Genomic DNA, 72089 nt, shown 5'->3' with positions numbered 1-72089 from the left:
CAGCTTACATCTGCAAGTGACAAGTTTGTGTGCAGTTTGCATGTCGCCGAGTCCAAAACACGCCATTTAAAGTTATCAACTTCTCAACTCAATAACACACATATGCACTGAAAAATACTGAATTGGATGTATTATTTGTTTTTGTGGAGCAACATTATCCTTAACATCCATGCAAACATTTGTCAACAAATTTTGATTAAAAACCAGTAAAAATTATGAGATTTTGCATTTCACAGCTTTAAAACTAAAATCGCTTTCCTCAATATTCATTTTTACATGTTTGCACGTGTGAACTGAAGTCAATTTGGAAATGAAAGACAAAATACATTCCAGACAAATCTGCTCCAGGTAAGAAGTTTTTTCCTTCCACAGGATTTTATTGCAAAGCTTTACAAAAACAGCAGATACAGGAAGTGAAAGCGGCGATCCCGTAACATGAGGATTCCACGTGTTCGTCACCCGCGGGCCGATGTGTATGTAGCATGTTCTCACAAGGAAAAAGTAACTTTTCACCATCAAATATAGGAATCTTCAGTAACGACTTCAAAACTCAAGGGTCTCAGTAATAAGGTTCGTAACACTGATTTCTCTGGAGGGAATCAAATCTTCAGGTAAATAGAAAACTGCAGATGTGAAGCGGCGCCGTGAACTAACAGTCTAATCAGCCGTGGACCTGTGGTGGATCCTGCTCGCTTCAGAATTCAGCGTTGAAGGGATAGTCCTTGTGCTTTATGCCCCTGTGGAGAGACGGAGCGTGAAATCAAACAGAGGGATCGGCTGGATTTAAGGAACTGATCCAGTTCTACTGAGGCAGGGTAAATCGCACCGTCTGTGGTTAAAATACGTTGTATTCTTACATCTGACCAAACAATGTGCTGCTGAGGCTGCAGCATTCAGTAACGATTTGGCCCTCGGACAGAAGCAGTGGACTGACCCCGGCTGTGGAGCTCGGCGGTCACACTAACTTTAGCTTGGCGGTCACAGAAAAGTGAATCTGATCTGGAGCTGGCCGGAAAGCTCTGGGTCCCGATTTGGATGAGGCTGTACAGTGGATGAGTCAGCACAGACCTCCTCCACATGTTCCGATACTAAAACCGCATCAGAAATGTTTTAATTCTATTCTTTTGTTGCAACCTCCCAATTTAATCACGTTTTTATTTTACCTTTAACAGGATTCTGATAAATCCTGCTGAAACCGTTTGAATAATAAAAGACATCCTCTGCACCGTGATGCGTTCTTACCACTGCATCGGACAGAATCTATAGCCGCGGTCAAACGCCTTGATGGAGTTCATCTCCTCCTCGGTCAGCTGAAAGTCAAACACCTGCACAGATTCAGGACAAACCAGTGAGCGAGGCGGGCGCTCGGTGGGAGAAAGATAAAACAAAGGTGTGTTGGTTACCTGGAAGTTCTCCTGGATGCGCTGAGGCGTGATCGACTTGGGGATGGCGATCACGTTCCTCTGGACGTGGAAACGGATCAGGACCTGCCGCAGAAGGAGGGAAAACAAACATTTAATCATCACCGACACCTCCTGACAGTCTCGGTTCTATCGACTGTAGCTGTACCTGTGCAGGAGTTTTCTTGTGCTTGCTCGCGATGTCGCTGATGACTTTTTCCTCCAGCAGAGTGGGATCGCCAGGCTTCGCCCTGCAGTGACATAATATGTATATATACGCTTTCTTATCTGTATCCAACAACACACAGATTTCAACAGGATGCATAACAAAGTACACACAAAGAGGAACAACAGTCACAAGATGAACCTACAAGAAGTCACATGTCTGGCAGTGTGGGATCCACAATGAACAAAACAAAAGAAAAAAAAAAGAAGCTGGAGTTTCATTTCAAAGCTGCACGGCAGAGACTGAGCCGTTCAGACTGACCAGGGTCTGTCCGGGGAGCCCAGCGGGCTGTAGGCCGTCACCGTGATGCCCTGAGAGTTACAGTACTCGATCAGCTTCTCCTGGACCAGGTACGGGTGGCACTCAACCTGAGAACAGCAAACACAGTGAGCCAGTCCCTGAAGTCAGACACTTCCTGTCAGGAGACACTTCGATGCAATCAGGATCTTCAGAAGTCAAAAACAGAAACTTTTAGGCTCCAGTCTTACAGAGCTTGTGCTTATTTTGCATCACTGATTCCAATCCAATTCTAAGTGTCTCCGATGACAAAAGACAGAAAGACAATTGTCCTTGAATCTAATTTAAAACATGACAAAGAGAAGCTGGACAATAAGGTCACCGCAGCTAACTGGCCTCGCCTGAAGGGAAAACAGCTGCGGCTCACGATGCATTAACAACATTACTTCCTGGGCCTGATCGCAGACGGATAACACCATTACAGCCTCTTGCCCTTTCCGACTCTCCAGTCTGCAAAGTATTCGCCTTGTTGCTGCTCAGCAGTCTTGAATATCAGCAGCAGGTTGAAGGTTATCTACACAAGTATGTATGAAGCCGGCCGGATGGACCGGTCTGCTGTGTACCTGGTTGTTGACGGGTTTGTGTTTGAGGCCCGGCTTGTTGAGGATGGCCTCAATTTGAGACTTGTTGAAGTTGGAGACGCCGATAGCTTTGACCAACCCGGCGTCCACCAGCTCCTCCATCCCCTGAGAGGAGAGGACAGACAGGAAACAGGTCGACCGTGACGGGACAGTTTTAAGTAGTGCTGGTTGCAGGCGTTACGTAACTCTTTCCAAACCGGTGCTGCAGGCGAAGCAGACACCGGCGAGACCAGACAAGTTCAATGAAAAGCTCTGGGTTGGTTTAGCTCAATGCATGACTGGAAAACAAGTAAAACATTGATTATCGACCAACAAAAAGCTTATTTTTACTACATATTTCTGTGTAGAGCTTGCATGTTGTCCCTGTGTGGGAGAGCACTCTTTCTTCCTATCATCTGGATAATGTGTGTTTCAAGGCGACTCCAGGAGCAAATAATAAAAATTATTTAAAACACAAAGTTAATATCTGAAATAAATGTGACGTCAGCTGATGGAAAAAGAGCTGTAACTCTTCATTTATCTCGTGAGATGAAGAAGTGCTGCACCTCGTGCAAAAACGTACCTCCCACGTCTCCAGGAAGTGAGAATCATCACAGATGGTCTCTCCAGCAGCGTCCAGAGGAAACAGGTCGTCTCCATTCTGGAACATAAAACCAGCAGTAAAAGTCCTGAGTACTTTATCCTCGTTATTTTGGTGTACGATTTCAAAATAAGAGCGTCCTGACCTTGAAACCCATGGGCCAGTGCACCAAGTAGAGGTCCAGGTAGTCCAGTTCCAGGTCTTTCAGAGTCTTCTCACAGGCTCCCCTCACTTTGGACTTCTCGTGGAAAGTACACCACAGCTGGGAGAAGAGGGGAAAAAAAAAAAAAAAACACTTAAAAAGGGCGACTCTGTTGTTTATATCAAGGTGAAAATATACTTAGTCATTGAAAACCTACCTTGCTCACAATGAAGAGCTCCTCTCTCTTCACCACGCCGGCGCTGATCATTGCCTTCACGCCTTCGCCCACCTCGTGCTCATTCTCGTAGACCAAGGCTCCGTCGATGTGTCTGTAACCGGCTGTGATGGCGACTTTCACAGCCTCGGCGACCTTACCGGGCGGAGACTGAAAGATAGGGACTCACTTCAGAAACATAATCTAATCTGTGTTTATGGGGACATTATCAATGCACACTCAAATCTATGTGCAAAGCCACAGTTTCATGGTGGCGATCGTCTATTTGGCTGCTCCGGATGAAACCAAATCACTGTAACTTCGTCCTTTGCAAGGTCTTGACACTGATCAATCTAAAATTCCACTCTCCTCTTCATTGACCTTTATACAGCTTGTGTTTGAATTACTTTTCTGAATAGGTTCACATAAATAAAGAGAGACTGATTACGAGACACAATCATGAGCTGGCATTTGTCATCAGGGCATTTGAACGGTATGACAGCCAATGAAAAGCAAAGCAAACATGTCTTATATGAAGTTGTGTAACTGCCACTGAGAGGGATCATTGTTAAATGAGGGATCGGTCCATTATCAGGTCAACAAGTGCCGTAAATTTAGAGCTGAGACCTTTTAGACGTCACACAAAACTGACCAAACAAGAACACCATTCGCTGATGCTGAGTCAATTCAGCTGCAAGTCACTGCAGCCCGGCTGCGTTTAACAGCCGATGCTCTTCCTCCTCAAACACACTCCAAGTCAATGATTAACTTGTATCACCAGAGAGAATGATAGGAAAACCGATCAATTGTTTTTTCAATTGCATGCAATAAATACATCACTTTCACATATCGTTTATCATATATGAAAATATAATAGATTTGCAATCATATAATTTTTTTCAATTGAAAATTCAATCAAAGCTCTTTAGCACAGGAAAGAATAACAAGGAGAATATGCACTATTTCAAAAATGAATCATCACTTCTTTTAGATGCTGTAAAAAAAACATTATTTTATATCTTATGTCATCTATGTTCTTGTCTGAATCAAATGCGAATTTGAGAGGTTTCCAAAAACAACATCTTGTTTGAATTCACATCTTAACCATTGCCCAGACCTTTCTGGGATTGAGGTTTAAATTAGTCTATTCGGTTATGAAATGATTTTAATAAGAAAACCAAAAACGACATTTAATTTGCAGTGAAAAATATAAACATTTTAATCTAAATCCAAAAAAGAGTCAAAGAAAAAGGTCTTGAATCTCAATGAAACATTACTTTTGTCGACGATGGGGTATTTTAATACACCCGATGGGATAATCTAAAAAGAGGAACACAAATACAGTAAATTACTTGAATTGTTTTGACATTAGTTTGGGCTTTCATGTGCATTTATATATGCCCATTATAAGCGGCATGAAGTCAACATTTCTTTGGTGGAAATATGATAAAATAATACAGCTTTAGTAGTGAGGAATAAGCCAGTATTTCCTCTGTGTGAAGTGAATGAAGAGCGGCTGTTGCGGGGAGGTGACTCCGGGACAGCTCGGCTTCGCTCCGATACACTGATGCGTAACTTGATCCTGTCGCTTTGCGCATTTATGCTTCTATAAAAAACATGCATCTCGCTGGCGTCATGGAGGATAAACATCCAAATGGCTGTCTATAACGAACAATACACATCCGATCTGCTCATTTATGCTGACATGTCGGAAGGTGTTTACAGAAAGCAGGAGTTTTCGAGTCTCGTGCTCCGCTGGCAGCTACGTCCTGCTAGCTTACGTAACGCGCCTGTTAAATGACCGCGCCTGCAAAAAGGAGCGAATAAATTAAGAATGACTGCACCTTCCAGGTCCCCAGGCCGACCAGGGGCATCTGTGCCCCAGTGCTGAGCTTCACGGAGGTCGACATAGTTGCAGCGGAGGCAGACTGGTTGGAGGGACCGCGGACAGGCAGGAGAGCGGAGCGCGGAGCTCAGCGCAGCTTTAAGAGGATGGGATCCGCGATCGATTAGTGATGCCTTTGATGGGCCCACGTGGTCAGAAAGTTGGTTTATCTCATCATATTGAATAAAAACCACCCAGCATGGATGTTAGGCTGCATCGGGGTGAATTATACACATATTTAAACTGCGGTTTGATTCAGTCAAACCAATAGTTAAACACATTAAAATAAGAATAACATGCATATACGATTTCCCCAGGCTTCACTAAGCAATTAAAATTGCAAACACATCATTCTCTGTTTTTCAGTGTTATCAATGCCCTGCACATTAGTGTAGTGGTTAGCAGGCATCTCTTACAATGAGAGTATTGTCAGTTTGAGCCTGAGCTTGATTTTTATAAGCTGTCTGTGTTCAGCTCAGACACTGCCAAAAATGAATGTCTTTTTATTTACACAATTTCACAATCTTTGCATTTGAATAGTTTAATATTTAACATTGGCTGGGCTTCCTCACATTCTTCTGGACTTTATCAAATATTCCTCATACGAAAAAGATTTGAAAGATCTCATATTCCAGGCGGCAAGGGCCCACTGCACCTCTGTTTACAAAGTTCAAACCATAACCAGTTTCTTTTGTTAACACAAGTGTGGATATAAAGTCATTAATAATAAACAAACCCTTCAAGATACATTTCACAACTTTCTTCCTCTCATAAACGAACATTCACCATGACCCAGCGAGGAACAGAAAAGACTTTCAGTTACCACTTTGCTGAAACTTCAAGCATCAACTCAGAACAATTAACTTCATCTGTTTTCCTCTTTGGCCCTGTTCATGGCTAATTCATTTAAGTTCTCCTGTCCAAATAGCATACGACAGATTCTGATGTGTTTATCAACTCCTGTGTTAGTTTTGTAAAAATACCATAAAATGCTGGCAGCTGTTGTTGCCTACATTCTCTCTCTCTCTCTCTCTCTCTCTCTCTCTCTCTCTCTCTTCTTTTACAGTATCACTACTACAAGTTATTTTAACAGTTCATCACTGAATTATTATTTTTTTGGTGGCATAACGTTAAATTTGAAGTTTACAGTAAAATGCTGCCGGTGTTCACACCTGTTGTGGTCTCCAGAATTTTACCTTTTTTACACCATTGTATCTATTTTAACAAAGTACTACATTTTTCTTTCATTTGAGAGAGATTTGTTAAAAATGTGTACAAATGAAAAATAAATCTATATCTAAATGTTAAATCAGGGGGATGATACCTTCATCTCCAAAGAGGACATTGAAGATTTACTGAATCTGACGCTGGGAATAACATATACTGAAGTGGCTTCGGTCCTTAGGATCTCCAGACCCACACTGTACAAGCTGATGCGGGCATACAAAAATGAGCTAAATGTGAGAAAAGTGACCTAAATGTTCACAAAATGTCACCTATTACACAGTAAGTGAAAGTTTAAATTCGGCGCCCCATACATCAGTGCACCACACCTCCCCACGTGACTAAACCCCTCCCATTATAAGGTGAGGAAAAACACACTATGTTCCCTACATCCCTCCAATCCAAGTTATTCTGACAATTAATTGGCCAAAATCACAATTCAGATAGTTTCATCCATGCTGGTGAACTCCAGCAGGTGAGTCGAATAACCTGCAGTTCCCCCTGTGTCCTGTAGGTGTCAGTATGAAGCTGAGCGCTGTTTGCGATCCTACCAATAAATGAGAGAAGAAGCAGCTTTGGACGTTAGTTGGAGCTGTGTGTTTTTGTATCTCTCAGATGAAATATTTCATCTTCTGCAGCAACAATGACTTCAATTGAGGCTTTTAGAAAGTTTATGAGTGAAAGACTCTCTGCTGCCGCTGGAGAAATATTCACCGTGTTTGAGCAAACCATCGTCCGGTACGAGGAGGAGATTTGTCGTCAGAACAAACTGCTGGAAATCATCTTGAAACCTGAACTCAAGTTACACAGAACAGGTATGGAGATATAAATTTACTGTCTCTAGAGAACTCTGTTGAAATGTGGGGAAAAAATGACTTATGAATGAGACTTATGTATCAAGCTTTATATTCCAAGATGCCACAAAGACCTCACCATTTCTAATATAAGCACATTCTGATTTTGTTAATATAAGAATCAAAAGATAATTGAAAATCCAAGTTGTCACACAGTAAAACTATATGATAGTGACAGTGAACCATGTTATGATGCCACTCAGTATCAGAGCATTCTGATGTGGATTGCATTAATCTCATCAGCCCTGATATAGATTAACCACATTAAGCTTTTTGTGCATGTTATGAGTGTATAAACAACTGAACTGTTACTACTTTTCCTGAACATGGACTGACAAAGTTGTGCGCATTGGTGTTTTTTGAAGATTTCCTGAAAGGATTTAAAAGCAGGATGTCTTATTATCGCTCCATCTCAGGTAGCATGGTCAGCAGTTACAGAATGTTGTGCAAATATTAGAGATCAATCACCAAGTGGATATCAAGCAATAATAATCAAGATTTACATTATTTTTGAAATTTGAATGAAAGTTTCTATTTCACCACTAGAGTCCTAGTTTTTTTTTTTTTTTTTTTTTCAAGCTGGAACTGTAGAAGTAAAGTAACAAACCTTTTGCCTTGTTTTGTTTTGTCTCTCCAGAGCTCCCACAGCACCTTGGCTGCACACAGGAAACAAACTACTGTCGAGATCTCGGAGGACGAGAGCCCTCCCAGAACAAAGAGGAACAAGAAGGACCAGCTCTTCTAAAATTTAAAGAAAAGCAGGAGGAACCAGAACCTCCACAGATCGAGGAGCAGGAGAAATTTAGTAGCAGTCAGGATGGAGAGCAGCTGATCAAGATGTTTAAAAGTGATTCCTTCAGGGAACCTTCTGAGGAGGATCAAAGTTACCTGAGGGAATCAGAAGAACTTCTGGACTCTGAGCAGCTCTTCTCTCGTGGCTCTGAAGTCCACGATGTGAATGAACATGTTGAATCAGAATCAGCTGCAAATGCAGAGCTGAAAACAGTCGGTATGTTTCATAGTGACCGTGTGGAAAACGTTCCCGTTTCAGAGAAGCAGGCTGGACAAGAAGAGATGCTTTGTGAGGAAACGTGTGGCAAAACTGTCCGTAAAAGACGTAGATTGAGTCAGAAGTTAGGACCTGTCTCTGGTAATAAGACGGCTATTTGTGTAATCTGTGGCAAAGGTTACACTGCACAGAGTAGTCTGACGGTCCACATGAGAACTCACAAAGGTGAGAAGCCGTATTCTTGTGAAACATGTGGGAAACGTTTCAGTCAGCAGGGCCATTTGCATCTCCACATGAGAACTCACACAGGTGAGAAGCCACATTCTTGTGAAACTTGTGGGAAACGTTTCAGTCAGCACGGCAATTTGTATCACCACATGAGAACTCACACAGGTGAGAAGCCACATTCTTGTGAAACATGTGGAAAAAGGTTCTCTTTACGCATTACTTTGACACGCCACATGAGAACTCACACAGGTGAAAAGCCACATTCTTGTGAAACATGTGGAAAAAGGTTCTCTTTTCGCACTGCTTTGACACGCCACATGAGAACTCACACAGGTGAGAAGCCCTATTCTTGCACAACATGTTCCAAAAGTTTCAGTCAACAGGATAATTTGTTGGACCACATGAAAACTCACAAATGAGAAGCCGTATTCTCGTGAATCCTAGGGAAAGATTTAGTGCTCATATTTCATTGCTGCACCACATGAAAGCTCCCAGAGATGAAGTAGCGCTAAGTTTCTGGGAGTTGCACACGTTTTCTCTGCTTACCGTTATGGAACATGGACATTTTAATATTAGTGCAGGACTATATACATTTTGTTCTAAAACATATACACATTTTGGAATGTTTAAATGCAGGTGGGAGAAACGAAAAGTGTTGCTGTTAAGTTGATTTAAGAGTGTATTGGTAGTTCTGAGACTTAATTCATGCCTTTGGATTTTCACTCCTGAACGTGACTGTATATGATGCTCTGAAAATAGAAATAAAAATAAAACTTATAAAATAAAATAAAAATACCCCGCAGTTTCCCCTGTGTCCTGTAGGTGTCATTAGGAAGCTGAGCGCTGTTTGCGATCCTCCAATAAATGAGAAAAGAAGCACTTGTAAAATTGATGCGCTTTAATATTGCCTACCCACCCAAAGCTAAAAGAGGCAGTTTCTTGATGCTCCCGGCAATCTTCCAATACCCCCTTATTGGGTGGGAAACATCATGTTGGAGGTTGATCCAATAGGCCAATATAAGCTTTATCCTCCTCAATCGTAGAGGCAGTTCCCCCACCTTCACCTGCAGAGCATCTACGGGCGACGATCTAACCGCTCCACAGCAGGTCCTAAGTCTCTGAGCTTGCTCCCGGTCCAGCTTTTTCAAGTGTGTCTCTGCGGCTGCCATGAATGCAACACACCCATAGTCTAAAGAAGACCTCATGGGAGCCTGATACACCCTTACTAGGGCCCCCCGTGCTGCTCCGCACTCTTGACCAGCCAGACATCTTAGCAGATTATTTACTTTCTTACACTTATTTTGAACTGATTCTATATACGTTTTCCAAGTCAACTTTTCATCAAAAAGACATCCCAAAAATCTCACTGTTTTCACTTGTTCCAATTTGTGCCCATCCAGGCTTAATGTTACTTCTCTGGGCCTACTTGAAAAACAAATAACTTGGGTTTTTGATACCAACATTTTAACAGCCCATGTATTTGCCCATTCCTCCACCACTTGGATTGCTTGCTGTATTTTCCTTTGGAAATACTTAAGGTTGCGACCCCGCATCCAAAGAGCCCCATCATCTGCATATAATGATTTCCCAATGCTTTCCTCAACATTATCAAAATGTCATGTATTATGACATTAAATAGAATACACACACTGCCCTGTGGCGTTCCATTTTCAACTACATGCATGCTGGAGACCACTGACCCAACTCTCACCTGGAAAAAAAAATCCTTCACCTAATTATTACCACGACTAATCCACTACTATTTCCCTATTTGTTTGTGCTTTTCTTATCTCTGATTCTAAACATAAAATCGCATCCATTGTACTTCTTCCTTTGCGAAATCCACTTTGAAAAGGAATAAACAAATCCTCTGCTCTCAAGCGAGTAGGCCAATCTCTCTGTGATGATTCTCTCCATTGTTTTCCCCAACTGTGAAGAAAGCGCTATTGGCCTGTAACTCTGTGGATTAGCAGCATCTTGTGTGTATATCTATGTAAGTTATAAAACACACTATACTGCAAAACTAAGCTAAAGACACCATCAGTGTTATAAAAGGTTCAAGTGTTTGGACTGACATGGAGGCAATCTTGGACCTTCAGTACCTCTTCTGGCCTTGGATGGTCTTCAGCTCACTGTCGCCCCCTTGTGGAGGAAGCAGGTAAGAAAAATGGATGTCCTGAGGAAGATGGTAACTGGACGGAATCGTCTCTAAAACCAATGAAAGGATGAAGAAAGCATTATGAGTTGTGTGTAATCTAAAATGTCAATACTAAAATGCTTTTAGGGACTTTATTTAACTTGGGAGAGTTGTTTAACTTGCCCAACCTACGCTGTGCTGATAAGACACACCCAAAAACCGATTGGAAAAGATAAAGTCTGTCTTCTGCATTTTGTCTTGAACTGAGTCCAGTTGTGTGTTTTTCTTCGTTGGGCTTTTTAGTGAAGAAAGAGATTCTCTTTTCACAATTTATTAAGTTTCAAAAATACCTTTTATAAAAGTAGAAATAGTCTGCTGTTTTATTCATTTGTTCATTATTTATGTTTGTGTTTTAGTTTATCAGATGTTTTAGCCATTTTGGGTTAATCCTGAAAGATAATCTGATGTGTAAATAAATCAAAATGAAATGAAAAGATATATTTACAGATAAGGTGAAAGTTTCAGAGTGTTTGACAGATTGATGGATGATGTTGTTCTGCCATCGAACCACTAGAGGGCACCATTACACTTTCCAAACATGTCAGTTTGTTGCCTGACGCCCCACTGAGCCTCTAATACATGAGTGTCAAACTAATTTTAACTCAAAGGCCACATACAACCAGAAGTGATCTTCATTTGGACGGACGCTTGGTCACGACACAATGATATCAAATAACCTCTGAATAATGACAAATGTTTCATTTTGTTTGAGTTCAGAGGAGTGAGGAACATTATGAAGGGATCGAGATTAAATTTTTGTTCTCAGATAGAGAATTGCAGCTTTAACAATACAATGTTTTAACTTAAATGTAGGTTTAGTTAAATACTTTATAATGTTGAAGTTAAGGATGCATCAATTAGCATAATAGGACAATTCAGTGTCCTTGTCTTTCTTCAAGAAGAGCTTTCTAAGTGTCTTTAATGCTTGTACGGTGAATCAAATGTGCCTTGTTAATAATGTGTGCACACACACACACACACACCTGTCCAAACCCCAAAAGAGAGCGCTCAGAGAGGGAACAAGGTGACTTATTTTGGCAAAATCAGATAAAACCTCACAGACCTTTAACGGAGCCATTCAACATTCTTAGCAGAAGATAAGAAAGGGAGAAGATAGCCAAAGAGGAGGGAGAAGAAAAAAAAAACCCACACACACACAAAAGGAAAAGTTATGGCAGCCAGCAGCCACTGTGTACCTCACAATGGCTCTCGCTAAAGTTTGTGTCTCTTCTGATCTTCTCCCAGCTGGACGCCTGCTTTTCAGGGCCCCTCTCTTCTTCTCTGATCTAACTTCAGACACTGGAGGGCCTTTTGCCAGCCCGCAAACTGTCAAAGTACCCCAGGAATCAAACACTGTCGCACACTGTCGGGATCAAAGGCCCGCCGGTAAACCAGACGAAGACGCCGCCACATACAATCGCCACCTAAAAGGGGAGGTTTACTTCAGAGGCTCTGATTTTGCGTCTGCGGGCAGATACTGTTTCGCGGCGCCAAGTGCATCGATTAGACGAAGGGGAAAAGAGAAACGGCGAGTCATTTGAAGATACAACAGAGCCACACCGAGTGGCTCTCAAGGAAACTTTTTGGACAAAGAGTGTAGACTTAGGAGAGGTTTGTGTTTCAGGACGACGTTAAATCTTCATCGGCTGAAGGACGAGCTTCGGTCTCCTTCTCCATCGTGCGAGAATGCTCGGTGTGGCTGGCGTGGTTCAAGCCTTCACTGCCTCCACATCAGATCAGACACTCCGCCGGTCAGACCTGGCCCGTCCCGGAGAGATCAAACATCCGTATCCTCCACCTCTTGTCTCTCTCTCTCTCTCTCTCCTGTTGCTGCCTCTTTCTCTCTCTGCTTCTGCCAGAGCGCCCTGGGTTATAATCTCCACCCATAAATCTAATGTCGAGTGTCAGCTCTCGCTGGGTTCACTCACACACTCACATTCCGCACATTCTGGCGATTGAACAACAAGTAGATCAGGGAGCGAAATCTCTACGTCATGACTCTATCCTGGTCATTTGTCACGTGTCTCACATGTTCTTCTCAGAGCCATTCAAGATTAGCTGGGATGATTTAAACCCTCATCGTATTCAGATCTCAATTAAAAAAGCCCAAATTTAAAGCTATGCACACTTTGATCTGTAAGTCAGATTATCTAATTAAAGATTTGAGGGATTTTATCTGTACCATACAGGCCTTTTTAAGATAACAGGGTTTTTTTTTTATTAGTATTGAGGTTACAATGTAAAATCTTTAAAAAACCCATTGATCGTCAGGTAAAAGGAATCTCTCTTTTATAAAACACAGTTTAATAATTCTCACATTTAAGATAAAAAGGAAAATCTTACACAAAGTGGTCCCCCAACCTTCTTGGCGCTTTGTGTATTTTTGATCTCGGTGAAAAAGAAAGTTTGGACACATTACATTAAAAGACAATGCCTCGTGACATGTTCAAAAATTACACTAACAAAGTCAGTTTAAGCTTCTCAAAAGGCCGTGTGAATGATGACGCTCTCGCCACCGCTAATTCTACCTGATTTTACAGTTCCATGTAAAAAAATGAAGCTAATGGCGTTACGGCTCTAAACCTGTTAAAGCCATTTTAGCGGCACATGAGCGCTCCGAGTTCCATCCCGGGTTATTACGTTAACACGTCTAATCGCAAACAACAGAGAACTTGTGCCGCCGGCGCTGGTGTGTGAACGGTCGCACAGCATTGAAAATTGCATTAGGGACCTGCTCAAGTGAGAAAGAGAAGCATCGGCCGGAATAGTTGGGACAATTTGCGCAGCTAATGCTGGGGAATGTATGTGTGAAAGAGCCTCTGTGGCTGTGATGTAGATCTGCTCTGGATGCGCTCGCTTCTTTGGCCTCGTCTGCGAGCCGAGGTTCCTCCTCTCTGGCCCCTCAGACACAGTTTTATTTTTTGGCTTGATTAACCACTTAGTTCAGTCTCTTAGACACAAGATTGCAGGGAGACAGCAAGTAATGAAGTGCTTTTGAATTTGCATTCCTGAGAGCTTTCGCAGACGCCTTGATTTCGGTCTGACTCCGCTGTTTGTTCGTCGTCAAGAGACGTCTGCTATTTTAACGGTAACGCGCAACAAGTGTCCATCCAGCCTCCTCCATATTGCCCCCTCATCAACCTAACTGCCATGAATAAACACAATCAACATGCATCTGAAGGGGGATTCGGAGGCTTTTTTTTTTCTCTCGAATCGTCCCCTGATGGCTCGTTCATCACCGTCATTATGCAGATTGCGGAGTGACCCGCGAACGCCGCACGGGAGCCCTTTTCCCCCTGGAACGGCGCGAAGCTGACCAAAAACACTTGTGTGTTTTGTTATTCGGATTTAAGCAGCGATGACCAGTTATGGAAAAACACTTTCTCAAGAATATGAGTTGATACTTGAAAGCCAAGTTTGAATTTTTTTTAATATTGACCTTGAAGGATTTGTTGTAATTTATCAGATACTATGTTTTTCTGAGGAATTTCTAGGGGAAAAAAAATCAACTGGCATAGCTTTCATGTTATCTCATTTTTTTTTTTTTTTACCTATTTGACCCATTTAAAGCCTGCCATGGTTATGTCACATGATGACTTGCCAGAATCTTATTTCTGTTTAGGGTACAGCTTCCCTTTGTGCCCCGCTGCTGAGTAGCAGAAAAGAGGAAATACAGTTTGGTTAAAATCCGAGGCCCTTTCACTAACACATGCTCCGATGCCATGATTCAAACACCAGTCGGACCTGGAACAGCCGGCGTACTCAGCTTGTTTGTTTGAAGCTGGGAAAAGAAAAACAAATACAGAATTCCAAGGAACTTTTGAAGAGAGACTGCAAAAAACAGGTAAATGACAACGACTAATTAATGCTAAGATGATTGGTATTTTGTAACAATTTCACCCAAGCTGTAATGACTATGGTGTGTTTACAATATGTGCTGCAACCTGGATAAGTGGTACAGAAGATGATCCAAATGGATGCAGAATGCAATATTCATGAATTATTGTTAACCTCTGATGGTGAGGAAGGAAGGTCGATACTTGACCTCTCTGTCTGCGACATCAGTCCTTCATAACAGGAAGTGTTCTTACTGACAGGTGGAAATGATCCGATACGCTACGATATTAAATGGAAAGGTTACCTTCCACGTGGTGGAATGACTCCTAAAATTAGCACCATCTGTGTGAATGAAGGGATTTTCCTTCAACTGATATAAAATGTTCAACCAATAACTTTCATACTACGTGGATTAATTTCAACAAGACAAGAAATACCCAAAGCTTACTTTGGAGGACATAATGTTGCTGAAAATAATGATATTTTACATAACAAACAATACTCATGTCTGCCTGTCTGTGATTGAAATGTTAGAACAAAACAGTTTAGCGAACATGACATCAGATGCAAAGTGAAAGTTAAACCGAAATAGTGTTTTTACAACAATTGCATTAAAAGAAAAGATGCAGCAAGTCAGAGAGCAGTGCGCTGTCTTCATGTCTGAGTGCAGCTTTGATTGATCAGAATGACACAGCAGAAAAAGTTCCTCTTCGGGCGCTTCTTCATTTTGGAGGCAGCTGATTTTATTTACAATAGAAAAAAAAAAAAAACTTTTGGGGACTTCTCTAATCTTGCATCACGGGAGTGTTGTTGGCAGTGCCGTGCATGTGCATGTGCACGATCGGGTCTGGTGAGGGGTGGAAACCATGCTAGTTCACTGAGTACATGCGTGTGTGTGTGTTTGTGTGTGTGTGTGTGCGTGAGCACTTGAAGGCCTCATAGGACAATGAGTCACATCTAGAATGAGTAAGCAGAATAAAAAGGAACAAAACAGAAATGAAACATCAGACAAAATACCACATTTCAGATGTTTTGAAAGCTTTATATAAATATGAAACAACATTTCAGTGTTTTTTAGGCCCAGTTGGAGGGGTTTGAGTCCAGGCGGTAGATGTGTCCATTGTGCAGAAGCAGCTATGGGATGATAGATGCACACAGCACCATCTGCTGGACAGTTTTAAAATTACAGTTTGGGTTAAAACTCCTCAGTCATAAAGTAACCGTGAGGATTTTCAACAACAGCACCTCAATAAATCACTCTAATATAACTGGAGGATTAAAAACATGATCTGTATTTATACTCTGTGCCTTGTTTGGATGAGCGTTGGGTCTGCAGTCGAGGCGGAGATGCCTGGAAGTGGTGGAGGGCCGGAGGGACTAATGGGCCGGAAGAATGTAAACATTGTCTGCTCGGAGGAGCGACTTCAAAGTGAGCCTGGCCTAACCCCTGCTCGGTGTTGGCGTACACTCTAGACCGATAAAAAGTGAAAGTGAATGCTCATCCACGGTCTGGAGACTTTTCCTCTGACCACTCTTTGATGTCGCAAAATGGATCTGATTGATTCGTGGAGTAGAGACGCACAGCAGCTCTGTTTCTCTATCAACATGCGCTTCTTGGAAAAAAAAAGTCTTTGTTTATGGCTTCAGAAAATGAATTAATAGTTCACAAAAATGTAGCAGAAGGTTTAAAATGTAATGTATTACTAGCAGTAGCACCTAATGGTCATTGGATTTTAATTTTTCCCACAAAATCAGGAAATGTTGTGAACATTTGGAAATCCTGCAAGCAAGACTAAACAATAATAGTAAAAATCAAGATGAAAGTTTTCCCAATGAGCTGCTGCATGTGACATTCATAACTAAGTTTAGGAATCCAATTTAAACTACTGTGGGAAAGATATTTGTTCATATTGAGAAATGAGTATCGGCTGACCCGTTTCTCATTCTGAAATGTCAAATTTATTCATCGGTCAGACTCTTTTCTTCACGCTTTCAAAAGGCAGCGAGTAGAAAATCATTCCCAACCTATCATTACAACAAAATAAAGAAAATTAATTAACAAAAAAGCGTTACAGTTAGGATTTTGGTTACAGTTGAGATACAATTCGGATATACCTCTGTGAGTCTGAATCCGATTCAAAGTGACACAAAGGTTAAGATCAGGTAATCCTCTGATACGTCTCCAGTTCATCGGAAAGACGAGACGTAAAGACAGACAGACTGCAATTTAGGCTCATTAACTGTCCAAACATGACCATTTTTGGACGGCAGGAGGAAGCTGAATCACTCGAGAGGGAACTCACATGGAAAACACGTCATGCGTTCTCGTTACGGGTCTTGCCAAATCATTCACTGATCACAAATCAGTTTCAGTTGTGAAAATAGTTTGATTATTCATTTTGATGACCATTGTGTACATCATAAGTAGAAAAAAATGTCTTTTTTTTTTTCTTGATCTGTACTTAAAGCTGCACTTATCACCTAATCAAGAATAAACTACGCTGTGTCAACGCCTCGAATTCAATCAAAAAGCCGAAGCCCGGCGGTCTGAATCACCTGCGCCTCTGGACACACTCTGCAGTAATGAGCGTGTGTGGGAAGTGTTTGCTAGGGAGCCTTTGCTGGCGTTATCGGTGATGGAGGCTCGATCTGCCGTGTGTGTCTGAGCCCCTCATCATTATCTCAGCTCAATGATTCATGTCTTGAACACGGGGAACAAAAGTCTCGCGGAGACCTTGTTCCCGACGCAACGGGACGCCGGGAGGGACAATACGGGGGAATTAGCGGTGAAAAAAGCAAATAAATAGGTTCCTAAATACATGACAGCCCAGCGACAAAGACAGAAGAGGATAAGAGGGAGAGCTGTAGAGATAGAGAGGAGGAAGGGGGGGAGAGAGGCCTTGATAAAAATAAGTAGCCGAGCTCAAAAGGAGGCAGGGGTTGAGCGGATTGGAAGTGATGATGAGTGAAGAGCTGTACAAAGTCGTACATCTATGGGAAAGGTTTTAATGAGGCAGACGCCGGTGTGCGTGCGTGTGTGTGTGTGTGTGTGTGTGTGTGTGTGTTTTCTCATCTGTGACGCAGACACTCAGAAAGCCCTCGGCGGTGATACTGCAAACTTCCTGCCTCCACGTGGGTGGGTGAGGATTTGTGTGAGTGTGTAACAGACAGGCCGACGGACAGAGAGATAAAGAGATGGATGGACAGGAGGGAGAAGATGAAAGGAACAAAAAAAAAAAAAAAAAAACTGTCTGAACTGGCTAAATTAACTAGAACCTATATCAAAAGTGATATAATTTTCAAATCTATAACCCTTTTTATTTGGACACTAATGTGTAAAAGCCGATAAAATAAAAATGGGATCTCACAGAGACAGGAGGAAAGCCTGCAGCCTAATGTAAAGAAATGGTGTCCCTCGGTGGCCCCCGGGGCTTTGTGTATCTGCAGACAATCTGCAGAGCAGCAGGGGGGCCTGTAATTCCACTGTCAGCCCCCAGTCGGGATGAAGGCAGGTCAAACGGACTCAAATAAGGAAAACACTTGTTCTACAACCAGGTGATCATAAGGTGGTGGTCTCATGAGATCAGGACATCACAGTCACACTGCTTATGGCATTACATGGCCATTCAACAGATAATCAACAATGGGCCATGTTAATAGGTTAAGCTAGTTAAAGAGACAAGGAGAACACCTGATCCTCTCAGGACCAGCTCCACAGGACATGGAAGGATGGCATCCGCGGTCCATATTTACAGGAAACCGTCCTGAAATGTTTATTTATTCACGATGAAGAAGCGACGTCTCCATTCAGGAGGCAGAGACTAAAAGACAAATGAGATTAACGAGACAAACCTTGACTGTATGTTAGCCTTTAGTAGTGTGTAGATAAGAACACAGACTGATCTCCAGTTTGATAAAAATGGAGAAGAAAGAACAATAGAAGAGGGGAAAAAACATCTACAAACTACAGAAACATTATTAAGTATAAGTATTATTAGGTAACAAGAAAAATTAGGGTAATAAGTAAGTATTGATAAGTCTTTCAGGAGATCACATGTGTGTTTTCTGCTGTTGGTTTTCAGAGTTAGTTGCTATTATATGTGGAAAGTCTGTTTTTTTTTTTTTTTTTGAAGTCCAAGAACAGTGAATGTGCTCTAAAGTCACAGCGAATATCACATTTTCTTCTGTCTAATGAGGAAAGAGTCGGGCACTCGGAGTAAGGTCAGCTCAGGGCACCATACTGCTTCAATCCGGGTCCGTCTTCATCGACGGAGCGGCTGGCTGTTACCACAGAAAGTTGGCGCTTTCAGCTTCCATAACTCATGTCTTCATGTTGTCATGAACAGACGACAACAACAAAAAAAAAAGAATCCAATCCCTGTTTTCGTAATGCATTTAATTTGCTGTTGGAGATTATTGCCGAGAACTCCAGCAAACACAATGAGCAACGTATTTGATCATCCGAACTGCTTGAGGGTTAATATGTGGCTGTAGGGGTTGAGCTGAGCACACACTGATCACAGTGGAGATGAAGAAGAGTCCGTGGATGCACATTTAATTATCATAAAAATCGCTGATCACTCTGAGCAACATCTATCCTCTGTACCACTGAACCAGAAGTCTTTTTGACTGGCATAAACCACTGGTGCTTCTTCACTTCCATATTCTACAAGCCATATGTTTGAGCTTACTGTTCTCCACAGACACACACGTTCCGATTGTTGGAGACACGAACGCTGCACATACAAAACCACTGTGCAATATTCAGTCTTCCTTCCAGGAATCTACATGCACACTTTACCCAGCACGGGTGACAAAAGCTCGGCTGAGTGGCATTCCCATACGCTTAAAAGGTTGTTAGGCCAATGAATGGCGATTCAGGAAAAATGCCTTGCCCGTGGGCAAACAGAGAAGCCCACAAACCACAAACAAAGGCTCAGACTAAAACCCGTACAAACACACCAGTTGTTCCAGATGACCATTTTTACAGGAATGCAGCGAGGTGGACAAAACGCCGTTTTCTCATGCCGGGCCCAGCGTCATCGATACGCACTTCATCACAGTGCCTGGAACCACCTGGCAAATTCTGCGGCCGAGATATTCCTGCGATGTTGGCGACAGAATAAAGACAATTAAGCAGTGTTTGCACCATGCTTGGACGGCCATACGCTTTGCCAATTAACCTCCAGCATGAGGAGGGAGAGAAAAGAGACACCCTGAGATTAGAAACACACACATTCCTCCACTTTCTCACCCCACCGCCTCCTTGTGTTCCACCACTTCTGCTTTGTAACAAACGCACCAAGTCTCCAATTTCTTACATGCATTTTCCATTACTAAAGCCACAGCAGTGACAGCTAATTTGCACTCAGATATTAGAAGTAAGACATGAAGTGGTTATACTTAACTTGCATACTTGTGCCCTAACTTGGCTTCTCCTGGGACCGCTGCACAGAGTCTGAGCGAGGATCCACAGAGTAAGCTAGCAGACACCCAACAAATCACCTGCAGTGGAACCTGATGGGTTTGCGTGTTTTGACTTCCACTGCTAATAATAGCTGCGTTTACTACCAATATTAACCAATTACTTATTGCCACATGAAGCTAATTGCTCATGATGTTGTTGAAATTTTCTATTTAAAGGTTTTTATGAGTTATGTTTTTCTCATCAAATTGGGTTTCCTCTTTGTATAAACTGACTGTTGTCCTGCCACACGTTCTGATGCGTTTTAATTTGGGGCATGCTGCTTGTCATTTCACTCAGAGCAGCAGTCACGTTCATCCTCTAATGGAAACAATGAAATCTAATGGAATCAATGCCCATGGAAGTCAAATGAGGAGGCAGCTATTAATTACACAAACAAAAATATTACTCACGTTTTAGCCTGGAGACAATTTTTTGATAGTAGACAGCAAGCATCCAAAGCAGAAAATGTTTAAAAAGTTGCTAAATTCATGGCAGTATCAGTAACAGTGTGGCCACTGAACTTCTCAGAGGATCTGTTTATGTAACTGACATCCATTTGAGTCAAAGGAAGACCACAACTTAACCTGAAGAGGATGAGTCCTCAATAGTATTTTTCCAAAATCACATTAACTGTCGAGCCACTACAACCACTAATCAGGTGAAGTCCAAGCATCTCCAAACACACTGGTTGGAAGCGAGGTTTACTAAATGATATATCACATCCAAACTGGCAGCACAACAAACACACATTTCACCCGTGCATCTCCCCTCTGCCCTCTGGTTTCCCTCTCTGTAACAAGATACTCACTGCGAGAGCTGAATATAAATCATGATCCAATAAGGATAATACAACAATTTCATTACAGAATTGCCTAATGCACTAATTGCTTCCTTTTTTGCTTAGATCCCGTTGTGGGCCGCAAGAAATGTTCCAGCCGTGCTCCGGTCCAGACGACCAGCGGGAGGTTAGTCAGAGAGATGACAGATGGGGTCTGTATGGTTCTGGACCGCATCCATATAGCTGGCCTCGGTGGTGCTCTCCGCATCCAAACGGCGCCGTGCGTCATTCTCTCCCCCGGTGTCCGTATGGCGGCGCTTACACCCGAGCGCGAGCGCCTGTGTGGTGGCAGCCCAGAAGCACATGGAAGGTATGTAATCTCAATAAAACAGCATAACCATGCTGTGTTTTCGTGTCAAAGTTACAAGTTGTTGGTGAATGTTGGCCAAAGCTGCTGTTTGCACTGAAGAGTGACTCTGTTACCATTTCACCAAACTCCTGTTTACTGAAGGAGGGGCAATCTCACACTCCCTTAATGGTTTCCTTAAAGAACCACTGACGTCTGGATTTAAGTCAGTCCTTGAGCTGAGTCCTCATCAGTTGCATTTGTGTGAAACCGGATGCAGCAGATTCTTCAGATCCTTAATATTCAGCTTTGAACTCGGAAAACATAAAGAAGTGTTTGTATATGGCTCAAAATGGCCACTGACCAAACCGCATTACATGGAACTAACTAAAACCAGCAAACCTGATGTAGGTTTCATAAGTCTCAAACACTTGGTTTCACACTTATTCAGCAAAATATCATCTCGGCAAACAGTACATCAGAAGATATTGATAAATCAGTAGGTTTCTTTAGGCTTTGTTTCTCACAATCACTTTACATTACATTGAAGGCCTGTGGGCTCAAGAAAAACATTCCCACCTCCGGTTGAAAAGACCCACTATCCATGTGGCTTTTTGTTGCCTACACACTTCTCGTAGCAGTCAGCGTGTCACCGCAGGTGTATAATGATCATAGTGTGGCGTAAAGAAAATGTTGTCACATGTGTAATTACCGAGCTCCAGCAAACGCTTTCAGCCGTCATAAATACGAAACCCGGCCGCGTCGTAAACTCAGAGGGACTCCTCGGCTGGACCTCCTCCTGCCTGCCTCATGCAAATATCAATGGCGCATTGTTGTCTATTCATCGCAGCTATTTAGAGGCCTGTGATTTTAAAAAACTGGGTTGTTTCAGTTGAAGCAAATGCTCTTTTTATTGCTAGATAATTAATTGATATTAATCTTGTAAAAAACAGCTTTCACGGGACAAATATGCGAGTGTGTAGATATCTAATACCAATATATAGTCGTCTTTCTGTGACTGTGTTGCTGTTGTTCACAGATAGCAGGAACTATCTGAATGACCTCTGTGTTTTAGGGGTCATTTCTTAGGAATTCTGTCTCTAGAGATTGTAGCACCATTGTGCAGACAACTAAAAAAAAAAAAGAAACTCACACACAATGTGCTGACAGATCACTGAGCCATAACTGCCGTCCGCAATTACTGTATGCCCCTGCATATATGCATCCTGTGTGGATTCATGTGCAGCTGCATATGTGCATATTTTCTTATTTTTAAGAAGGCGGGAGGTGGGGGTTGTGATTGCACAAAGATTGCAACCACCATCTGGGATTTTTAAAAAAAGTAAAAAAAAAAAAAATTACATCTATTTTCCTGCTTTGCTTTGATGCAAAAGTAAGCTTGAATTTTGGATGTTTGGGATACATTGCGGGGTATTGTGAACAGAGCCAAATGACTCCCAGATCGATTGCAGCAGCCTCTCGGCTTCAGGGAGGGGATTTCCGGAAGGAATATATGAATCAGACTTTTAGAGGAGGAGGAACAGAAAACATCCCTACATTAGATGGATGGCTGGTAGACTTCAAAGCATTGTTGCACTATGTTTTTCACTTCGGTAGGAGGCCTTTCATGTGCTAAAGTTACTCTGGTGTGTGAAGTGTGTGTTTGCGTGCATGTGCAAATGCTTGTGGGTATTTGCGGATTGGTCTCTGCCTCTAGGTGCAAGCTGGCCCCTTTACTACCTGAGGAAGGGAATCTGAGTGGAGACAGGTGGAGGAAAAGGCTCAGACCTACATTAACTTGATAGAAAAAAAAAAAGCCTTACCATCTATTAACTAAAGTAAATTATGTTTATGGAAAAAATTAGATCGAGAAAATGAAATAGAAGTTCGCACAGCAGCAGCAGGAACCATCTAGTGATCACAAACAGGCCTCTCTTTTAATGAGAAAATCTCATGATAAATAAAAATCAAATAGATTTAACTGGTTATATTATCAAAGCACGTTTTCAGCTAAAAGCACCTAACTAGTACGGGAAATGTTGCAGCCTTTGAGTGGAGTTGGGATTGACTCCGGCGCCCTTTGACCCTGCGTTGGATGAAGCGGTATAGAAGGTGAATATATGGACGGATTCCAGCAGCTGCTAACAATAATATCTTGCAATGTGAGAAACATGAAGACGTCTGCCATTCTACCACGAACTGCTACTTAGTGCGAGACATGTGCGGCCTGAGAGTTGTGGTTTCGCGCCGACACTGGTGCACAAAAAAAAAAAAAAAAAAAAAAAAAAAAAAAAAAGAGAGGAAGAAACAGCAGGAATGCGTTAGGTGGGAAAAGAGCAACGCTGAAGGGAGAGTATCAGCACAACAGGGACACTGGCAGGCTGAGGCATGAGGGAGCGGCGGTGATTGGTGTGGACCACCCATCTGGACTGGCCGGGCGCCGCCGCCGGCGGGGGCCGCTCTCTGCCCGCTTGAACCGGGTACATGCATGAGTGGGGGAGCAAAGAGACAGGGGTCCTGTGTGTGTGTGAACCCTGACAGATGAAACAAAGTACTGGAAACACCCAATATGTCAATGGAAAACACACACGCTATCACCAGCAACTGCTGGATTAAATGTACTGAAAGTAAATAATTGTTATATACGACTAAAACATGACAGAGATTTTCTAATTCTGGAGCAAAAACATTTTTGGAGTAAAAGTCTGCAGTGAATGGGAGCAGCAATATCTTTTATCAGCACGGAAGTTATTTTGAGACATTAAGTGGCAAAATACTCCGTAAAGTTTAAGTAGACGTCGTAATTTCTGTGCGTGTACAAAAAGAGGCTCATCAATTATAAGTGGTTAAATGCCGTCGTTTTTTTGGAACTAACTGCACAAATTCCAATTTTCTCACCTCGTTTGACCCGAGGCTCCATGAAGGCTCTCTGCAGTGTACTGTCAATAGAATTAGATAATCAAATAAAGCCGCTGTTCGAAATTTTGTTGTGTATGTGGCCTGATACAATGATTTATGATGGAACAACAGTCTCACTGTTTCTCTTTCGCATTGCCAAGGTAATGCATGGTGACGTATTAAAGTTTGTAGGGGCAGATTATTGGCTTTTAATAACCAATATTACATTTCATCCCGGCTAACAGAATTAGCGTTTATATTTATATGAGCATATTGCAAAAGGACCAATGGAAAATAACTAATTGGAGAAGCTCTTTGAAATATTCAGAAGTTCTTAAAATCAACCTGAAATATATATTTCAATTAATAAAAACTATATCCGTACCAAGATTTCATTTTTTTCTTCTTTAAACTTTTAAAGAATGAAATTTGAAAGAGTGATCTACAACATTAATAGGATTAGGTAGAATGCTTCACATTGCCGTCTTTCGTGTTTCACAGTGGACACAGCTCGTACCAAACCAAACACACCCACACACACAAACACACACACACACATCACCACCTGTCCAGCTCGCCATCCACCTCCTCCAACACCGAGTGTTCTCAGAAAGGCCGAGATCAAACCATCAGACTGTCGCGGTAATTGACACGCAGAACAAAAACACAGGCCACTTTTGCTTAAAACATGTCATAATCCCTCAAGGTGGGGCAGCGGGGGGGGGGGAATCGGGGAGGAGGGGGTTTCAAGGCCACCAAGAAAGCTATTCACAGCGTCCAGAAACATGGAGAGACCTCCGGGAAAGACACGCTGAGGGGTTTGCATGAGGCCTGGCATGACACCCCTGGGAAGAGAGGTGATTCGAAATGAACAGGATCAGCTGTATTATCCGTGTTGTCACCCATACATGTGAAAACACTTCCCGGAAATGTTGCACCGAGAAGGGAAAACCGCAGGTGTGCTATGACTTCAACTAGAATACGACGGTTTGCAGATTAAAGCCTTCCTCTGTGTTGATCAAGCATGATAAAGCGCTCAAAACAGAGAAATGTATGAATTTCTCAGTAAGACATGCATGTTTAGCTTTGCACACACTGTGAAATGTGATTGAGTTTACGTTTTCTTTTTCTTTTCACCGGTTAAGGCACAACTGCAACGGCCTGAGAAGTCTAACCTTAATTCAACTCATCAGTTGACTTCCAGTAGTCGTCCTATTTCCAAGGTTCTCATTGTCCGATCGTTGTCTCTGGAGACTGTCTGGGTCACCGAACTGGACACTAATCTAAATGTTAACATGGTTCCAAATTTAAATTGAAAACGTGATTTCCTTCTTGTCACGTCATGGTCGATTGCCATGCCTATATTCTCTCTGCTTTAAAGCATCTCTTCTTGGGAAGTGCTTTAAATGTTCCTGACTACATTTTTACATATATTTTGCAACTCATTTTATCAGTAACTACTTCAAGAATTCATAATCATATTAATTTGCATACCAGTTTTACACAGAGAACAAAAAAAAGTTTACATCCACAAATGCTTCTTTATGTCTTGATGTGAAGTGATTAGCCTTCGTGTGGATAAGATACAGCAGTAAAGTGATCAGTGATGTGGTAAAAGCCCATTGTTCACTTGTTCCCAGTGTATTTAGAGACAATGACTGTTTAGTAATTATGTTGAGAGCCTGAGCCCCATCAAGCCATCTCCTCTTTAGCACCGCTCTTATCTATCCCCCTCCTCTTTACATTGAAGAACTCGCTCCCCTTCACTGTGATTGGGTTTGTGTCCTGCGGCACTGTTTGTGACCGCGGGTCCTTCAGGCTCTGCTCACAGAGTTGGGCAGAGAGAGTTTGATTGTGGCCGTGTGGAGTGGTCTGGCAATATAATGACGGCTGATCTCTACCTATGGACTTTTAATAGTGTCTGTGTGGAGAGAGTTGACGCCTCAGCATCTGTAATTTCAAATTAATGGAACAGTGACAAGCAGATTATTAATATTTTGAAAAAAAAATGAAACATAGATGGACATTTAAATGAAAATAATGTGATCATTTACTTGTAAAAGTGAGCGTTGTAACCTTTCCGGTTCATTAATGTCCTTTGTCGCGGCTGGACTACACTTCACCTCGTTCTGGTGGCTTCACGGCTGAACACGCGCAAAATACAGCCATTCATCCATCCGTTCAGCTGTGGACATCACCGGGGTCCCCCACATACTCCATAACCTTTTATAAGATTAATGCAATGGATTGAGCAGGTGTCTGCCAAAATTCCATTCCCATTTAAACCTCCATACCAGCAGCCTAATCCTATTAGGCCCAATTGAGTGAAGTCGACAGTCTTTATCAGTTAAACTAAGTTCATGCACTAATAGGATTCAAAAGGGGGCAAAAAAAAAAAAAGGTACAATGCGTGGAGTAGTAGTAGTAGTAGTGCGGGTGTGTGGCTGGCCAAGTGGACGGTGTGCATTGGGGAGTTATAATCAGGCACCGATGTGGACAGTGTGCTGGGACCACAAGAAGCCTCCTGCAGAGTTCAGTGATACGGAGGAGGCTGCAGGTCTACAGCAGCTGGGAAGGCGTGGCTGAGCATAACGTGTGCAAAAATGGGTCCAAAAAGGTGTTTTTGAGACAAAAAGTGGGAGAACTGGACACGGATACAGTCACGTAACACAGCCGTCTGCTCTCCGTGAACTGAAGCCGAGCGATGATTTTTTTTTCAAACTGGAGGAGGAAATGAATGAAATTATGTGGTTTAAAGGCATTAAACGTCTGAATGTCAGCGCCTACGCCCACGCTCTGTTATCCGTGTCACAAGGATAATGTGATTTTTAAAAATGAAATCACGGTATAAGCAGGATTTCAGATTCACATGAGGCGCAAGCAAACGCAGGAGCTGCCTGCAGCCGAGTGAACTTTCTTTGATTCTCTTTTTTCCCTTAAAGAGACACAAAAAGTGAATTATCTACACTTCCCACCAAAACATCCTAGCATAAGGCTGGGAGGTTTACTTCTGCAGATATGATCTGAAGAGTTTCCAAAACAAAAGAGTGGAGGAAACACCAAAGCCGGCCTGAAGAAGCGCCACCTCACTGAGTCCTTTCTGTTTTTGACTTGTGGCTACTGGATGGTATCATTAAGACCCTTTGTCAATGACGTGACCCCCCCTGCCCTCTTTGTCTCCGCTGAAAAACAAGATGAGAAACAGTGATAGGCAAACTTAACATCCTCACTCAGACCCTCACACACACACACACTCACACACACAACAAATTAAGGAGGTCAGAACAGGACACGGTTCTTAGTCAATGGTGTCAGTGACAGAGACATGGCCCGAGGATCTCTCCTTTCAGGGCTGACCGTGGCCAGAGGTGATACACGGGACTCCCTTTGAAGAAAACACATCCAAAGGGAGCCGGGAGACAAAAGATTAGCGCAGACTTTCAGCCATCTTACGCGACCTTATTTCTTGAATAACAAACAAGGAAGGAGACGCCTGACGTATGAGTGGATGTGATAAAACACATGTAATCACTACAGCACTGAATGAGCTAATAGAGTCATTATTGTTTTATTATTATATGAAGCAGAATCTATAATCACAGCTTGTCTGATAGTTTCTGTGTTTAACTTGGCTCACATACAGATGAAATCCAAAGTTTGCAGCAGAGTACCGAAAGCTGCAACAAGCAGAATTAAGCCCCAAATCATGCATGCTTACATTCTAATCAATATAAATTAACTACTGTAATTTTACCAGCATTTATAATCAAATTTACTTGGATGTACAGCTGCCATAAAAAAGCCATAAACTGTGATCATGTGCTCCAAGTCTGCAACTCCCTTACTCTATTATTCTGAGAAAAACACAAAAAAATGCAGCGAAAGATTTCTCCTGAATCCCGGATGAACAAGAAGGACTTTTCAGTTCCTGCGATCCTAAACTTTAGAATTTGGGTTCCTGATTTTCCCCTTCTTGGGTATTACGCTGTGGATTGCTTCAAGAAAGTATTTAAAAATGTGATACACATCTGCACATCCATGGCTCAGAAGGAGGAAATCATAAACTGACTGCGGAGCAATTACACCATTTTGTACTGTCTACTCGCTATAATCTTGTTAAAGAGGGGCCGTCTTCATCAACATTAACTAATCAGATTTCATATCTCCCTTTCTTCTGATAACACTCACAAATCTACATTGCTTCCTTTATTCGTGTCCTTCGTAAATGTCAAGATCCGAGAATGGCCGCACGATGTGGAGAAAGGAAGGGACCGAGTTCAGGACAAGAGGAACAGAAATACTTTTGTCTGTTATGTGCAAACTCCCAAACAAGCACATTTGGGATTTTCTGAAAGTACACAAGCAGTAAAACAGTTAATCTCAAGCTAATTTCATGGCCTCATATGGTAAAAAGTCAAGCAGCACAAACATTTTTTGAGTATTGGCTATTAAAAAATAACCATATAAAATGTCATTCATTTCAGTAACAGTACTGAAGTGCGCTAATTTGCTTTCTTGCCAAGTGTTAGGTAAGAAGATTGAAGCTCTTTGATTGTGAAGAGAGCAGTCAGCTGGTAAGCTCAGCTTAGCCGAAAGACTGGAAACAGAGAGAAAGACCCGGTTCACAGATAAAACAGAAAAGAAGACATGCTTTCTAACAACCCCAAAACCCACGATCGACAGGTTTTTATTGAGGAGAAAATAATTAAACATGAAAAGAAAAATCTGACTCATGTAAAACTCAAATAACCAAATTACATGTATATTTATAAAGAAAAATCACTAATAATTTGGTTCTTTTACAAGATTTTAATGTGCAATAATGTTGCGTTCAAAGACGTGATGATAACTCCTTAATGGAGTTTCACCTGAAAAAACCTCAGCTGCTCACCTCAGATAGCGAGCATTTGTTTGTGTGTATGCATGTCTGCGGGACGCATTCCAGCGGTGTAGTCTGGGCGATGAACAGCCAGGAGGGAGGGGTCGGCAAGAGATACAGCACAGAACAGCGATGGAACCCAGAGTGGGAGGGAGGGGGGGAAAAAAAAAAAAAAAAAAAATCAAAGAATTGGAATAATTGGCATAATTCAAGGTGGCTGGGCACAGTCAGGGGGAGTGTCAGTGTTGGGCGAATCTTTTGCCATCCTCAAAGAGAGACGGTCTGCACAATTAGCCACACGAACTCTGACCCCGCTCAGAATAATTAATGAATAACAGAGGGGATAAAGACAAAAGGCGCAGAGCGGTCTGGTTGAGTGGTGAGCGAGGGTAATACATCAAAGAATGCCGTTAATTGGCCCTGTGGCTTTCATTCTTTGCCCTATTTCTTTCAATTCATTGACTCAAAATAATGGGTTCAGGTTCATTATCAACAGGTCGTAAGCCCTGGGAGTGCCAAAATTCAACAGAAGAGTCAGGTGTGTGTGCGTGCGTGTATGTGTGTGTGTGTGTGTCCACACTTGATAGTCCATGTGTACAAAAATGTGTGTAATGGCTAAGCTTTTGCCTGGCCCCCCCAAAGTCCTGACAACATCCAGTCCACACAGGGAAAACTACGAGTCGTACAGCTGAGAGAAGAGAAACAGGCCGCCATATTTTTTTTTTTTTTTTTTTTTACCCCCCCAAAGATCCCTTCGGTCGTGCTCAGAAGAAGCTCAGAAGCAAAAACTTTTACTGAGGGTGTTTATCAGTGCCGCGAGCGCCGTCACGATGCTGGAATATAACTGGTACGGGCAGGTAAGTGAAGGCAACACCTCTTTCTACTCCCCTCTCACACACGTGCGCCTGCTGACGGATTGGCACGATTGATCGATCGAAGCTCCCTGAGTCGCTGATGTCGATCATCGCAGAACAGGAATCAAATCACAACGCCGGCAGAATGAGATTATCGTGTTTTTACCACAAACTACATCAAAAGTAGCTAAATAACATCACTGCCAATTATCAGAGACCTTCAGCAGCAATCTGATACTTGGAATCATTTTCTTTAAATAATAGAATTAGGTCAATACAAAGGCACTCGTGACAAAGACGTGTCTTGTTTCAGAAATGACCTTGATAACTCTGATGGATCATATTTACCTCACAATGTGGATATTTAAGAATGACAGCGTTGTGTAACAAAAAGAAATCTGATTCATAAAACCCACATTTTATTTTTTGCAAAAATTCTGTGAAATTCTCTTTAGATCATTAAAATCAGCAGTCACTGATGGGGTTTGGGCTTTCGTACAGAATGTCAAAAATTTAATCCAAAATCTTCCATAACTGATCTGCACTGCTATATCGGCTTCCTTGATCGAGAAATGTTAAATTAAAGTTAGACATACATTTTTGAATGTATTTGTGTGATGTTGCCACACAGTTTATGTGGGCTCATGTGTGACCGTCATTCATCTGCAGTTTCTGTTTCACCGCTGTTAAAAGTTCCAGTTTTAACTTATCATTTACCAGTGCGCACAACATTTTTATGGTAAGATCTAGAGTTTGTAGCACATTCTACTTTTGAACAGTGAAGTTTTCTTTTGCAAAAGGAGAAAACACATGAAAGAGAGAGAGAGAGTGTGTGTGTGTGTGTGTGTGTGTGTGTGTGTGTGTGGGGGGGGGGGGGGGGGGGGGGGGGGGGGGGTCCACAGGGGAGGTAATTCCACTGCCACAACTTCTCCTGCCCACTACACGTGATTTTAAGAGGAAAACATGGCTGCGTGTAACAATTAATACCCTGAAATACGCCCTTTAAGTGAGTCTTTTGGTCCCCGGGCCTCGGTGTCATCTCACGTTAGCCTCGCACAGGTGCCTTCCTCTGCCCACACATCAGATCATTACCGTCCCCGGAGAAGGCGACGTCGGAAACGAGACGGCCGCACAGCGAGGGCGTGATATCGGGAATGGGTGGACGGGAGAAGGCGAGGGTACGGATGAGAAAAAGAGGGAAGGATGCATGAAGTCCATTTGCTTTGGTGGAGTTTGATTTCATAAACACGGCTTGAACTCAAACTAAGAAAAGGGTCACACACAGACACACACACACACACACAGTTAATGCTGTTAACTTTCCTCTCAGAGTTCAAACAGATTAAAGATCAAAGCATTTGTATGTTTTATGCTGGTAACTGCACATCCCATCCAGATTTTCTCCACATTTCACATAAGCCTTTTTGTTAAGTTCTCTCTCGTTTAACTGCAGTTAGGTGAACAAAGTGCTTTTGGAAATGCCTTGCTTTGCGATGTCTCAAGGAGGCTCCATCACTGAGACTCAGAATAGAAGGATCCTCTGTGACTCACTGTCACCGAAGGCGTCACGGTGCAGTTTTAGTGCGCTGCCTCACAGTGAGACATCCCCAGGCTTGAGTCCGGTAAAGGGCCATTCTGTGTGGAGTTTGCAAGTTCTTCCCCTGCATGCGTGGGTTTTGGTTTTATTCCAACAATAGAATGTCAATAGAGATGTCTCTTCGTTTGCTCTGTCAGCTTTTGAAGGATTACGGCATGTCTTAGCGTCGCGCACCTTTCCACGTTCGATTCCGTCGACGCGAAAGCGATCAGACGTGATTGAAAATATGCAACCGCAACGAGGTTTCACGGTTCATTTGGCGAGATCTGTCGCTGCCACGACTTCACAGACGACAGGGGGAAAGAAAAAAAGAAAACGGAGCAAAGCAGCATTCGTTATAGTTCACACATGCATTATCAACACATAAGTGGAATAAATGCAACGCATGCTTGGACACGGACGCTGGTGGGAGCAGGAGAGAGCAGGCAGGACACACTAACTCCAGCACATGCACACATTTCAGCCTGCATGTCTTCATTCAGCCGACAGGAACAAGATAACAATTAATATTTACATTTTTTTAATCCACAGAATGAGTTTTGAGGAGTAAATACTAATTGTATTGAAATTTTAACAGATTCTAGGTTATCAATTGAGAGAAAAAAAGTAATTTTAGGAATTCTTTTCTTTTTTTTTTTTTTTTTTTGGTTAAACAAACAAATTGGACAGAACTTATTATTCAAAGCAGAATGAATTCCTGTCCTGACAATAAGTGGTAAAAACCATTTAAAAGAGACGCATTAGCAAGTCCGTGACAAATTCGAAAAGAAAAATACAAAATCTTTTAAAGCTTTATAATTGCGTCTCGGCTTTTATTGAATTTATAAGAACTTTAATCGTGCACCATCCTGAAGACGCCAACTTTTTCTGCGTGTTTTGGAAATTTTGGCACAGTCTAGAGGAGTGCCACCAAAACCTGCACTTTTCTTAACGTGAGAGAGTGATTAGCAAAGAACGAAAAAATAGACAAATTATACCTTCAATCAGTAAAATGTCAGAACACAGGATTGCAGCGATGAGGACTTGCACACACGTCTCATCTCACCAAAAAGAGATATAAAGTCAAACTTTTAGGGACAAGGAGTCAAAATGTTTATTGGTACATTAAGTAAAAGTGAGACTCCTTTCATACTCTCTATCTATACTCTCTATCTTGAAGCAATATTATGTTATCAATAGTTGCTTTCTGGTGTCCCGGAGTGACTGTACATGTAGGCAGCTATAAAAAGGTTCAAGTCATTCAAGTCATTCAAGTCAAAAGTTGGTGAACTTTTAGCTTTCGGCGATCCTTATTCGATAAAAAGGGCTGACATGTGCAGTGAAGGAGGTGCATTGTAGTCTCCAGCAGAAAGGTTGGCAGTGACTCTGTAACACGCTCGGAGCTGGCAGTGCCTAAACGATGGGGAAGAGAAATTGAACTCAGGCAAAGCTAATTACTCAATTTACCACAGACGAGCAACGGGAGTGATGTGAGAGGGGGAGTAACCTGATCAAACAGGAGGAGGAAAGTGGATTTAGAAAGTTAAAATAATAATGATTTTATTTAAAATAGGGGTAAAAAAGAAAAGGAGGACGTCTGGATCCTCTCTGCGCGTATTTGAGCTGAATATCTGAAGAACAAAGTTGTGAACATTGTGTCAGAGTTCGGCCTGCAGAGATTCAAGCCTGAAGGATAAGGATATTAAGCTGAGGGGTGACGATGTGAAGCAAAGGCAGATCAGTATCTGCACGCCGCTTTGCACTTCCTCTTTTATTCTCCTTCCTGTCTCGCTGAGAAGAAACGCACTGGTACTCCTCCCTCCGTCACAGCGGCTTATCCGTTCAAACGGCAGGGACACAAAGATAGCTAGACAGAGCAAACAAACAGCCCTTTGTCTGCAGCACAAACCATATATTATTAGTTCGGGTAAGGTCAAAGTTGATTTAATTTTCTGCTTAGTTCTCATTAAACAGCTATTGCATTATTTAATTTCCCACAATCAAGTTAAGGACTGGGGGCGGAGGGTTGGCTAATCAATATATGTCTACCAAAAAGCTTTTGAAAAGTGGACTGCAAATTTAGCCCACAAATGCACTCTATTTTGGCGGTGGGACAGTGGGATTTTCTTTTTGATGCCATGTCAGACTTCAAAGGTCCACAGAGCTGCCCTGAAATATGCCACATTTTAACTTCTGTTGAATCTCCATTCATCTTTGTAGTTTTGTGGAGAAATCTTTTCTTTTTTTTGTTTTGTTTTTTAAGAAATATAGAAACCACAATTAGACTCTTTGCATTCCTGGAATTGAAGTAAAACACAAACGGCTACAGTTGTCGACAGGCGACAGGGTAGACCCTGAACTGGCTGTCAGTCCAGCACAGAGCAAACAGACTCATTTCATACCGACTGACAGATTAAAATAACCAGTTTAAACGAAAGACATGTTTGAAAAGTCGCATACACATAAGGAGGACATGCAAAGTCCACACAGAGAGGCCTCGAACCGGAGATAACTCCCTGTGGAGTGAGTGGACTAACCAGTACACTGCAGCACAGCCTCTAGAAAATGTCTTTTTTGACGTGTGGACAACCTCAAAGCAAGAAAAGCCAGCAGCCTTACATAACTGTGTCAGGACCCAGCCGCCAAACGCTGCAAGGCACATCTGCATAATGGACTCACATCGACTGGCGCACGCGTCGGGAAGCATGTTTGACCACCTACAAGTCAACGTCCGAACAGCAGACGGAAGGAAAATCATGCTGAGTTGCTTTGTTTTTAAAACACGTTGCACACTTTTGTTGTGCATATTTTTCATGATGGAATCTTTTTGGGGGACAGCGTCTTTTTAGTGGACCTTTTAATGTGAGTCAAACTCTCTGTTTCCAAGTGGAATGCTCCTCCACCATCTCCATCCCTGTTACGTCTGAACAGGTGGTTCAGAGAGTCCGAGTTTAGCGAACAGATCAAACACCTCAGCAGCACTGACCGAATTTACCCTTCTTTACGTTTTTGCAACAGCATTAGTCTGTCCAACAAGGAAGACTGCAGTTCATCCACTGATAGTTTGACTGATTGATTATTTTTTATTACTAAGGCAACAGCGAGAACATATGACAGCACTTGGATGAAATGTGGTTGAAAACAACGTCAGTAGTGAGATGCGAAGGGCGCAGATGGACGGAAAGTAGGACTCAGGGTCATACAGGTCATGCATTGATCTGAACTTACATGAGTTTGAGAATAACTGGGGGCTTAAAGTGTGTTTGCGTCCACAAAAGATAAATGTCTAACCAGTAATAATACCGTGCATGAGAATGTTTTATTTTTTCCAAAGTGCACCTCACACATCGAGCCTTCCTTTGACAGACAGTCCTTCAGGCCAGAGGTCACAGTATGAACGATTAGTGACAGCCTGGACATACTTATTCGTTTAGGTAGCAAACTGTACATCCAGGCCCACAGTGGGACATTCAAGTATGACGCAAAGTTGCATAAGGTCGTGTGTGTGTGTGTGCATCTCAGAGAAGCAGTGTGTGTTCATGTATGCATGCATGACGAGGGTCAACAGACTCCCAGGTGTTCATGTGAACAGGTTTCTTTTCACGGCCCGCAGACGTGATGTACTCTAAACTGATTTAGCAGCAAAAATCGTATTATTCCATTTTGGGTAATTACATCTCTCCGTGAACGAGGAGGCAGGCTGCACTGCATCTTCCTATCAGTGTGTCATCTCTCTTAAGTGTTTAAGGTAAGTTGAGTTGTTTATCCGTGAATTGAATGAAAAAAAAAAGGAGAAGAAATACATTTAGTATTATCCATACACCCATGTATTGATTTTTCTGAATAACACTGGGTGGCAGGGTGGTGAAGCTGATCCATCCATCACATGACGAACACAAACTTAAATCACCAATTGACCAATAATGTATATTTTGGACTTTTGGAGGGAATCCCCAAGTCCCAGCCGGAGCAGACCTCTGGATCTCCTCACACTGAAGCCGAAACCCTTGAGTCTTCAATTAAATGCATTTGTGTGCAGAATTCTGTTCACTGTATTTCTAAAGTATAACTGTCAAGGAGATCTAGTTCCTCAGACCACCTTATTGCAATATAATAAACAATAACACACACACACATTTATAGATGGGAAAATTCAACCACTGCACCCTGAGCCACTTACATGCTGTTATAATTCTGTACTTACAAGTGGCTGTTTTTGTGTTTTCCACCAGAACTGTGATTTCAACTACCAACAGTGCTGAACAAATATTTAATGAGACAGGACATTGGAATTCTCTCTTCGACTCTGTTGTTTTGAGTGATAGACTTGATATTGACGATTCCAGATTGTTTCGCGGTAAAGCTCCACTCGCTGCCACTGCATCGCCGATCAGCAGGGTGTCTTTACCTTAAGTGCAAATTTTAATTATTTTCACCGTACTGCCCGAGCAAGGCATTTTCATAAATTCAATATTTCATCAAGGTAACAAGCACACACGGTTACACACAGTCCGCACACAGTTTCACGTGTAATCCAGTTAAAATAGCTGTAATATTTAATTCATATGTGAATCATTAAAAGTGCAGTGGTGCTGTGTCCATTATGCATTCCTTTTCTAGCAGGATAAAACAGTCCTCAGATGTGGGAGCTGCACTTTGAAGTGTTGTCTCAGAAGCGGGCCAGGTCTTACAGGAAGTCCCTGATGTTTAAAACATGCCATGCAGGGGGACTAACAAAGGTGAGCATTTGTGGCTCGCCCCAAGATGAGCCAAAAATGGCCAGCCAGGAATTAGGGCGGATCTGAAAGACTGTACGCACAGCGAACATCAAATAAACAAAAAGTAGACAAATATACACATGGGGTGATAGTGAGGTTGCAAGAAACACACACACACGCGCCCAGTAATACCGATATAATCCAAGCAATATAGACCTCAAGACAGCAGCCACATTAATTAAAGATATGTACTTTAATAGTAATAATTACTGCTAATTCTTACAACTGCTAATACAGTTGTAAGAATGGCATTCTCAGAGTTATAAAGTCACTTTATATGAAAACAAGTGTTTCCACATTCGGTTTTCCTTCAAAAGTAAATTTCTTGGACCTTGTTTAAAGTTAATTATTAGGATTCGATTTGTTGTGATTTATTCAATTTCCTTTGATTATAAATGAAGCACAATGAGTCTGATATCTTTTTTTAACATTGTATCAACACAGAACTGTGATTGAGTCTTATTTGTGACATGAAGTACATCCCATGTAAAAACCAGCTGCAGTTACTTGACGTGATGATCAAAGTAACAAGGGATCAGATCACCGCGTTTATTGCCTGAATACCGACAGCATTTATTGGCTGGATTGTTTTGATTGCTTTATAATTTCAGAGCATTTTAGCTGCTTTTGCAGAAGGACATTCTGCTGAACAAACTGGTAGGCATGAAGCCAGCCACATTTGGGAATGTTAAACCTTTTTGTCGGTGAAAGCATCTGCAGAAAGACACACACACACTAATTGGACTGTTCTGACTTTGTCAGAGTTTTTTTGACTTATGGGTTAGTTTGTTATTTTCATTCTAAAAGCCTGATTCAATGCTGGCTTCCAGTTTTGCTGTGCTCAGGAATTCTCCTTCTGGGAAGGGCTGCACTGGCCGCTGTTTTGGCCCGATAGCGAACGGGAACAAGTTCAGCTGAGTGTACAAGTGCGCTGCAGCCCTATTTGCATACTCGCAGAGATTTCTGCGTCCGAAGTGTGACTGCAGATTGGTGGTTGAAAAGCCTTCCAGAGGGGAAGTGGGTGTCACGGAGATAACCTGGGAGAATGTGCTGAGCTGGGTTGGATGTTCTTGCAGGCAGGAAGGCGCAGCGATCCACAAGCAGGAACTCACATTCTGTCAACTTATTACGCCGGTACACGCACACTCCCAGGCCTCCCAACTGCCATCTGTATTTCTGCCGCTGTCAGGCCTTTTCCTGACCAAAAACACTCACACAGGAAACGGCCCGTGCGGCTCCGAAATAAGCTGATGTGTCATGCCTTCCTTTCTGATATTTCTGCAAAAACCTCAGGAAGGAGGCTGCAGCACCTCTCTTTTTCTTCCTCTTCTTCTCCCCCCCCCTCTGTCTGGGTGTGAGACGCTGCTGTCGCCGTGACAGCTGCACCTCTTCTGTAAAGAGTCTGAGGCTCCTGCGGTGGGAGAGCGCCGCTCTGGAGCGCCATGAGCCGCTGCTGTGTGGTCAAAGTGATCACCCTGACAGAGATCCAACTTCTACAGGTAGGAGCGGCGGACTTCTCTGGAAGCCACAGAAATCTGAGCGAGACCATCCGTATAAAGAGGCGTATGCGTGTCTAACTCTGGCTGCATTTGTTTTCATGCGTGATAGATTGTCTTGCCCTTAAGGAAAAAAAAAAAGAAAAAAAAAGGCATGCACTTGCAGCCAGAATGAATGAACAGTCGCCGTGGAATGCAAATTTTGTGATCAGTTCGCTATCCCTGCCTTATCTTCCCACACATTTCACAATCTAATGTGTGGTTCCAGCTATTTACTGGTTTGCAGTCTCAGCAAAAAAGAAAACAGTAAGCATGACTGTGAAAGCTTTTTTGTTCCACTTTCATCTTATCTCCAAAGATTTGAGATCAACGATTATCAAAACATTGCAACTCTGCATTCTGTAACTGTGCCAGTGTGCTGTAAAAAAAAACCTCAGCTTTTTTAGCAGAAATGAATCCAAATCTCCATCTATGTTTTTTTTTTTTTTTTTTTTGTCCATTTCTAAAACCAGCTAATGTCAACATTTCACAGTGTTTCATAAGTTGTTGGATTTTTCTGAAGTGAAAGGAGAACTTGGGCAAGATTGAAACTGAGTTAGGGAAGGGCTCTTTGTTGAGAAGAAAACCTCCGAATGTCTGTTACAATGGGGATTTTAGAGCAGGATTGCAGTGTGGACAAGAGACTGCAAGGTAAATGACTATCAAATGCATCTCATAGAAATAGGAATTAGAGAATTAATGCCTTAAGCAATACATCCACCTGGAATTCTTAGGTGAGGATTGTAATGTATGCTAGATATGGTTGAGCTGGTTTATTTATTCGGAATTACTAAGTCGTTAAACTTGGGTTGTTGTTTTTTTCTGATATATATTCACTTTACTACCTGAAACATGAAGCTGCTGCTGATCTGATAAAAGGCAAGTCGACATCCTGTAACCGTATTGGAGAACAAATACATAATTCATGCGTCTGTTTGACAACGTCGCCACAAACGACATTCATAAAGCCAAGAAAGAATTTCAAAAATCATCTCAACCGTCGCAGACTTGCTGCAGGTTTGCATGCCGGGACTAACGACTGCAACTGTACATAAATAGAAATTGACCCTGTGACCTCTTCCTTACCAGTAACGTGAAACACCGCCTCAAGTGTAGCGGCAGGTGCTGGTCGTCGTACTGAAAAGGAGGAAAAACGTATGTCTGAAACATCCAAACGGCCACAACAAATCTCAAACCGGAGCCTTGATTGATTAGATTCTTATCTCATTCCTGTCCCATGTGTATGGCGAGCACTGATAATCTTCAGCATGTCCACTTCACACATGCACAGGGCCGCCATTGTGGAGCTTGGCCTTGGTGACTGAAGCACCATTACCTCTCAAATCTAATCAGATTCCCTTAAGTGGATAACAAGCGTGTCTCCGGCATTTACAGTAGTGAGAAGGCCAAAGTGAAACCAGGACAATCTGCTGTCACACAAAGCAGATGTGGTGTGTCGCAGTCATGGCATCCTTCTTGCCATCTGCAGTGGAAAAAAAAAAAAAAAAAATGTTGATTGGCTAACAACTGGCATCTTGTTTGGCCTGGAGAAGTCAGATAAGAGCTCTCAGTCAGGACTAACAAGTTGAGTATTGTGGTGAGTCTCTTCTTAGTTAGGTGGATGAGTGGTGAATAAGGCCAGCTAGTCTAGCTGACATGAGGAATTCAATGCTGAGTTTTGGACCAAAATGCAAAGTGGCTGCAACGAAACAATATTTCTTGAAAATTTGTAAAAAAAAAAAAAAAAAAAAAAGCTCTCGCAAAATGACACCTGTCACCTGCTCTCAGGTCTGTTCGCGTCAGGTTTAATACGGGATCGTTTGAGAAGCAGATATTTTCGCTGTCACGTTTCACTTCCTCCGTCGGTGTTAGTCGACGTCGCAGAGAGTCGGCTGAATCCACGGCTACGCCAGGACTGCAGCTTATCAGGGTTTCTTCCAGTTCCAATTGATTATCTGTGGTCAGTCACAGGAAAAAAAAGCTTCCATTGAAGCGAAGAAAAACACTTCAGAGGAACTCTTTTGAGCATTTGACCAGTAAATACAAGGTATTTAGGGGGAGAGTGAGACAAATCTGGGCTGTAAACCACCAGACGTACATTCAAAAAAACACTCCTTGCATTTCTTGTATTAACAGCTCCCCAAAATACTCCGGAGGCCATAAACTAATAAGGCGAGTTACAACAGTGGACTCCTTTGTGAGCTCCAGACAAGTAAGAAAGTTACACATTTAGGTGAGATGCTGCCTTTCTGAAAATAGCCCTAATTTCACTGTGAAAAAAAAAAAAAAAAAGAGGCTGAAAATAACTTTATTGCAGATATTATGAGAGAAACTGACAATACTTAACTATTTTCATTGAAACCAGTGAATGAATGAAAAGGCCTGGTTAAAAATGGCATTAGAGGAGTTATTTAAAACCCTCACTGGGGAACAAGGGTCAATTGTGCTGCCACAACCCCTGGAGCAGCCCGCAGAGGACTGTGGGAGGGGACGGCCGATTGGTCCGCCACACAGAAAGGGGCGGTCCCAGCAAATTAGTGATAGACGTTAAAGGCAGATGTCCTGCGGTGATCAAACCCCGGATGATCTGACAGTTTTGTGTTTGAAGTGATTATGATGCTACGCAACATAAAGGCTTACGCCCAGCTTTGGGCCTAATTAGTTCAGTTAGGGCCCTTTAAAAATCACTGGTCGGGGACAGCAGGAGACAAACACTGACCGAGCAGTCGTCAGGTCAACAGGGTAGCAGCAACAGCAGCAGCAGCAGCAGCAAACAACAGACCTGGATGCCTCAAGCTGACCTGCTGCTACACCAGAAAAAAAAAAAAAAACAATCTGAAGATTATCCGCTTTTCTGAGAATGCCACACTTAAGTGACTGCAGTTACTACACAATGCGGGATGCGACCAGAGCTTCGAATGTAAGAACTGAGAAAAATGCTGATTGTTTTTAATGGTGTTAAGTAGATTCTTGAAATGACAGAGCTGTAAATTTGTTGTTTTTTTGGTTTTTGAATGTTAACTTGTGCTCATGTGTTGAATTTAACATGCATATACGGGAAAGGAATCAGTGAAAATGCTTTATGCTACAATTACAATTTGGCCATACTTGAAGTTATTTGACAAACAGCCTGAGAATGAACAACAACTCTCACAATTAAACAAATTCTAAATGTGACTTATTTAAAAGATGTTACTATCTAGAGTGTATCAACGGCTTTCTGTCTGGGTGACTAACGCAAGAAATAATATGTCTGGGTATTGCACGAGAGGACGTTTCGGTAAAACAGCTGTGCATGTCTTCTGAGTCAGTGCTGCTTCAGCCGTCTGACGAACGATGCGCAATCTCCCACGTCTTAAAGAGATTTGGATTTTTTTGTCAACTAACAGGAGTTATGTGCTTTTTTTGGGTTTTTTTTTTTTTAACCCCCCTCTAGGTACAGAGCCACCTGGAGAGCTCAAAATTCCACCTCCACCAAAGCCCGAACCAGCCGGTGAAGCAGTACCTGACGCTGGGCTCCAAGCTGGCCTCGTCGGCCGGCTCGGGCCACGCCGTCCCCCATCCGCACGCCCCCAGCCAGCCGCTGGGGACCGTGCCCATCATGAGGAACGGACACATGTCGGCTGTCAGCGACAGCAGCAGCCCCAACAGCCCGGTCACCCTGCTCACCATGGCCAACCACGACGGCGAGGTGAGTGGAGGAAGAAGAAAATGAATCATTAAAACATGGAAGTGAAAATGAGAGAACTCCCTTGTGGCATTGGAAAAACAACGCAATTGCGACAAAGATTTTTGAACCAAACGTTTTGTGCATGCTTTAAATCTTTTCCTTTCAGCACTGTGCATTCCAATCAAAAACTTAGAAGCGATTGGCTATAATCAATCTTAAGCTATATATCATGGCTGGTGCTTTGTTGAGATGGGTAGTTAATATACAGTGTACTTCAGAGGCTTAAATTACTAAATTTGTATCTGCTGCAAGTTTGAATCTTGATGCACGCTCCCTCCAACTAATCATCTAAACAAAGTGATGCCATCATTGATCTTCTTCTCTCTCTGATGTGCTCATCAATAACTTCAGACATGCCGTCTCTGATTAAAGAATCCTTCCAAAGAAGGAGACTAGTTTGTAGCAGATGCATGTTTTTCCTCGCCGGCCCGACTAACAAACCTCAGATCATGGCGATGGGAGAACTTATCTGTTACTGGATCAATCTCTCAAAAGCTGTTCCCCACTGTTTCATGTCTATTTTGATTTGAACGATGACATTTCAAAATACATGGACAGCGTTTCAATTCTGGGTAAAATCGTCAGATTGTCCATGAGTACGCTGAAATGATTGTTTTCTTTTAGTTTCCGATGGATGAAGTTATTGATGACCTAATTAGTCTTGAATCCGGCTTCAATGATGGAGGCCTGGATTGCATGGAGCCTAACATCTTAATGCAAAGCAATGTAAGTATGATTCCCATCAACTCTTGCTTTAATGTTTTATGTCCCAACACTTTTCGAAATACCACAGAAAACGAAGAGATGACTTTTCCCTTTGAAAGCTGGATGTGAGGTTTCCTGACTCAGACTTTTAGGCTTGACTAGCTTGGGAAACAGAGGACCTGACTCAGTCTGAGGTCAGCTTAAGTCCAGAGCTGAGTCAAAGTTCACAAGGGCTTAACAACATTTGTCGCATTACTAAAAGAAGTTTACCAAAGCAGATTAAGTTCAAAAAAAAGGATGATGTGAACAGGCAACACCTACATTTATACGATCGGTCTTAGTGAAATCCATTACTGGGCGCATCATTAGCTGGACTTCAGGAGAGGGAGGAATTTAAAAGAGTCAACGAAAAGCAAAGCACCGAATGAGTTAGATCTGTGTGGTTGGCAACATTAGAGCGAGGTTCATTCAGACAAAGAAGGAATGAGTGGGAGGAGGAGGGATGGGAAAGCCAGTCCGTTTCAAAACACGACAGAAGAACCGAGGAGTGAGAGATTTTGTCGGAGTGGGTTACTGAGCCATTGGATTGGGCTAATGTATGTACTCCCTATGGGCTTGTTCAGAAATGATACCATGCTTAAATGGATCAATTCATCCTAATTAGTCATACAGCTCGATGCATCACATCGTTTCGCCGTGTCAACACATTCAGGAACACAGACGGGAGAGGGATTCAAGTGATTACAATTGGGAATTGTTGCAATCTTTCATTTTGGATTTGTACATTTAACCCCCCCCCCCACCCCCACCTCCTCTTCTTCCCACCCTCTCAGATGAGGAAAAACATACACATGTGCAAACCAAACAGACTGTTGTAATCTGAAAACGTCCGCATTTATCTCCCGCTTCCTCTCCGCATCTCATCTCTCGGCTTGACGTGCGGCCCTATCGCGTTCACCAGTCTAGCGGTCGCATTTGACACACGTGTCATGGGTAAAATTGGCTGTGCGCATCTTGGATTCCACGCCGGCTTCTGTCGTATTTTCCCATAGATACACAAATGCGAATTAGACACACATGTGTGCCAGCACGCTAAATCTTGACATGTCCCCTCTCTGTGAAAAGACGTTATTATCGCAGAAGTGATGCATGCTTTCCCAGACGAGAAAGGACCGTAGGAAAACAGTTTTGCCTCTGTTCAAGCAGTTGACCCAACTAGCCTTTTCATCTAATGGGATGCTATTTTCAACACAGAGGACATCAGTGTTAGAGGCATTTTCAACTAGACGGGTTCTGAAAATGTACCATTAAGGCACCGGGCAGCCGCAAATCTGGGTCGGGGATCCAAAGCAAGTTTCATACATGTAGTTTACATCCTTTATAAGTTGTTTTTGCTCTTTGTCATGCATCCTGAGGGAGCACACTGCACATGGCAACAACTGCGGAGCCCCTGCAGAGGGTTTGCCCTAACCTGCTGAGGTATACGTGGGACTGCAGCCCCCCGCTGGGGATCCAGAGGCCCAGGGGCCTGGGGGCTGACAGCCTGCTCCACACGGCTGTGATCACTCCACTTGCCTCTTGTCAGTTTTGTCACTGCCAAACAAAGCCACACAGCAGCGAAAAACAACTGTTTGTTTGGGCGACTTTTGTAAAAGTGTGGAAAGTCCTTCGTGTGAAACGTAAATGACGGACTCTTCCTCTTTCTGTCCCCCCCTCTTTCTCTCCCTCTCTCTCTCTCTCCTCCAGGTGTCTCTCAGTAGCGGCATGCTGGATGTCTATGGGGGCGAACAAGGTATGAACGCCCCTAATGATGGAATGAGTCCCACATCTAACCCCACAAAGCTCACTGTAAAAAGGGAATACACAGGTATGAACGCATACCAGAGTGTTGACAAAATAACTAAACAAACAGATTTAAACTTAATTGTGAAAGTGACTTAAAACGCATAGTGTAAAAAAAAACGGTATCTTTTAGGAATCGAAGATCATTCACAGCAAAAAAATTGCAATTTATCAGCAAATATACAAATTTAGCTGCTAGTTCTGTAAAAATGTTCTCATACTAGACCAAAGAAATAAAGAAATGAAGGACCCTTCAGTGCATTTCATACAAAAATTACTAATAGATTCAGGAAATAGAAAAGGATGTCTGAAGAATCCTTCACTCCCCAGTGGGCAAATAAGTAAATTGCGACGTGTTTCGTTTGAGCGCGGTCGGGGAGGACAATGAACTGTTACACAGAGCCGAAATGTTCCTGATTGAATCAACAGACAAATTGGGAAATCCAATCTCAGGACCCTCATTATGTAATTTGGAAGAACGTGAATGCAAATATGGATGCCCTGGCATTTTCACCCCTCACTGGGACAGATTCATGAATTTACTAAACTGTCTTAATTTATAAATTAAGTAGTTAAAAAGTGGCCACCTCCAGACACGCTGGAAGGGATAAACTGGGCTCAGTGTGTGCATGTGCTGCATGAGTGTGTGTGTGTGTGTGTGTAAGGGGTCAAACTTGTGCCTGTGTTGTAGGCCAGAGCCTGGAAGGGTCACAGTCTGACCCCAGCACTGCACTTCCTTCGAGCGACTGAATTGTTCGTCGACTGACTGGAACTTCTGTGTTGTTTTGTTGTCTTTCAGTTTCTAAATTAGCGTGCGTTGCTAATCCATCCGTTCCCCTTTTTTTTTCTGATTTATTTTCTGACAGAACACGACACAAGGGTGATGGCCAAAGAGCGGCAGAAAAAAGACAACCATAACTTGAGTGAGTGTCTCCGGGTGCCTTTCAACTCCCCCAGTTTGTCATCTGAGAATGAGTTATGTCTGGCCGTCAGCGCAGCGTCCAACAATCCCCTTCTTGTCTTTCTCTCAGTTGAAAGGAGGCGAAGATACAACATCAACTACAGGATTAAGGAGCTGGGGACGCTCATACCAAAGTCGAATGACCCGTAAGTAGCAAAAATCCTAAATATATTTACTGAACAATGCCCCGGCTCGGCTTCCATTACTGCCGCTGGAACATGGGACGTGAGCCTGTGTGGTGGCCAAGCGTATTAAATTCACGGCACAAAGACCCTCTGAAACGTTGTTCATTGAATTCAAATGAGTACTCAAGCACATTTCAGTCATATTTCAAGGGTGCACTTGAACTTCCATTGTAGTCTCCACTCGATGAGCTGTACATCCCCTCGCCGGGTCTCGGCAGTTCAGCTTAAAGCATGAATGATGAGGAAAGGGTCAAATGCAAAAGAAGCGGGCCAACCCATTTGAATCAAAGTTTGAAGCACAATTGGAACATTGGAGATGGAGTGCAGGGACCGAATTGAAATCCAGCGGCCATCTTCCGCGGTTGAACTTTGCTTCAATTTTAAATGGAAGGTTAGCATTGTCATCGTGCCATTAACAAGGGATAAAAGAGATTATTAGCGCTGATCACACCAACGTCTCACTCGTGTGGGGAAAAGGACAGTTTTACCACGGCTCCCCTGTCCTTTTTAAAAAAGTAATAACATCTGCAGAAGAATGACTTGCACTCTAGCACCTTTAAGTCCAATTCTCCATTTTTCTCCTTGCCTTCCTACTTAGCTCATTCTCCCTCACCTATTTTTACTCGAGGATTAATTTTACCGAACAAGGAGCTACAAGAATGGACTTTCCACATAGCTACTTAACTATTCTATTAAAATTCCCATTCTGTGTCCCCATGTAATGTCCAAGGATGAATAATTGCCCCGTGTAAATCGCCATTTCTTATTCATATTACAAAAAGAGGGAAAAAGCCTCTGTTGAAACTTTTCCCCCCATCTTTTTTTTTTTTTCCTCGCAAAGGATATTCTGCCAACATCGGGGGTTCTGTGTAAAAGGTTATCTTCCTTTTTTTTCCTCCCTTTCTGTAGCGACATGAGGTGGAACAAAGGCACCATCCTGAAGGCCTCGGTGGAGTACATAAGGTGGCTGCAGAAGGAGCAGCAGCATGCTCGGGAGCTGGAGAGCCGGCAGAAGAAGCTGGAGCAGGCCAACAGGAGGCTGCTACTCAGGATCCAGGTAATTCTGTTCAATGATTTCAACGTGATCCGTGCATTTCCAGTACAAAATGCACAGTCGGAACAATAAAACACTATAACTTAAACAGATATTCATTATAAAAACGGTGGCTATATAATAAAAAATTTTTTAACAGTTCTTCATGTCTTCACATAACAAAAATATGTATTTTTCCAAGTAAATTTCACTACATCCCACCATACTATTCCTAATGTAACAGTTTTAGCTTAAAATCTAGTAGTGACGTCCCTGTAAGGCATCAAATTTACTGTTAATTACTGTCAATTACTGTCAATTTCCCACTAATGCTACCTTCCACTTGTCATACAGTTACAGAAGTAACTTGCTTGTGAAGTTTGACCATCGATTATCATTTGAACTCTGACAACTAATATTTCTCTACAAAAAGCAAGACTACATTTTCTTTTAAATATATAACATTTACACTTTTTTTTTTGCAATTTCATTGACACAACAAGTTCGACTGCTTCCAATGATGAATAAAAACAACAAAATAGGTTAGAACCATGTTGAGAGAACAAGCAGGCAAGAGGCTCAATGCGTGACGTGTGCATCCAGGAAAGTGTCGGGCTGTGCGGTTTATCAGAGTTTACGTCAATGGTGAGAAGAACGCAAAGACTGTAAGCACTGTTAGAGATGACCGCACGGTCCAGGAATCAATGACAACCTCTGAGCAAAGGTCAAGGAGGGCTTAGTGATTACTGATAAGCGCTGATAGAATGTTCTTGTATAAAAAGGTAGAAAACCTCATCACAGTATGTGGAGGAGGTGTGAATAAAGAGGAGTGGCGGTGACTGCCGTACGGTCACTCCCTGAAAAATTCCCGATGTCGTCTGTAAGAGAGGAAAGTACATTTTCACATCCTTATTCAGATGAGAAGTGCGTTCTTCTAGCAAGAGCTTTCTTAACTTCAGTTTATTGTTGTTTTGCATCCCAGGAACTTGAGATCCAAGCACGAGCACATGGACTCCCAAACATGTCCGCCTTGGGGACCGTCGAACTATCCTCCCACCTTCTGAAACAACAGCAGCAACAGCAGCAGCAGCAGCAACAGCAATCCTCTCCCCAGGCCCAGCAGCCTCAGCAGCCGCCCCTCTATCAGGAGGACCCCAACAGCGACTACCTCCAGAGGATAGCCGTGGTGGCCGGCGTGCCGTCCATCGCCACGGTCGGCGGGCCGCAGGACCACGTCGGCGGCGCCGACGCCTGCACCACGTTCTCCGACCCGCTGTCCCACTTCACAGACTTCTTCAACGCGACGCTCAAGGAGGAGCACCCGCTGGACGAGATCCTGATGGACGACCCGCTGTCGCCGTTCGGCGCCGATCCGCTCCTGTCGGCCGGCTCGCCGGGGGCTGCGTCCAAGGACAGCAGCCGCAGGAGCAGCTTCAGCTCCGCCGAGGGCGACGACCTATAAGGGCTGCCCTCGCCTGTGACAGACTCTTGTTATCACCTCGTGACAACAGGGCTGTAATCCCCCCCCCCCCGGTGGTAAAGGGCACACGCAGAACCTTTAAAAAGACTGATTGACAGTGGTGGACTTATTTAAATGACAGCCGGCAGCCCTGACAGCACCCGTCAAAGTGCCTCCTGTATATAAAGTGATCAGCTGTTATTGACCAGGTGGCTGATAAGAGCTCAATTGTCTCAAAAGCTGACATTTTCCAAAGCTCAGTGGGCCCAGAAGTGTTCCATGAACATCCCACCTATTGACAAGTATCATGTTTCTCTGTCTTCCAGAAAGAGCAGAAACATCCTTGTAATAAGAAAAAAGGGAGACATTTATGAGTGCATAATGTAAATGACTACTGTTTTTTTTAGTAAACACACTGTAAATATGCAAAACAACCACTGAAAACATGTCAGAAACTGTACTTTTTTTTAAAAAAAGATGCAAATACTACTACTTAAGAGGATTTCAACTGTTTGCAGACAGTTGCATTGTATGATGTGCCTTATTTCAGCAAGATATGATGTGTAACGGATCTACTCACCTCAATGCCTAACATGTCCTTAGCTATGTCGTTTTAAATGTATTTTTAATGTTTTTCTTGTATTTATATGTTCATTCCACATATTCATAAAAAAGATATATATTATATACATGTTACCTTTTCTTTTTAATTTCTTTTTTGCTGTTTATTTGTCATCTTACTAAAGGTTTCACACTTGAATTCAGGAGTCAAATACCGTGAGAAAATAAAGGAAAATCTCAATTTGCACTTTAGTTCTTCAATGCTACACACACCCAAAGGCGTATCTGTAATATAGCACAACAAATAATCATTCCTCTGTGGACACATAAGCAATAGTCATGCCTCTGGTGCATAAAAATTAACATGTTACATGCATCAGGGTGAACTATAGCATGAAAGAGACCAGATGTTGTTGCAAAAAGGACAGCAGGGTAAAGACAAGCCCACCAAGCCCGACAAGTTTGGTAGAAGGTGAAGGGTCGGCTTATGAAGGTGGCTGATTGGAAATGAGTGGCAGAAAGGAAGAGAGAGGAGGGAAATTGGATAATAAAGACAAGTAGAGGAGGAGTAATAATACTGATGAGCCTACTGTGAGCTGATGAGCCCTTGAGGATGAATAATGGCGAGGGATAAAGAGTTGCTAAGAGAGCTGTTAGCGAGATCCAAGAAAGTTTCCTCTGAGATAAGCAAATGGAGCAGATGTGTCTGCAGGAATGTCATGGCAAACAGAACGAAGTTTGCTTGTTTTTCCAGCTCTGCAGAGGTGTGTCTTTCAATTATCATGCATCAGCTTGTCGTTTTCTCATCCTGACGTCATGCATTAATAATACAACAAACAGAACAACGAGCCAATACGTCCCGAACGGATTTCTCATCAAAGCCTCTCTGAATTAATGTTTCACAGTGTTATTAGAGTGTTTCCCAGCTGCAGGAATCGAAACGTTCTTCTTTTGCATCTCCCTCTTTAGCCGCAAATAGGACTGAACCAATCAATCGTTATGGACACAGCCACTCCAACTACAAAGTGGTGAGTGATGTTTATGAGTAATTGGCCAAAGCAGTTATGGAAGGTAAATATAGATTTTCATTCGAGAAAGATTCAGCATGACTAAAATACTGAAATTAAAATTCAAAAGGCTCAGTTTACGCTTTGATTTTCAATATGTTTTTTTTCTCCCTTCATCGCCTTCTTTCTTGTATTGCTAAACTTTGGAAAATGCACAAATCCAATTAGTTTTGCGCAGGGATTGATGAAAGCTATAGTCTAGAGCAGTTCAAAGAGTATATAAATGAATCACTGTAATGAATGTAAAAAAGGAGTAAAAAACATAATAAAGTACATGTTTTTTAAAAAAAAATAGTCATGTAAAGGACACTGAAATGGAAAGTCTGTGTAAACTTCCTAAAGAATGCATTTTCTCTATATCAAAAGCAATCATGGAGAGGGTTCAAGGCCAGCTGTGCACAAGCTTCAAAAGGAAATGTGGTCGGATGAGGCAACTGTGACATCAGAACAAGTGACTTTTTATTTGGAACATCACAGTTCATCAAGCTGAGATTTGAAGAACTCGACAGGAACTGACGTGCCTGCACTGGATCAGGGAAACATGCACGCACGCATGTTAGAGACATTAACTGCGTGCGCTGCGAGGAGGGCGTAAATTTGCCTGCGTGAAACAAATCTGGGAAAATTTTGTGATCCCGCATTACTCCTCGTCTCTTTCTCACTTCCTCTGCCGCTTACTTAATCTCCTTCACGAGAAACAGATGGCACTCCAGCCTCTTAAAAATCCGCCAAAATGCTGCAGTAAAATAATCTTTCCACTGGTTTTTGTGTTACTATAATGTGCACAGGAACATGGTCCCCCTCAATGAATTACCTCATTCTTAAGAGTTCAAAAAAAAAAAAGAAGGATGCAGCTTTGTCGTTTTTCTGCCAGCAGGTGGCAGCAATGAGCTGTGTTTCTTCATCACACTGTGCAGTGATGAAAAAAGTAACCCAGTGGAAGGCCAATGTGGTTCCACACAGAACATTTGTAGCAAATTACGCCGGAAATCCAATAACCCAACATGCATTTAAGTGTGCGACAATAGTTGGTAAACAGTAATCTCAAAACATGGAAGTGCGGCGAGGCAGTATGTGCTAAAAGTCCGCGGCACTTCATATGCTTCCCAGTATAAACTGACAAATCTAAAGGAGGCAAGCGATGTCGTGAACCTCACAGCGGAGTCGTTCTGTCACCAAAACAACGTTGTCAGACCTCCTGCCACCCACCAACACTGACACCACCACTGAGCGGGAGAAGCTGTCACCTGTGCAGATGCCACAGCTGCCAGCGTGCTACAATGCGCTCACCTGTCGAGCCTGCCATTGGCAACTCTTAATCACCTCCCGCTGAGGTGACTCACTTCGGAGTAGCACACACACACACACGCGCGCGCACACACACGGGGCCTGCGCACACTCGCGCACCCAAACAAGCCTAATCAAATGTGCTTGTGTGCAAACACAAATGCGCACACCCGACCGAAAAAACACAAGCGCATGCACAGGTGTGTAGTTCGTCGCACCTGGTTGCCACACGGATGAGGGGAGAGACGGGGGGGAAAAAATAACCACCTAAAAGCCCTCATCAGGATCTGGACTGTGACAAGACTTGTGCACAAATTAGGTGAAATTTGAGTGGGAATAACAATATGACAGCCGGCAGTGAGCCACCAAACATCAAGTGTCATATCTATTTTCAGCCGTGACTCAGAGCGGTGTGACAAACAACACCATGCCGCTTCTCAATCAGTCAGCCCGTTGACTGGAAATGTGGCAAACTAGGCCCCGGATGAGTTTCCCCTTCAGGAAAAATAAGAAATGATCCGAGTTGAAGGTCAAAGTTGAACTTGAGATTACGAATCTCAGCTAAATTTGGACCAAAACATTTATCTTTTTATCATGGATATTGTCTCTCTAGTGCAGCACAGTCATTCTTTAGAACTTCAATGGTGCCTATAGAAAAGACCACACCCTGGACCAGTGTGCAACAAGCTCAAACGTCACACAACCGGCGAGGCCCCACATGCATTAACAATGGAACGCAAGAGAGATGAAAAAAAGAGAGAGAGAGAGAGAGAGAGAGAGAGAGAGAGAGAGAGAGAGAGAGAGAGAGAGAGAGACCTGCTTGAGATGCTATAAAATTAATGCGATTTCCAGAGTTTTTATGAATCGAGCCAGATGCCAAATACATAACTTCAAACAAATTGACTTCCAATTATTGGTGCCGCACACCACTTCCAGATGTGCAACAGATGGAGCCGGGGCGACCAAAGGTGTCTCGGTCGGCGCTTTGTGTTATTCCGCAGTAAAACAGCAGTACAGTTGTATGTGTTTTAAATCACAGTGGGCTGTGGGCTGGAGGTGAAGGGAAGGACACAGGGATAGTGGAAGAAAAATGAAAGCACATCATTAGGAAAATGTAAATCTGCACAGCACAGACAGTGGAGAGCCATATGTAGTATTAATACAGCTTGATATTATGTAAAGGCAGATGAGATGCTGGGGCTGAAAGCTGGAGCCATATCAAGGAAGTGGGGGATTCAGAAATGTAAATGTTAATGTGATCTCTGCTGTATCTTCCAGTGCTGGGATTAAATGGTAAAAAGGAACAATTATGGGGCATGCTTTTTTGTGCATATGCTAATAGCTTACAATATCTTTGCATACGTAAAGAACATTATATATGATTAGAAGATATCCACAGAATATAGTGTTATATGTGAGGAGGTTTTACAGTAGTCATGCGAAGTGCTGCACTCTGTTCAATTCTTAATAAAGTCTCTCCTCGGAAACTTTAAATAATTTGATTAGTCACTGTTAAAGCTACATAAAAGTAAAACAAATGTGATTCAAAGTGCGAAAAGTAGCTGAGCACAGACTTCTTTTCACCGCAGAGGAAACTAATAGAATATCCAATAGTGGTATGGTGTCCTGGGAGGGTCATGGCTCTGATCCCATTATCACCACCGACTCGGGCCCTCAGGGAGCCAAAATAGCTGTGTATTTCTCCCAGAGCCCATAGTGAAGCACTCTACTGGGGCCCTATCTTCACTTCAGTAGCAGTCCGCCCGAGCACCACAGCCCCCCCGCACCCCCACCTCTGATCCTCAGGGCCAAAGAGCTTCTCCTTGCTTCCTCTCTGTTTTCACATATCTCCGGCTGTCTATTCAAATACAGCGGCGAGCGGGGACCATTTTGCTTGGCCATCGTACCTCTGCGCTTCCTTTAATTCCCTCGTTCTGCCAAGAGTTGTATGCTAATCTAACTGGCGACAGACACTCCCCCCCGACACCCCACACCCAACCCTTCCCTCAGTCTCCCTGCATGCACACACGCTGGAACACGCACACTTTAACCTTGTCTAATCTGGGTGACCTTGGGCTGAATGGGAAGCCGCTGCAGAGAAGTCCCTGATTGATTTATAATTTAAAAGAGCAGCGATGGCCACTGTACCCTTACTGGCCACTTGCCAGAATTCCCCCCCCCCCCCCCCCATCTGCTAATAAACCTTCAAAATAATAAATATGCAAACGGAAGCAAACAGTTCAACATCTAACAGTTCTAAAGTCCTGCAGTCTCTCCTGATTCATTATGTTTTGGAGCAGGATGCATGAGGTGAAAGAGCGGCTCAGATTTGCTGGGGACAATAAGTTGCGGATGAGTAAAGGGGGAGACCATCAACATGATCATCATTAGCAGGGGGAGATAATTTAGACTGCGTTTTGGGCGCTCTGATGGGCATCTCCTCTGCATTATTCATTCACTTTCCCTTTCTCTCTCCTCTCCCCTGGTCCCTCTCTCCACCCAGGCCAGGCGCTGGGCCTTAGGAGCTGGACTCATCTATTATAGATGGGTAATTGTTTATTAAATGCAGGGCTGACCCTATTATGCCTATTACCCGTGTGCTGCACACCAGTGTGGCTGGCAAGTGTCTGTGTTTCTTCCGTATTCTCGGAGATCTGACAATCCCCTGTCGAGGACGTGAGGCCGCTTTGGCATGAGTAAGTGTCAGCACGGCTGGGGATGGAGGAAAAAAGGAGGAAAAAAAATAGATAGAGATAGGAAAGAGAAGGAAGACGGCAGGAGGAGAGGATGATGAAAAATAAAGCCAATGCCTGTGTGGCTGCCACTGGCCAAAGAAGTATGTCTCTCCTTTGCCTCGAAGGCTCGGTGGAAAGAGGCAAAGACAAAGGGTGAGCTAAAGAAACGCTTTGCCTCTCATTACACTGACTCCTAATCTACCTCTGCCCTATCCCGGGCAATCCCCGCTGCAGGCGTTTGGAGGCTAAAGCTTCAAACTAGGCGGTTTGTCCAAAGCGGATTCATTACCTTAGATAGGACTACCAATGAGCCTGCTAAAATGTCACATTTAAAAAAGGCGACGGCGCCGAGGTGGGCCCCACTGACACTAGAGGTCAGTGTTGTAACAGAGTTCAGACGCGGCTCTTAAACCAGCAAACAACAGTGAGTTTAAAGCAGACAGACATTACAAAAGATAGGAGAGGCTGGAAAAATAATTCAGGTAATGGAAATGAATTGAAATGAAATGATTAAGTTCAGTTAATTACTCGGTAGCTTAGGCAAATCAGCTTAACTTATATCAAAATCATTATTTCAGCCACAACGGCAGATTCACTGAGAAGATATTTAGCCAACATGCACTTAAAACCAGCCCATGTAAAGTAGGATCAGGCTAATGGATTAGATCTAATACACGTGGAGCTCGGTATGGTGACAAAAATAAGTGTGCTGCTGGAAGTTATTGTGCTGTGGTGGGAAACATGAATTTAATGCCACAGATGGTTCAGAAAAGCGGAGGCTGTTGTGATGACATGTGTCTTTGCCACTGTTAAAAGTATTTACGTCACCTCCGTTATCGGTTTGTGAATGGCGGTCCTGCTAAATACCGGCGCGCTCCTCATGAAAACAGATAAAACAGTTCTCTCCCATCCTGAGAAACCAGTCAAAATACTGACTGAGACTATCTACAACACAGCGGCGAGGGCAGGAAAAGGGAAAATCCTGCCAGGCTCGGATGTGCCGCTGTGCTGTGGTATGATGAAGTGATCTGCATGATGGCATGTCACTGGTTATTGGCTGGGTTGAGAGTGATTAACATGGGGTGTTAATTAGTGGGTCGTCAGGAGTGGGTGTGTGGCTAACAACATGGCTCAGAACAGCGCGGTCACACATAAACACACCCAGCGCAGATCAGGCCTGCCTCCTTTTACAATTAAAATGAATTTGACAATTAGTGCTGAGTAAAATTATTTAAATTATGTGTCTCTTAATATGTTAGCTTTAATGAATGGAAAAAAAAATGGGAAGAAAATTAAATAAATCTGACTGCAAACACACAATTAGAGGATATGCCTGAGAAAATACAGTTTATAAAAATAAAGTCTAAATTATTGCTTTATTAATATACAAAGCACTGGAGGTTAGAAACAGTTTGGACTTGAAACTGAATCAATTAAGTTTACTGAAGGCATGATTATGTGAAGGAAACATTTTTGTGGCTGCTGGAGTATTTACCTCATAATAATAATTGATAAAACTGGCAAGAGTAGAGTCATTCTGAATTACCGACAATAACAAAAAGACTGAATGGGAAGATTTATTTTGGTTGAACCTATACCCTGCACAAATCAACAACTAAACAAACACAATAATCTGTTTGATAAATAAAATTATAGTCTGTGGAAACAGCATATTAGAGGAAATCAATGGCACCTGATTTACAATCTTTTCAATTTTGCACGTAAATGGAGGCAGCCAGCAGGAATTCCAGTGGCAGATTTTCCGTAATGCTGTTGAGTTGATTAGAAGAGTGCGAGGAGAGTGACTGAGAGAGCCAGTAAGTAAGAAGTGAGGAGGGAGTGAGTGAGTGAGTGAGGGAGTCAAGCCGCCCCTCTTCCCTGAGCTTATTTATTCCTCCGGCATGCAGCCCACTGATTAGGCGGCGACAGAACACTCTTTAATGCGTCCCCACAATGAGCGAGCCGCCGCAATTTCAATGGGCTTATCTGTTGTGCTGTGTTCGGTAAATAATGCCGCAGCTGTCAGTGGCCTCAGACGCATCATCCATGTAGCTAATGCCACGCTGGGATTAGCCGTGCTGAATGAAGTCTCGCCGCCGAACAGGGGAGGCTGTGCCAAGCTCCAAACAGTTTACAGGACCCTCCGCCCCGAGTGGAACAAATAGAATGTAATTAAGTAGAGATGAGAGCGCGGAGGAAGCGCACTTAGACATGGATGCGCACGTCGACGGGTGCGCACACACAAACACACGTGCCCGCATCCACTCCTGCCAAGGCAAACGCTTCTTTGTTATTTGCTGCGCCTTTTAATACCCACGGAGGGTAGAATACCTTTTTTCCATATTATGGAATTTGTCATGTTCAGTTGGAGCTGTCATAGCTAGAACAGTGTGCGCTAATGTGTGTAATCTGCTTTGCAACACATCAATTATGATGGATATTGCTCCACCGCCATGCTTCCAGGGTTTTTATACAAGCCTGCAGGGGAATCCGTCTTTTCTTGTTAGGCAACCTGTTTAGTAAATAATGATCCACTTTGAGCCTGGCTGATGCCGTATAATGTGATGTGTGCGCGTACACATGCTGTTGTGGTGTGTGTGTGTGTGTGTGGTGCTCCGGTGCACAAGGATCAAGCCTACCAGATCAAAAAACACTTACGTGCTGGCTGGAATTCAATCATGCCTGCACGGCGTGAAACCCACGTCATGGAGAAACCGAAGCTGCTCCTGAACGCGTCCGGGGCCCACATGCAAAAACTATAAATATTATCAATGACTGGCAAAAGTATTTCCAGAACAGAGTGAGCAAACAAAGAGTCTAAAAGAGAAATATTTACATCTTCCACTGTGTCAAACAAAATTAATTTTTTGCCAAATCAGATGTTTTTCTTTTTTTTCCAAAAGGACTGATTTGGAGTATATTTTCTCTAATTTCCCTTTCAATAACACCAGCTTTAATTGTCCATTTCACTCCTTTTCCTCTTCTCCATCCCTGACTTTCCACTTCATCTGAACTCGGGCGCTTCAGCGGCGATTTCTGACTCACTGTTTTTGGACCTGCTTGCTTTCTTTCTTTCTTTCTTTCTTTCTTTCTCAAGCAAGCTCCATTCATGGACTCTCGCCATTCGCTTTCGTTCCTCAACCTCTGCCCTCTTCCGGGACGGGACGGTGGTGAACACGGGCTAAGTGGCACAGATTCCATCGGGCGCGATCCGGAAGTCAACATTTTTGTTTGCAGGTCACAGACTTTGCAGAAGGGTTAGTGGTTCAGTTTGACAAAATGCACAGTGTTTTCAGACTTTCCAAAGGGCAGGGAAAAAAAAAAAAAAAAAAAAGATTTCTTAATGCCAAACGGCCACCCTCAAAGACAGCTCGGCACAGACGGAGTAGCGGTTCGCCAGTATAGTTGGGAAAGCTTCAGCTCCGGGTCCTCAGGGAGCCGCAGCGGATCACATTGAGATCCCTGTCAGATCCCCACGACACTACATTTCACTCAGTCAGTCCATCTGTCTATCGGCAAAGCAGGGAGGCAGGTAACAGACAGGGCAGGAGAGGCCCTTCACTCCTAGATGAACACATTTTTTAGTGTCAGCATAAAACCCTGAGCTGCACTGGGACCCATTCACAGACTGGGCTCTCTGTATGAGCCTTTTTTTTCTGTTGCATTTTGTTGTTCTTTCTTTACTTTGTGTGTTCAAAGACCGCGGTGGAGTTTTATGTACACACTCGTGCATCCTCACACACATCTGTCAGAGTGAAAAACTGCTGAGATTTTGGTGGCTTAATCTGAGATCGAGTCAGACACCTCTGGATATTCTATTTACTCCACGCAAGCTGCTCCCCAATGTCCCATAAAGCCCGCTGCCTCTGAACTAAGCTGGCCAGGGTTTCGGGAAGGAGGGAGGGGGGGGTTAAAGCTCTCCAGCAGACAGAGTACCTGCCCGTAGTGTGTGTGTGTGTGTCAGCCTGTTTATGTGCGTCTGTCCCGGTGAACACACAGTCCTTCGCCGCCCCCCCTCCTCCCCGCCCGCCTTCCTCCAGTGTAATGGCTTTATTTATGAAGTGGCACCAGCAGTAACAGGCGGGTGATAAAGGAAGGGATATTGTGCTATAAAAACCGCAAGCCACGCGGTGGTTCGCAGCCATGCTATCTTCGGCTTTTAAAAGATTGATACTATTGATGTTCATCATCGGAGTGATGAGCGGGAGAGGCGAGGTGACTGCTGCTGTCAGAGAGGCAGCCGACAGTGAAGGAGGTAGTAACTCTCACACTGAACACCTCAAACAACTGCGAGCTGGAGGATTTTTCAGGAGGAATGAGGCTAATATAGATATTATTTGCTGGAAAATACAACATCGCTAATTCAAAATACAGAGTATCGTACTGGAGTTGAAGTTAATTAGTTACTTTAAATTACATATCTGGAAGAATATGATTATGAATGACTGTGTTTGCCCTTTGATGGACTGGCAACCTGTCCCAGTTGTACCACAGTCTGCTGGGATCGGCTCCATCCCCCATTAACCTTAAGTTGGAGGAAGTGGTTAATAAAGGCATTTGTACACATGATCAGCTCATTTAAACGGTTCTTGTTTAACTTTCTCTCCAAAATGTGGTTTATAGCTACATTTGGTGATAAACTACTGTTAGTTTTCTCAATTTAAACATGGTAGGAATTAGTAATTGCTGAGTTTAGTCCATAAAATCTTTGTTTAAGGACTTAAAGAAATATATTATTTTAGCTCAAATATAGGATGATAAAAGTCAATAAATAAATCTTAAACTAACTGTTATTCCAGAGTTTAACCTGGACCGACGGTGCTTCTCAAACACAGTTGTTCATGCACAAAAGGTGTGCCTCAAAAAACAGAAAATGAGGACATTTCCTCAGAATTCCCCACGGCGGAGGCCCGCCGGCCAGCCAGACCAGCAGGTTTCCACAAGATGCTGGAACCTGCTGAAAACACACAGAACTCATTCAGATCTTCAGTCTGTCCGCTTCCTCTCCTCCCCTGCAAGTCAGCGTGACTGACTGAGGGCTTCACCCTCTTCACCGCGACCTCTGCTGCAGCGCACCTGTGCGGCGGGTAAAGCGGTCATTAAAAACGTTCATATGAGTGGCCGTTAAATGAGCACATTGCTGGTGTTTTTCTTTCCCGTCGTGCCATTTCGGAGTGAACCGCTGACTGAACCCGGCGGTCCTCTGGGGTACCGTTCCCGGGGATGTTTACCTGAATAACTAATGTGATTTACTATTTCGCTCAGACCCAAAGACACTGAATTGATGGCGTCTGACTGCGACCAACAGTGCATGACAGCAAAAACAGCGATGCAGAAACACGTGCGCGCCGAGAGCCCCGCTTAATGTAAACCAAATGCCTGACATGAGCACTGTGAAGTGAACAAAACGCCTCCTTGAAAAGAAGATTTGCGAGGCCCAGGCTGCTGTCATCACAATCACCCAGTGTGTGTATCAGAAAAGACAGGCAGAGTAAAGAGAAGAAGAGGTGAAGACACTTTCTCTCTGCTCATGACTCCTCAAGACTAAATATAGCGCCTGTAGCCTCTTTTGGATGCCATATTTTAGTCTGACCCCAATCTGAAGACAAAACGGGAGTGCGCCGTTTCTCTTTTTCTTCCTGGCAACTAAATCGTACCTAAATTTAGGGTTAAAACAACAGAGTGTGGGGCTGTTCAGACGCGTCGTCTCAGTAAACAGCTCATTTGTTAGCCGGGATGTTGCGCTCGCCGTCACGCGGAGGGCCCATCTTGTTTTGCCAGGTGGAATGGTGGGATCCCTTCCCTCCCGGCTCCGGCCGGCTGTTTTGATCCAAAGCAGCTGGGGGGACGCGATACCCGTTTAGTCTGGGGAATCGGGCTTGTGCAAACAAACACCTCGCCCCGCTCCGCGGCTCGGCGCAGGCCGGCGCATCTGCCAGCCATTACGGCCTCGTATCTGCCTCGCATCAGCCTCCCTGCAAAATAAGCCAGATCCAGTTTCCAGTCCCGCAAATAAACAAAACAGACCATGGGCATCATTATTCATTATTAGGGACGAGACAACTGAGGCAGAGGTTGTTTACCAAGTACACCTGTCATGCCCACTGCATTCCAGAGCGATCCGGCCCGCATACCGTCACTCTCCCCGGAGATACCGAGTGCTAAATCACAGGTGCGGAGGGTTAAAGCAACGTAGCAGCTAACAAGGAAGCAAATCTTTAGGATTTGCTATTATCTCATATGGAATTCATGCATTTGTATTCATTTATTCCTCTTGTCATCAGACACAAAAATCCAAGGGAAAGTTAAACCCAAGACGAGCATAACCCGTGAAAAACTCAAACTTATGGAAAACTAGCTCTCCCGACACATACAAGGTACAAACATGCAGCTGATGGCTGTATGTTGTCAGTCATTCCAATGCAAAACTGCCAGATTGATGGAAAAAAGTGCTGTGTTAAGCAACTCTGGAGTGTCACGGCGGTTGAAGTTAACTTGTAGGCCCACTGAACACTTCTCCCCGGAGTACAAAATTGTTACAAAGCGAAAGAAGCGCCTTTGTGTTGACGGAGTGAAGCTGAAAGCCACGACGGTTGGTTGCGAGAACCTGGGAGCTTGAGGAGACCTCGCTGCACTGCTGGGGAGAAACCCGGGAAGAAAGAGAGCAAAAAAAGGAAGAGTGAGGGCAGATGGGAAGGTAAAGAATGAGGAGAAAGCGGGGAAAAGAGGCGAAATCGGAAGAGTTGAATGAGAGAAGGAATGTGTGTGTGTGTGTGTGAGTAAATTAGCGTGGATGTGTTTGAAAGCGGGGAAGAGAGAGTGGGTAATTTTGGCATGTTTTCCTTGGCGCACCTGCCCAGAGAAGCAGCCATGAACAGGAAGGTCTAGAAGTTAATTACATCAGTTCTCCAAGCCAAAATAAATGTCAGGCCCTGATGGACGGTGCAACACCTCCTCAACTCTTGTTTGCCTCTCAGCAGGCTCCCCACCTGCTTCAAGTTAGAAATCTGAGCACTAATGACCCGGATCCAAACCCATGCAAGACACACTGTCTCTGACAGTCACTCAAGTATGCGTGGCTTCTGCCCAAACTTCCATTCGGTCCAACTCTGCGTGTTTTTGTCCATCCGTCTTTCGGTTTGTCTGCATCTGTTTCTCCTGGTGCCACTTTGCATGCATGTGAATCAGCCTGCCATGCTTCACTCTGCCCCCCCCCAGCTATGTTCATTAAGTAAGCCCTGCTCCAAAGCACTGCTCCTGGTCTCTCTTGCTTCTTAATCATTCTTAATTTCACACTTCACCTAAGGGTGTTCTTCTTTGCCCGCTGCTTTCACCAGCGCGGCCCCTCTGGCCTCGCCTCTCGCCGGCCGACACCGCCAAGCCGTCTGCTCCTCGCGTGGCTCCGAAAGGCGGCCGGTGTCAATCCCACCCCGAGCATCCACGCCACTCAACCTCGCAGCTATGTGGACTTTTTAAAAAACCCTGTTATCTCCCGGAACACTCTGATGATCCCTCTAACATTAACATAACTTAACCCAGCACCCCTGGTCAGCCTTTATGAGTCACCACAGAGACAGAATGCTTCGACACTTGGAAGAATATAATGTACTCGACCGAGAGGTCACAATGTGGAGAAATATACGAACAAAGGTCGTAGAGATACACCGAGTGATATGAATCTAATGTCTGGGTGCCCTGTGTTTATAATAAAATGGTAAATCATCCTCTAGTCAGACTGACCTCACATTCTTCACAAGCATCAAAAGTTGAAAAATCTCTCTCTCAGTGTATCTTAAACTCCTTTTTGGATATCTGACTCATAAAAGTGTCAAAAGTTTCAAACACGCAAACCTGCTATTGACAGACAATTGCCTACATTAGCAGGTGTGGTGGTGTCCCTTTGCATGCATTGTGATGTGGTGAAATTCTGTTACGCATTCAAGCATTTTTTTTTTTTTCCAAGACAGTGAAAGAATTGTGGGTGGGCAAGTGTTGGCAAGCAGCACATCATCTTCCTGAGGCTGTCACTTCTCCTTTCCGCTCATGGAGGGAGCAGTGCGTGGGAGTTGCTCAGGAGACATCATCATGAGCCACTTCACTCGAGTGCTGCCTTCAATCAGCCCTCGAATTAATATTAATCATTTCTCCATCCCCCACACAACAAGCCCTCCGTCTCCCCGCCGCTGATAAATACCGATATGAGAAGGAGCCGCAAATAAAAGCATCCGCTGTCACATACGTCCACGACCACACCTCAGCGAGAGGCACGGCGCCCGTTCCTCCTGATGTCTTTCTGTTCCAGTGACTTTATGGTTCAAACTGCTGTTCAACACTTAATTGTCCCTAATCACCGGTGAAGGTCACGGCTACTCAGCAATACATCTCCTTTAATCTGGCCTGTCCTCCTCCTCCTTAATTCCTTATATTTGTGCTCTTTCCTCAGCATCTATCGAAAGATAAGACACCAGAACAAACTGTTCATTATAAAACTTCAAAAGAAAATCTGGATAAATTAGGACCTTTTTTTTGTTCCTTCTTAAAATCATATAGAAAAAAAGTTATCAGTTATTATCTTGGAAATGTCTACATCTTCGCTATTCCTGACAAGCTGCCTCCCGGAGAGGGAAAAAAAATAACACGGGGAAGGTTGAAAATATGAGGCCTAAAATCAGAAGTGATCATCCGGAGGAATGTTTGTGTGTTCGCGTGTGTGTGAGAGCGAGCAAGCTGAGGATGGCTGAAGGTCAGGGAGACATTGAGGCAATCACACTAATGAAAACAAACGAGGGACAGAGTCGGAGGAAGAGAAAGGAAGGAGAGGAAGGGACGCGGTGAGAGATAGACAAAAAAAAAGGAGGGGTTGGGACGGCGGTGAATATGTGTGTGATTGTGTGTGTTTGGGGAGATAGGCTGCCTTGCTTCAGACTAATCAAACACAACACAGCGCTATAAAAGGCTGGTGAGAATATACAGATACATCAGCTAACTCTCCCCGGCTGGCCATGTACTGTTCTTTTATTTACATACCCTCCTAACCTTTAGTGAACACACGGGTGCACGCACACACTGTACACTGCACTGTACACACACACACACACACACATGGCAGTAGCAATATGTGAAGGTTATTCCTGCAGAGGGATGACAGTGTTTATTCAGGGCCAGCAAGCAGACTCTGTGACATTCAGCTTGGAGAAAATGATTAATGCTACAATATACATAGGCATGAGGAAAAGGAAGAGGGGGAAAAAGGTGTTGCACTCGCTCTTCACGGGGAGCAAAAGGCCCAGGCAGCAGCACATACATCCAGGGATCTATCCTTCACTCTGGATCTACAAGAACAGAAGTGACGGTGATTATGAGTCTGATATCTGACGATTTGTCAGTGTAAGAAAAAAAAAATACTCGATTTCATTCTTCCTCGTTTTTAATAGAAAGTGACATGAAGGGGAGGAAAAGATTAAAAAAAAAACCCTAAAGTTTGATTCTGAATAAAAAGGAAGGTGAATGGGAGTGTTAGATGCACATGAGATGCAAATGAATAAAACCCTCATTACTCAACTGAATGTAAAGGAACTGAGTTTTTAATTAACATGACGACTAATTAACAAGTAGTTATAGATCAAACAGATGGAGATACGGAGAAACGTGAAGATGTACGATACGCGCGCACACACACACACACACACACATCCCTGCCTCACTTTCACAATGACTCTGAATCAGGTTATAAACACCACACCTCAACAAATCACGTGGGTTTTCGTCCGGTCGGCAGAGCGGCGCGGACCCAACGGCTTCACGCCAATAACACGAGGTGAGGATCATTGAGACATTAGCAGCGATCAATAAGCAGAGGGCCTACCACTGCATGTAAACCTTCCTGGCGGAGAGGCAGCGCCTCAGGCAGAGAGGAGAGCGAGCAGCTGTGAGGAAGCGCCGCAAAACACACCGTGGCCTGAAATTACCATTTCCTCCCAACAACTGGGAAACGGTCGGCAGTGTGAAGTTTTGCCGCTGGATTCCAGATCAGATAGAAAAAGCTTTCAATTACGACATATTCTTTTTTATATTTCAAAACTGAAAAACAGGAGAACAACTCAATTCATCTTAATGTGCGAACATTTTGCAGACTATTTTCAAATTAAATAGTTGATTTAGACTGTGAATAAACTTTAATTAGCCACCCACTGTTCTGCCTTCAGGAAGCTTACATAATGAAAAACTTTCACAGCTTGATGCCAGTATGGACGGTTAACTGAGTATGAACGCATAATTAAGGCATTGGAAAACTTGTGCTGTTTATTATTAGACTGAGGTCATTCACAAAACCAGAAATCACTCCAGAGATAGAACATTTTGGACAAAAGGTGCCGGAGAAGACAAAGAGTTTCAGAGTAGATTTAACTGATTTAAAGGTGCTGTAGGCAGGATTCCACATCTCCGCCATCTTGCTTAGGGTTACCTAAGCAAGATGGCGATTTGACCCATCTAAGATGGCGATTTGAAACCCAGCACAGCCAATCCTGTCCTGTTTTCTCTGACATCACGCCCTTACGCAAGTTAAGCCCCTCCCACAAGAACGTGAGACGAACGCCCCTCGACCAATCAGGATAGAGCCTCAGGGGCTCTTCTGATTGGTCAAAGATACCTGGAGCTGTCGAGATTCCTTTTCAGCTCAGAACAGAGACAGATGGAAACGCTGCGCCCTCGCGGTAGTGCAATTATGCTACACTCCTAAAGGATTATGAATGGATACTCTAACATTTAATCCAAAGAAAACACAGAAAAATTCGCATTGACGAGCAAAATCCTGCCTACAGCACCTTTAAGTGACTTCTGAAGAGAGCAGCTGAAAGTCCAAGATAACTAAAAATTTTGGTTCCTGGATAGGAAAGAGTGGTCTTACTGGGCTCATTAGTCCAGTTAAATAAACCAGCCAATCACCGTCTCAGCCCATCCAACAGTCAACAAACTGCTCGTCTCGCGGGCGGCGAAACGCGCTGACTCAGCAGCTCTGCGACAGGATCCTGGCTGACAGAGCGGCTCCGCGCCGGCCTATTCCACTTCAGAGGAGGCCCTCTAGTTTATTTTACGTTGAAAGGGGATTTGGCTGCTATCAAGTGGTAGCAGCCCAGTATCAACCACACGTCTGGCTTGTAAACAGGCAGCTGGCAGCACTCCAAACTCCCCACAGCGAGCAGCGAGGCCGAGCTGAGCGCAGCGGAGTTGTGACACTGATCCCCCTCCTATCACTCCCCGACAGCCCGCACTAATAGACCCTTCAAACACTCCCACCTCTATCTATATTTCATTTGAGACACGTGTTGTGTGTACACGTGTTTGTGTTTGTTGTGTTTGCGCGCTGTGACTCTGGATGTACATCGGCGTTGTGTGTATGTATGTGTGTGTGCGTGTGTGTTTCTGTCTCCCGCGTATCTCTCTGGATGAGGCATCTACTTTATTGCTCGTTGTTGACATGGATCCCTTTAGCCCTTAACAGGAGTCAGCAGGAGGGTTAAGCTGCTAACCACCCACTCTGTGACACACACAAACACACACACACACACACCCAGGCGCGGGCGCGCGCACGGGCACCGGCGCTCACACATCCGCACCGCTTCAGCAGTCTAAAAGCATTATTCAGCAGGTCAACAACCACTCGCGCTGCTTGGGAGCATTTGTGTGTGTGTGTGTGTGTGTGTGTGTGTGTGTGTGTTTGTGTTGCTGTGTGTACAGTAAGCGTGCGCGCCTCTGCTCAGTGCTTCGGGCTAAGGCACTCAGAGTGAAATTATGTTCTCAGACTGGCTCCGTGTTGCCCTCTTTATCCTGACAGGCGAGGAAACAGCCACAAATAAATAAGCGAAGAGCTCTCTCTCCCCAGACGTGACCGCCATGGCATACCAGCACTCCAGAAGGCGGCGTGAAGAAAACAGAATTGTATTTCATTGTAAGGGGCGGCAGGGGACCGTGACTTGATAAGCATGGTGTATTTGTTGTATTTGTGCCACTTAAAGTAAAGCTGCTACTGCGGAGGAAAAAAAAAATAAAAAAAAGGGAGATGTTAAGGGGGTGTGTGAGGACACAACAAGCATAGAGAAATTTGTTAGTGAGGCTTTTTTATAGTCCCTGGTGGGGTTTTCTCCTGGATGCACTGAACTCTGAAGGATATTCCATAACATGAAAAAGCATTTTAGAAACGGGCTCATTGTTTTAGTTTAATTTTTGAAAATCGTTTCAGAGAACCAACTTGAACTTAACCTAAAAATGTGCTAAATAACAGAAAAAGCTTTCAAACAAAACCGTAGCTCGGACTGGTTTATACGATAAAGGCTCAAGATATCCCATTAAAAACATCTAACTGGCAGATTTGGTTTTTGTTGTCCGTCGATCCCAACAGCCATTAACAATAATACCTTCTACTGTGAAAAAAACATGAGGAACTCCATCATTTAGCTTCAAAGCAGCAGAGTTTATGGTGCAGTTTGATTCAAGCATCTGTTACAGTATCAGTTCCAAAAAGACAACTTAATGAAGAATTTGCACAAAACACACCCAAAGCAAATACTAATAGCTTTTTGTTTTTTTGGAATAATTAGGGAAAGAAGACAAATATTCAAACTACTTAAAATGCCAAACTTTCTATTCAAACACAGTAAATCCTAACCTGGAGCTAGAAGCAATACTGTGTTAAAGTCAAAGGTTTTCAAACTCATCATGGCTCTGAAGGGCTGAGAGCGATGGAACGCCTGACCTTAGTGGTAATTCAGTTTATACCAGCAAGGTCTTGTTGGAGAGTCTTATTGAGCACACAAAGGCAAAGACCAGGTTGTGCAGTTTCATAATGAGCTGCCATTTTGTTTTTTTGCTTTTCTAGCCAGAGGGAATCTAATCGACTTTTTTTTTTGTGTTGACAGCGATTTTATTTAAATGTCCACAGCCACAGACAAAAAAAAAAAAAAGAGAGGGAAAAGTGAGCGTTCAAATGGTGGTTGATGATAATGAAAAGAAAACCCCTCCCCAGCTGGCCTATAAAAGCCTTGCAGAGAGACATCTTTGAAGGTTCTCCTTCAAAGCCCCGGCTTGCCTCCACGGCCACATCAGGGGATTTCTGTTATTAATTGAAGTTAATTTTCTGGGATATCAGTTTGCTGGGCACGTGGGAAAGATTGATAGCCCCCACGCGTCTCCCGAGTGTTGGGATGTGGAGGAGGTGGTGGTGGTGGGGGGTGCGAGAGGACAGTGAAATGACACTGTTCCTTCAGCATCCCGGAACGCGGCGTTCACTTTTATCATCCCCAAATCAAATTACAAACATCGGAGGCCAACCTTGGCTGGAGGAGATTTCCATAAGATTAATTAGGCCGGCTAGCCAAAGACAGAGTGGGCAGGGAAAAAAATAAAATAATAAATACAGGGAGGGTGGGGGGTTAGTGATGTGGATGGGGGGTTGGTGAGTGTGTGTGTGTGTGTGTCTGCCTGTGTGAGAATGGGCAAGTCAATTGGACAATGGGTAATTAGTGCAAGCAGCAGAATCTCAAAGGCATGAGGAGGACAGCCGAGCGGGGGCTCTCCGCTGGCCCCGTGATGTGGAGGGCCGTACGGCGGGGCCCACATTTAATTAGCGCCACTTTGATACCCACAGGAGTGCCAGGGGCCCCGGGGCAACCCAAACAGTGACTGACAACCCCGCACCTCCGGACGCTCCCCGCTCTCCAATTATAGATGCACCAAGCTGAGAGGGCGCAGCGTAAACCCCTCGTACAGAGGAACTCGCGTGTGTGTGCGCGCGCGCACGCGCACGTGCGGATGCTTGCGCACCTTTCGTGCACCAAACGCCCAAACAAGTCGGCCAGCCAGGCGGCCGGCTCCAGCCACTTCCTATTTGCGCGCTACAAATTGGCATTTGGATTAAATGGAGCTTGAGATGCCCTGAAGGTGGGAAGAGAAGACAATCTTTCACCTGGCCTGATCTGCTACCGGAGCAGACGTTTAAAATGAGGATTAATTTTGGTGTGGGTGTGTGTGGGGGGGGGGGGGGGGGAGCTGTCGGTGCGAGGAGCGGGGGGAAAAAAAAGCAGAAATTGTGCTGCTTCTGTTGTGTAAGACCTGCAACGCACGCACACAAACACGCTTCGTCGTGCCAGCGTGCAATCTGCAATATTAATGTGTGGAAGCCAGCCTGAATAAACGACGGGAAAGCAGCAGCTTCAGCTGCATAGCTCGCTGGTCTATTTTTAATGTGCGGGGATGCGCCTGACACCACAACATTTTGCGATGCTTGAGTTGCGCGAACAAACAACTCCTGGCTCCATGAATTATGCAGCCGCAGTGTTTTCATGCGACCCAAAACACATATTTAGTAAACAAACTGCTTACTCTTTAGCTAACAAGATGTTTGTGTAAATAATAGATATTTAAATCTGTTCTCCCGACTCGGCGGAGGAAAGTTGCAGTGTAAATTGTTGTATAATTTAGCACGTTCGCGTTTCATCTCGCTCTCCGACTCCCTCGCCGGCAATTCGCGCCGCCTGGTCGACAAACACATAAATGAAAACATCAACACAGGAACACGGCTTGTTGTTCTTTCACAATATGCCTCGTGAAAACACTGTTTTTCTCCCCCCCTGATCGCTCTCTCTCTCTCTCTCTCGCTCCGGTAACAAGCCCTGCCTGTCATAAATGAATTACCGGCGTTTAAAATATTAATCCGCCTGACACACATCCTTCAACTCGGCGGGAAAGGCAAAGATTTTCCCAGCGACAAGCCAACGCTGACTGCTTAGATTTTTAATCAAAAGAAATCAATAGGATAAATATTGTATGTAAAAGATGGCAACAGTGGCAATATGGCAGCTAATCACATGTCTTTGCTTGTGCTGTCAGAGATAATTCCTCTGCAGGTCTCATAAGGGAAACTCAAGCAGTGTCTTCAGTCGCGATGAAACATGAAGACTTCTTCCATGCTGGTGTTTGTGGCCCATGTCAGCCACACAACCGGCCCCGCCGTGTTTATCCGGAGGCCTGGAGGTGGTGTTGTTTCATTAATAAAGCTTGTTTGATCGGGGATTGCCTTTAATCGATGGGAGGAAATCAAACAAACAGGCGCCGCTAATGGCTGGATAATCAGTGACAAGAGATCTGAAAATCCACTAAAAGCCCAGCATTTTGATCCACCTCACACCCCGGGGCACGGGGAGGGCCGCGGACAACACCGGAGGTACCAGCAACTCCAGATCCACGAGCGTGATGAAAGACAAACACACACACACACACACACACACACACACACAAACAGCTTCAGAGGTGTTTTTCTTTCATCTTGTATCTATGGGGTGATGTGGGTCCGTTATCTCTTGATCTGAGTCATATACTGTAGCTGTCAAAACAATTTTTTTATGTATTACACTGATGTTTCAGAGCACGCTCTCTCGAACACCGAGTGTTGTAGAAACTCTTCCTTCAAGAACCCTGAAAATGTCTACAACTTTGCAAGTTCGGATCTTTCACCCTACTCATTTTCGTGGAAATAAGTATAAGGGACTGACTAAGAAATGCATGAGGACGTCAGTAAACACTCACAATTCAGATGAATATAAACACAATCACTTCATCGGTTGTTGGACGGTACAAACGCAGATCTTTGCATTCAGTTTGTCCTGGTTTTGTACTTGCTGGCTCCCTGGAATGACTGACTCAGACGCTTAAATGGAATAAAGCCATCATTATTGTTATTACTTTCACATGTGCTTATACTTTTTCTTTCTTTCTTTTCTTTTTTTTAATGAGAGTTAAAATGTCAGCCATCAGAGATCTGTTGCTTCAGCGCTTCACCTGGGAGCAGACAGTCGGTAAACGATAACGGCAACGCTGGGCTGATGTCTGTGGCTGTACTTGATCGAGTTCCATGTATTAAAACGCAGTTCAATAGGAAAATATTTGCCCACTTTGAGTAAAAAAAGAGATATTAGCTTTGACTCTCACTGGAGAAAATGCTAGTGTGGTACATTTATCTAACAGGAATTGGAGTAATAAAATGGAGAATAGAAAAAAACCCGACACTTTACACATAAACGCAATACTTGGTATAAATAAAAAAATCCATGCTTTACACTTCAGCCCAAATGCCACGATTCAGGCGCCTGAGGTAGTCCACCGTCAACCCTCGTGACCCAGACATTCTCTCACCCAAGTGCCTCCAGAGCCTGGGGTGTCCCTTCTGTAGCTGCTCAACACCCCTAACCTCACATATTACCGCCACTCCACCCCCACCTCCCATCGCCAGCATCTCCTCTGTCTACACATGGAGCCTGGGGAACCCAAACCAGCGCCAGATGGGGCCTCTTGTTACCACAACAGGCAGCGATCCATTTGTTGTAAAGCACTCCGTCTCTTGCTCTCTGTTCACCTTATACATATTGATGTGCAGAAACTTGGCATGACACGTTGAAGTTGACTCAGTTCGCGTAGCCCCCCGACAGCTGTCAGACATTACATCCAATCAGTTTGGCTGGAACCAGCCACTGGGCAATGAGCCCAGACTGTTGAGCAACAATGGTCTTTATTGGAGACGACAAATTGGGCCCTTTAAAAAATCGGCTATTTGCCTTGTAATGCAATTTGTCACCGCCTTGCTTCAACTTTTTGGTGGTCAGTGACGGTATTTCATCTTTTTGGGAGAGGACACGTTTCCTCATCTCCTCATTTTCGGTTCACTGTATTTACTCTACATCCCAGCGCTTATCATCCAGCTTGAATTTTGCTGGAAGTGACTGACAAAGGAAACCGCTTGCATCTCCTGTTTAGCTTCTCGTTCCCATCCAGACGTCTCGCCTCGTTCGAGGTGAAGTCGGAAAAGCGGGAGCTGTCACATCACCGTGAACACAGGCATCCATCTGTTTGTGATTTGTGGCTAAAAACAGGATCCGTGTGCATATAAATTTGTGATTATCATGTCACCAGCTGTTCATTCATCCAAACGTATAGGCGGCTATCACACCATTATTGTTTTAATGCGATTCTGTCACACAATGGTGGGCATAATTAAGGCTCTGGGCTTTTTTTTTAAAAGCAACAAATCAATCTGCTGTTGCACAGATGAGCAAGATCGTATCGAAAGGATGGCAGTAGACACCAACAAAAGTGGTTCACTTTTTTACTGGCTTTTTCTTTAATATAGGACACTGTCCTCTTCTCTTATTATTAATTTTAACATTGCCTGGACTGATTGGCTGTTCTTGATTTGAACCTAACTCTTCTGACCTCCCTCAGCACTGTGCCCTGCTTCCCATAAGTCTCCTCCCTAAGTCAGCCCACCGGTTTACCTGAACGGAACAGAACGAAGCCATTATAAACTTCATACTGTGACAGGTAGAGGGTGGGGGATCAGCGTTAGGAAGGGGCACAAGGCTCATGCTGAAGCCATCAAGCCGCTGACCAACACCACGCCTCACCCGCTCCACACCTGCAAATCATTATCATTTGCTGCAGATTCTGTATATCAACAAGGAAAACATTATATAAAGGGTTCCATATGGTGAAAAAATGCCATTTTGAACACTGGACACTAAACGGTTTGGAGTAATTCAACATGATCTGTTCGGAGAAAGAATCCGCCCCCCCCCCCTTACTGCAAAATTTCCAACAAAAGACCCCCAAAAAATGTGGCGTTGGTGCATGGAGGTGCAATAACATTTACTCAGCAAATCACTACCACATTGGGCTGTGTTATATCAGGTAAGTTGCTTTAACGCCAACAGTTTATGCAGTAAATTATAGTTCATGTTTCCATTAATGAAGCTAGAAAATGACAGGTTGGACTTAAAGACATCTGCAGCATGGATTCTTATTTTGGGGGAAGCAAATGAGCAATTAGTGAAAAATACGCTGTGGCGAAACGCTTCCCCACACACCCATTTAACACAACGCAGGATTTACTCAGATCTGAAACGGCACCTGTTGAGCGGATTCGTCTGTGTGTGTGTTTGTTTGCTGGCAGGCGTGTGTGTGTGTGTGTCAGACCTGTTGCATCTTGGCTGCCGGTGTTGGCAGGAGCCCAGGACTTCCAATTAAGATGAAATGCCACCAGCACGTGCCGGCGCCGGGCTGCTGTATCATCTGCGTGCCAGACAGCGCAGGGGCAGTCGAGGCTTTTGCTCCTCGACGCTGTGCTACATTAAGGCTTTAATGGCTGCCAGTTCGTCACTTTACTGTTGTAAACACCCACCGTCCCCACCCCCTGCCCTCCCTGCAAGCAGCCCTCAGCAATCTGTTGGTAAATTAATGGGGGGGGAGGGGGGGATTCCTGCCCACCGCTGGCACGTTGCCAGGCGGAGGCAGCAGAAGCAACAGGCTGGTATACGAAATGCAAAGAGAAAAAAAGCCCAGGTGAGGCAAACGTGAGGGGTGAAGAGTGGGGGGGAATGGAACAAAAAGCAAGAAAAAAAAAGAAGAAGGATTGATATGTGGTTGCAAAAGATTAAAAAAAAAGAGAGAGAGAGAAAAGTTAGCTGGAAGCAGAAAGGGGGAAATGAGAAAAAAAAAATGGAGGCAAGACTTCCTAAACCTCACATAGCACCACATTCAACTGCTACCACTTGGTCTTGTTGCACTGACCTTTCAGAATATCATAGATTCATGTTCACAGTTAAAACAGTCAAAAGAGAAGAAAATATGAGTAAGAATATCCTGGAGCCAACACACATATGTGCTTCAAAAAAAAAAAAATTAAAAAAACTGT

The 72089-nt window shown here is 43.6% G+C and overlaps 2 protein-coding genes across 10 annotated transcripts; one reads left to right on the top strand and one right to left on the bottom strand.

Annotated features, from left to right (window-relative positions):
• Window positions 1-364: 364 nt before the first annotated feature.
• akr1b1.2 (aldo-keto reductase family 1, member B1 (aldose reductase), tandem duplicate 2) lies at window positions 365-5446 on the bottom strand. Its single transcript, XM_030113687.1, has 10 exons — window positions 5285-5446; window positions 3444-3611; window positions 3230-3346; window positions 3067-3144; window positions 2487-2609; window positions 1888-1994; window positions 1570-1651; window positions 1404-1487; window positions 1243-1325; window positions 365-737 (listed from the first exon to the last, which is right to left on the bottom strand). The coding sequence occupies exons 1-10, from the start codon at window positions 5348-5350 to the stop codon at window positions 695-697; spliced, it is 951 nt and encodes a 316-aa protein (XP_029969547.1). The 5' UTR covers window positions 5351-5446; the 3' UTR covers window positions 365-694.
• Window positions 5447-14558: 9112 nt separating this feature from the next.
• Window positions 14559-48471, top strand: tfec (transcription factor EC). 9 transcript variants are annotated; one of them, XM_030113899.1, is made up of 9 exons: window positions 14559-14681; window positions 21046-21289; window positions 41222-41476; window positions 42140-42241; window positions 43967-44012; window positions 44929-44985; window positions 45094-45169; window positions 46118-46265; window positions 47224-48471. In XM_030113899.1, exons 2-9 carry the CDS (start codon window positions 21068-21070, stop codon window positions 47701-47703), a joined length of 1386 nt encoding a protein of 461 aa, XP_029969759.1. In that variant the 5' UTR covers window positions 14559-14681; window positions 21046-21067; the 3' UTR covers window positions 47704-48471. The 9 variants fall into 9 exon arrangements, with proteins under 9 accessions (XP_029969759.1, XP_029969758.1, XP_029969763.1 ...); XM_030113898.1 differs by having other exon boundaries at window positions 43967-44087; XM_030113903.1 differs by lacking the exon at window positions 42140-42241.
• Window positions 48472-72089: the final 23618 nt, after the last annotated feature.

This window comes from Salarias fasciatus, chromosome 17 (genome assembly GCF_902148845.1).
Source record: "Salarias fasciatus chromosome 17, fSalaFa1.1, whole genome shotgun sequence".
NCBI classification, from domain to species: domain Eukaryota; kingdom Metazoa; phylum Chordata; class Actinopteri; order Blenniiformes; family Blenniidae; genus Salarias; species Salarias fasciatus.
This window is presented reverse-complemented; position numbering and strand designations above follow the sequence as displayed.

What these genes read in the sequence shown, in the direction of transcription:
- akr1b1.2 (XM_030113687.1), bottom strand. Translation starts at nt 5,350, where the DNA reads ATGTCGACCTCCGTGAAGCTCAGCACTGGGGCACAGATGCCCCTGGTC. An exon ending in ACTGGCCCATGGGTTTCAAG is followed by an intron (nt 3,145 to 3,229) that starts GTCAGGACGCTC and finishes TTTATGTTCCAG; the next exon opens with AATGGAGACGACCTGTTTCC. An exon ending in ACTTCCTGGAGACGTGGGAG is followed by an intron (nt 2,610 to 3,066) that starts GTACGTTTTTGC and finishes CTCTCCTCTCAG; the next exon opens with GGGATGGAGGAGCTGGTGGA.
- tfec (XM_030113898.1), top strand. Translation starts at nt 21,068, where the DNA reads ATGTTCCAGCCGTGCTCCGGTCCAGACGACCAGCGGGAGGTTAGTCAG. An exon ending in ACATCTTAATGCAAAGCAAT is followed by an intron (nt 42,242 to 43,966) that starts GTAAGTATGATT and finishes TCTCTCCTCCAG; the next exon opens with GTGTCTCTCAGTAGCGGCAT. An exon ending in ATACCAAAGTCGAATGACCC is followed by an intron (nt 45,170 to 46,117) that starts GTAAGTAGCAAA and finishes CCCTTTCTGTAG; the next exon opens with CGACATGAGGTGGAACAAAG.